Here is a 72,089-nt window from a genome sequence, read left to right on the forward strand (position 1 = left end):
TCTGAACTCTTGGTGTTTTTTACTTTTTAGTCAAAAGTAAAGCATGATTACAAAGCAAAGAGATTTCCTGATAGCTTCATTTACACAGTGGCTCCAGAGGAATTTCCAGAAGTATGATCCAGAGGCATTCTGTGCTATGGCAAAGTCATTCACATGTGCATCTAGCCTCCTTCAGAAGGTTGACTCTGAAAGATAACACTTATTGGATCTGCTGGTTTAGTTACCTAAATATCCTGAGGTGATACTATTTTCCTAAAGCACTAAGTCATATTAAAGGCATTGGTTCAATCTGAAATATTATCAGAGATGAAAAGAAAACTGGATTTGACAAGAGAGTAACAGTTTGCTCCCTCTCCTTAGGAGAAAGTTCTGAATTTGTTCTCTTCACAGCCAGGGCATTGTTGTAACCAGACACTTTCTGTTAAATATTACTCAATTTCAATTCCAGAGAGAAATAAAAAAGGGTAGGAGAGCTGTGGCTGAGAGCACGGTACCTTATATCATCAAGATCTGTGTGTGTGTGTTTTTTAAATCCAGAAAGACAATTTAACAGATTGAGGAAGTTGTGGGAGAAGAGATAGCTGTATAAATACAGTCTCAAACAAAAGACCTTTCATTTAGAAAGATAAGACTGTGTTTGGACAGAATCAAAGTTTATCAAGTCATGATTGAATGGAGAGGATAAGTTGAGGCTTGTTTAACAAATGCAAATAATGAATATTCAAGAATGGCAAGTTTAGAATAAATGTAAGGTGTGTATTATTTCAGCAGAGGGAAGTAAATACACTTCTGGAACTCATTTAGCCTCAAAGGTGGTACTGGCTAAAATACAAGTAGATTGCAAAGTGCTTACAATCCATTCAGAGATGATAGGTATAGCATGGATTATTAAGGGAATTCAGAGTGATCAAACCTTTCCCTGACCTCTGAGGCTGATGCTGAATGTGACACGCTGGCCCTCCAGGACTCACTCTTGGGGTCATCATCAGAGACAGTCAGTTGGACTGCAGAATCAAGGGACTGGCCCAGGGGCACAATTCTGACGTTCTCATGTTTCATCTCACTGAGCTAAATATTAACTTTCGGCCTGTAGTGTCTGTCACTAAGTCATCTGTCTTGGTAAATGCTGTTGGAGTCTCAGCATTGTGAGAAGGCAATGAATTTTCCCTGCTGACAGTGAGAATATCCACACCAAGCTGCCATAGAGATTTCTGCTTCCCACAATGTTTATGACAGTAAATTAGGCTACAGAGTGCACTGAAGGTTGTTTACATAACCCCGATAGCTGGTATATTTGTCAGTCCCACTCCATGGGCTGTGACTTTAGTAGAGCCAGATAATGTTTAAAATACAAGCCTATAATAATGTATGAAATTATCAGAGTGCTTTACAAGAACTTTGATTATGAGCACTTGTTTATTTGGACCTTTTCCTTGGATCTCATATATTTTCTTTCCCCCTCTTTTTTCTTTTTTTTCTGGACTGGATCTGTGTCCCCACCCACATCTCCAATGTTGTAATCTCCAATGTTGGAGACGGGGTCTAGTAGAAGGTGATTAGATCATGAGGGTGGATCCTTCGTGAATGATTTAGCACCATCCTTTCCATCCTTTTGGTGCTGTTCTTGTGATAGAGTTCTTACTAGATCTGGCTGTTTAAAAGTGTGTGGCACCTCCCACCCTCTCTTTTCCTCCTGCTCTGGCTATGTAAGACATGCCTGCTTCCCCTTCGCCTTCCACCATGACTGAAAGTTTCCTGAGGCCTCCCCAGAAGTGGAGCAGAAGCCACTATGCTTCCTGTACAGCCTGCAGAATGCTGAACCAATCAAACCTCTTTTCTTTATAAGTTACGCAGTCTCAAGTATTTCTTTATAGCAGTGCGAGAATGGACTAATACAATTCTAGTATTATCTTTCCATTTTTCTCTGGCTTCATTGTTAGTTTCAATTCTGTACCCAAACAGAGTAGCTTGGGCTTTTTCTTTTAAACTTGTTGCAGGTCCTAGCCCTGTCTCTCTACAGAGCCATTTTCCTAGGAAAGTCAGTGACACAAATTGGCCACATATGCAGATAATTTTCAACTCTCTAGATCTCACCCTAACTCTTCACCTTGTGTCCAGACTTTCGGTTCAGCTTTATGCTTCCACTTACCTTGTTCAGTCTTTAGCAGAAAATCTTGTTTTATAAGACTTGATTGCAAAATAGAGACCGTTGCATAAAGCAATCACCACTGAGTGTCATTCCAATAAAAATAGAAGCTTTCAGGAAATATTCACTTTTGGAACTTGTGTGTGTAGCCCTCATTTGCAGTAAATTTTGTCCTTTGATCCTGGAATCCGATTTTTCAAAAGAGCTAAAGTTATCTGGTTTCAAAAAAAATTTGATGGTAAAGTAGCCCTAACAGATTGTACTTCATAAAATTTTTACTTTCATCAAGCTAAAAATCTGTTTTCTTATATATTTAATTCATTTTATATAATTTCTTGGCCACTTTTTTCCCAGAACTACAAGAAGAGTTACTGATACAGAAGTAAATGATACAAAGAAAACATTATTAAAATAACTATTTGGTCTGAAGGGAAATTTTGATTTCTTGGCTCCAACAATCCTTTATATCCACTTTGATGACTTTTAGCAGGCCAAGACTAATTAGTAGATTATGAATTTTAAATGTAGTGGTCACTACCTGCAATGTTTTGTTTATTTTGTTTTGTTATTTGATGGTGCAGAATAAATAGAATAGAATAATATAGAATAGAATAGGTTTCCAGTTGTGCTTAGGATACAGAAAGTCACAAGATAACTCTGTTCCTATCCTACCAATAAGAAAAACTGAATAGTAAAAAACAACAAAAATAATTTTCTTGAATCCACAATGGAGTTGAGGTCACTGGGTAACAAGGTGAACTGAATTATTCAAAGTGCACCAAAGGTAACTATAGTAATAAAAAACCCAAATCCAGATCCCTTAGATTAAATCAACTCCCCATAATGCCTGATAGAAGAAGAACTACATCCATTTCTGTGTTCAAATATTTGAAAACTCAGTCAGTATTGTTCTAAGCATAGTGTTTGGCTTTTGATTACAAAAATTATAAAACCCCTAAAAACTAACCCATTGTGAAGAGACAAATCAGTAGAGATGATATAGATGCTGGAACACTGAACTTTAAAAATACTTATGATTGATATTTATTAATGATATTAACCACTGGAGAAGGTAGACAACATGCAAGAATAGATTTAGAATTTCAGTAACGAGATAAAAACTACATACATAAAAGATACGATAAGCAGGTTGGTTACAGCTGAAGAAGAATGAGTGAACAAGAAGTTAGAATAATAGAAGTTATCTAAGCTTAAACACAAGAGAAAAAAACAGGTGGTGGTAGAGAGGACAAAGCATCTGAGAGGTAAGAATTGTGGGGCAACATCAAAAGTCTAACATATGTGTAACTGGAGTCCCAGATAGAGAAAAAACAGGAGAGCAGAAAAAAAATATTTGAAGAGATCATGGGCAAGCCTTTTCCAAAATTGATGAAATGTAATAAACCAAAGATACAAACACTTTATAATGTATATGCACTTAATAGCAAACACTTACAGGACTGAAGCAAGAAGTCCACAATTATAGATGGAAATTTCAATACTTCTCACACAGGAATTGACAGAACAAATACACAAAAAATTGTAAGAATATAGGAGACATGAACTGCACTATCAACCAACTTCAGCAAATTGACATTTATAGAACACTTCACCCATCAGTAATAGAATACATATTCTTTTCAAGTACACATGGAACATTCATTAAGAAGCACTATCTTCTGGGCCATCAAATGAAGCTCAACAAATTTTAAAGAACTGAAATTATATATATTAGGCCATTCTTGCATTGCTGTGAAGAAATACTTGAAATTGGGTAATTTATAAAGAAAAGAGGTTTAATTGGCTCATGGCTCTGCAGGCTGTAAAGGAAGCATAATGCTGGCATCTGCTTCTGGGGAGGCCTTGGGAACCTTACAATCATGGCAGAAGATGAAGCAGGTGTCTCACATGGTGGCAGCAGGAGCAAGTGCAAAGGTGAAGGTGCTACACACTTATAAATGTCCAGATCTAATGAGAACTCACTCACTATCTCAAGGACAGCACAAGGGGATGGTGCTAAACCATTCATGACAAATGCACCCCCATAATCCAATCACCTTCCACCAAGCCCCACCTTCAACACTGAGAATTACATTTCAATATGAGATTTGGGCGGGGACACATCTGAAGTATATAATTATGTAAAGTACTTTTTTCTGCAGAAGGGATTTAAACTAGAATCAATAATAGAAAGCTATTAAAAAGAAGCCAGGCACACTGGTGCATGCCTGTAATCTCAGCTACTTAGGAGGCTGAGGTCAGAGGCTTGCTTGAGCCCAGGAGTTCAAGGTCAGATAGGAAGACCTCATTTCAAAGGTATTGCAATAATTTTTTTAACATTCTGCAATCATTAATGATCAGCCTTATTATCATCATATATGATAGATGATAAAAATAACACTTGTGTGGCAAAGAGAAAATTGCTCATACAGTTGCTGACAATCATTTCTCTTATATATTGATGCTGTGTGTACAATCTTTGATAAATTACCTGGCAAATAAAAAACTGTATTTCTCAGTGCTATCATTTACCTTATATAATTCTATTGTTAAGGAACATTTCAAAGCAATGTTTATTACATCATGATATTTAAGTATAGATTTCACAATCCAATCTGGTTAATGTCCTGATATTTGCAACACTTTTAATTTAGGTGGGATAAATGTGGCAAGATAATTTTATAAAAGAGTTCTGTAGTTGTGTAAGTTTAACCTAAATTACAATTCATTTAACCTTGATTTTAATTTCCTCCTAGAATTAGGAAGAAAAAATGGTGGTCAACATATATTAAGGCAAAAATATATTGGAAAGTATATAGAAATTACTAAAATGCTTAGAGTCTATTAATAATGGTACAATTTCAAAGGGTTACAAATATATATAATAAATATTGAGAATTCTTCAAAATTCTGCAATTGTCATGAATATATTTAAAATACATGAAATGATTTTTAATTTAATGATTTTAGTTTCTTTAAAATTTAATCTTAAAAGAATTTTACCAAATAACTAGATTGTGGAAATATTTTGTTCAGAGATTGTTGTTAACTGTTTCTATTTACTATACAATTCTGAAGTTCTTTGGTTTTTGGAAGAGAAAGTATTAAACAGGGCATAGAAACTCACAAATGAGATTCACATTTTCAGTTGTAAAGAAATCTCACTTGGAAAATATTTTCAAAGATGTTATATGGGTAACAAAATTGGCTACTTAACTGATATTTTAAGCAATCTTAACAAAGATAAGTTAAAGCTACAGGGAAAACCAATGCTATATTTCAACAAGTTAAGAGGTTCCAAAAAATGTTGTTATGGCAAGCAAGACTCAAAAATAGTCACCCTAGTTGCTATGTTTTCCCAACATTGCTATAACATATTGAAAAGAATGCTATTAATGAAGCCAGTTTGAATAAAATAAATTCAGAGATATTACATTTCACTTCTTTGTTTCAAACTTTCAATCACTACTTTCCAGAAGGGAAATTTGAAACATTGAAGAAGAAAGTTTTCTGTGCAAACCTTGAATTAATTATTTATTTAAACTTGATCCACGAAAAATAAAATAAATCACTATATCTAAGCTCTTCCTTACACCAAAGAATATTTATAAAATAGAGTTTACCATTGTTTTGGATTAAGATTATAGGAAAATTTCTATTGCTAAGTAGAAATAGTGTATATCTATAATTGCCATTCACAATGAATTGCCACTCACAAAGTTTATATCATCTTGTATAAACTAAGATTTTCAACACTGAATTGATAAAAAACGAAAGAAAATAATAGGCTCAAAACTGTACCAGGGGTCATCTGCTTCTGGCTAAGGTGAAATAACAGACTAGATTTACCATTCCACTTGAAACAACTAAAAAATAAAAATTAGATAAATAGATGAAATAATGATTTTTAAGAAATTGGATATCAGATAATGAAGGGCAGTAATCTCTGAGATATAATAAACAAATGATATGAGGCTTATAAGCAGCCACAGTGCAGGGAGAGGTGACCCAGGCAGTACCCATTGGTCTCCCTGAGTTGAAGAGACACAGCTGAGATGCCAAGGCTGCTAGAGTTCACAAAGCAGAATACCAAAGAAGGGAGAACCTGATGAAGAGATAATCCAGAGATTTGCAGAGGGTCCTTCTTGAATATGCAGCAGAGTACTGAGTCTGTTCCCCTCAGCAAAACTGGAAAAACCTCTTAACTCACAGGGCATTGACTAGAATTCTCAAAAAAGTCTTGTCTCAGTTATGGGAATTAATAGCCTGAAGCTAGATCCAGCTCTGGTCCCACCTAATGAGTCTCAAAAGCAAGGTCTGAAAGAATCATGAGGCTGACAGATAAACTAATTTTGTTTCAGAACAATAATCAAGAATGTCTATAGAAATACAATAATATCCATCACCTAACAAACCAAAATGCACTGTGTGGCATCTAATGAAAATGTACCAGGCATGCAACAACAACAACAACAAACTAGGAAAATAGAACTCATAACGAGGAGAAACATAAATCAATTGAAATGGACCCAGACTGACACAGACCTTAGAATTACCAGAAAAAGACATAAAATAAATTATTTTAACTGCATCTATACTCAATAGACATGCAAATTATAAAATGAAGATCCAAATCAGCCTTTCAGAGGTTAAAATTATAATGGCTATGGTAAAAATACACTGTATTAAGTTAACTGCAGATTAGATGTTACAGAAGACTAGATTAGTGAACATGAAGACATAACAACAGAAATGATCCAAAATTAAATAGAAAAAAAAAGGCTAAAAGTAAAATGAAGTATCAGTGAGTTGTAGAAAACCTCCAAAGAAGTGAACATCTGTGTAATTGGAGCTATGAAGTAGAAAGGAAACAGAAGTATTTGAAGCAATCATGGCTGAATACTTCCCAAATGTAATAGAAACTTTAAAACCATTTATTTAAGATTTCAATAAAACCCAAGCTTGAGAAATATTATAATAACATAGTTCAAAAGCAGTGATTAAGAAAAAAAATCTTAAAAACAGCCAGAAGACACATAGGAAGAAAGACTAGACAGATTTCTTATCAGAAACTTGTCTTCATCAGCAAGAAGACAGTGGAACAACATAAAGACAAACCAAAACAAAACCCCAAACTACCTGGTAACCTAGACTTACATATCTAGTAAAAGTATCTTTAAAAAATAACCCCCCCCCCCAAAAAAAGACTTTTTCAAATATGCAAAACCTGAAACACTTAATCACAGTGGACCTGCACTACAAGACACATTTAACAAAATTCTTCAAACCTAAGATAAATGGTACTAGATGGAAAGGGAAGTCTACACAAAAGAATGAATAGCCCATAAAATGGTAACCACATAAGATTTTTTCCTATTATCTAAATCTCTTTAAATAACTCTTGACTGCTTAAAAATAATAACAACATAATGTGATGTTTATCATAGGTATAAAAGTAAAATGTATGACAATAGCACAAAGGCCAAGAAGGAAGAAATGGAAGTAAACTATTATAAAGTCCTCTTACTATACATGAAATGGTATAATATCTCTTGAAGGTAGAGTGTAATAAGTTAATATGTATGCTTTAAACTCTCAAGCAACCACTGAAATGAAAAAAACAAAAAAGTTATAGCTAATAAGCTAACAAAGGAAATATAATTGAATAATTTACAAAATTCAAAAACTAGAAACAACCAAATGTCCATAACTAGGTTAATGGATAAACAAATTGTGTTATATCTATTAATAGAATAATTCTCAGCAATAAAGAATGAATCATTGAAACATAAGACAACATAGATGAATCAGAAAATAATTATACTGAGTAAACTAGCTAAATATTGAGAATACATTGAAATATCCATTTATTAAGAGGTTTGGGTCCTGTTACTCTTCTTTCAACGTCCTTCACACTATATATAGGGAAACACAAGCCAGGATGCAAACATCCCAGGGTTGTAAAACAATCTTCGATAATGGTCTTTTGGGGAGTGGTGAGGTTCTGCGTTTTGTGTTCTAATCTTACATTTGCCATTAACTAGTTTTGGGGCAATGGGAAAGTCATTTTCTTTATTGGCTTTGCTTCTGCATTTGTATTAATAACATAAGGGGATTGTAAGAGGTTTAAGGCCCCTATCAGCTATGAGTCACTAAACCACAACAGGTCTTGTAAATCCAGACACAGAACTGAACTACAGAATGGTTGGGACCCCAGATCAGGTGTTTTCATGTCACACACTTCACTTGATTTTTTCGTGTAGTTGATTGCACACCTATTTTGTTTCTCTTACCAGCCAAGTGTTTCTGAGAGTCAGGGCAGCTCTGCTCTTCCCTTCCTCACCCAGCTCTGTGCTTCGATGATGATCCGGTCTAAGGTAGCATTGGCTGACTTGACTAACTCATGAAAAATAGGGGCAATATAAGCACTGAGTGTCTCCTCTGCAATTGTTTTGCAGTGTTGTGCAGTTTGAGAGGACTAGAATAGGAGTCAGGAGACTTGGGCTTTAGTCTGAGTTACCTAGTCTCAGTTTCCTCATCCATAAAATAACTCCTGGTGTATTCATTGCAGTGAGTGGTTGTTAGAATCAGATAGGATGATGGATGTGAAGGTATTTTGTAAAATGTAAATCATTCTGCAGAATTAAGGGAAGACTATTATTTCTAAATGTGAATTTGCAAAGAAACACCTGCTGAAGTAGCTAAGACTTTAACTTGGGGCTGCTCTTGAGCTAACTCAAAGTGGGCGCCAGAGGCAACTTTGGCTTTGCTTTTTATGTAGCTAAAGGGAATGATTCATTAGCTGCTGTTATGAGGCCTATATATGTAGCAACACCTGGGTGTGTGGTCAACAGTGCCAAAGTTATTTGGTCACTGGAATTTGTGGGAAATACCTGGAGGACATCACTAGTACTTGGTGGGTGGTGATAGAAAACTTCCTTCTGAAGGACGAGATTAGGTCTGATGCTGATATCTTTTAAAAACCCCATTGAAAGTGAATGAGTGAAAGTTAGAACATGCCTTCCCCAGGTCCTGGAGAAGAATGTTTTACAGCCTGCAATACAGGCAGAGTTGGGTCCATTCTACTCCCGAGGCGCCCCATTCAGGTCTGGATTTGCAACATTATATTGTGATTAGCTTCTGCTTTTGCTCCACCCAATTAACCACAAATTCTTTAACATCAGGGACTGAGTTTTAGGCATTTAATTTTCAGCCTTTGAGACCTATGAGTGTTGAGTAGGTGTTCAAAAAACCTTTGGTGACCCCAAACGAAAACCAATGGATAAGATATAAGACTAGGTTCTTCATCTTGCAAAGCTTGTGTTCTGATGGCAGAGGCAGATATATGAGCAGATATTTATTGAATGATGTGCTATGTGTGAGGACAGAAGCTTCAGAGAAGACTTTTTGGCAATAGGAGATGACACTTGAGTGGCATTTTAAAGGATGAGAAGGCTGAGCCTGGGGAAGAACGGAGGGAAACATGGTTCAGGAGGTTCCTGTAATATCACACTCTTAATGTGCTTAAATATTGCAAGATATTTTGGCATCAATTTTCTTAATTTTCACAGTAATTTACATGTGAGTAGGATAATCCTTAGTACCACATTCATAGGTCAGGAAAGCAAAATCCAGATGGGTTAAAGGACTTGAATAATAGGTCACACAGCAAGTTGGGGGAGTGTGTAAATTAGAATTCTCTTAACTTTTACTTCTCTGTCATTCATCCCAGAACACATGGCTTTATGTGTTAGTTCATGGACTTCCACTCTCCATTAGAGCTGCTCTTTTGAGTTTATTCAAAGCAGTTTCCAGAGATAATTATAAACTGGACAAAAAATAGACTGCTTATCAGAGTTTGGAATGGGGAGATTTATTTGGTAGCTGATACTTTACAAACAAAAGAAATTCATTGCTTACAATGTAGAGCCCAAGCACAGTAAAGACAAAAGAGTCCAGTTCAAAGTGACATTAACAAGCCCAGGGGTAAGGGGAGCAGAGCTGATTTTTGCCAGTTGTTGCCAAATATTTGAAACTTAAAAAAAAAATTCTTTTGGATTTGACAAAACTCAAACTTTCTTTTGCAGGACTTTTCTCCTCTATTCTCTTCATTTCTAAATTTAAGAACATTTAGAGAAAAATCAAATCCATGGGATTAGCATACATTTAAATGATACAACAGCATTGTATAAGAGCTACTTAATGTCTAAGAGTCATCATGCCTTTGATCTAAATGAAAATTCATTTGTCAGCTACAACTCCAAAATATTATTATTATTTTTTGAGATGGAGTCTCACTCTGTCGCCCAGGCTGAAGTGCAGTGGTACATATGATCTTGGCTCACTGCAACCTCCTCCGCCTCCCAGGCTTACGCAATTCTTCCGCAATTCTTCCGCCTCAGCCTCCTGAGTAGCTGGGATTACAGGCGCATACTACCACGCCCGGCTAATTTTTGTATTTTTAGTAGAGATAGAGTTTCACCGTGTTGTCTAGGCTGGTCTCGAACTCCTGACCTCATGATCCACCTGTCTCGTCCTCCCAAAGTTGCTGGGATTACAGGTATAAATTCTTAATGATCATGGACTTTCTCAGATTAAGTGTGTGTGACCCCAAAGCAGGTCATTTTAATGATCTGGGCCTCAACTTTCTCATTGATAAATTGGGATTTACTAGATTTTCTCTGTGTTGTCCTCCAGCTGCAACATTACGTGGTTCTGGCATTGTGGATATTTCTGGCCCATCAGTGTAATGAGACTGCCTAGGTTTCATTCTCTGGCTCTGTTATGAAGGAGCTCTCAATTGCTCTTGTTGACCTCAGTTTCCTCAGTTATAAAAATGTAGTCATAGCACCAACCTATAGAATGGTTGTTAGATTAAATGGGTTAATATAGGTAAAATGCTGAGAACAGAATCCGCATCACGGAAAACTTTACAGAAATGAAAACTATTATTACATACTATCTTCTCTTGACTTTGTTAACAACAACAATAGTAACTATCATTCACTGAGAGCTTCCCATGTTAGGCAGTTGCTATGAGCTTCACTGACATCATCTCATTTAATGCTCACCATGACCCTATAGTGGTAGGTAATATTTTTATCTCCCCTTTTGTAAATGAGGAGACTGAAGCTTAGGAAGCTCGCTTCAAGTCATACAGCTAGTAAATGGCAAAGCCAGGAATAAAAGTGACCCTCTGGACTTCAGAGTAGGAATTTTCACCCATTGTGCAATATTACCCCATCTAGGTAAAGGGCTGGGCTATCTCCAGGGCCAGAGGTGGAGACCTGTACTTTGAATCCCTCCTCTGGGCTAGGGCTAGAAAATATGATTCAGAATATAATAAGCACCAATCTGAACTGTAGTATAGATTCACATCATTTGTAAATCCTAAATAGTTCTTATTCATTCATCTCATAAAAGTCATCTTCCCTCCTTTAATATTAGCTTATTGATTATTTATGTGTTTCTACTGATTTTTTCCCCCCGTGATTTTCTGTCTTCTAGTTAAATTTAGCCAACTACTTAAGAACATACCATTGTGGACAAGAAAGATCATTGTAGCACTTTTTGTAATAGTGAAAACAAAAACAAAAGCCAGCATATGGCCTTAAATAGATGAAAGTCTATCAGTTATGGTCTACCATACTGTTGAAAATAAAGAAGTTACTGTATCTATACTCTTCTTAAATAGACACAAGAAAAGTTGTTAATTGTGAATATCCTAAGGTAATGGGGGTCATGGGTTGCCCAGGCACATATTCTTTCAGTCTTCATCTTCAGCCTTATGCCATTCTCTTCCCCTCTCTCTGGACTTCAGTCCTACTGACCTTCCTTCAGTTCTTTAAACATGCCCTACTCCTTCCTGCCTCTGGGCCTTTGCACAGACTTGCGCCTTCTCTATTCCCAAACTTCCTCTCACTTTTTTCTTTTTTGCCTTGCTAATTTCTGTGAATTTCCCAATATTTGGCTCAAACTGCTCTTATTCAGGAAGGCTAGGCAGGGGCCTCTTGCTCCACACTCTCATAGCACCTGTCTAATTTTTGGTTTAATGTTTGTCAACCTGCTGGAAAGCAAGCTCCTCAAGGGCCAGAACCTTCTTTTCTGCCATTTTTACCATTCTCTCCCCTGTGCCAAGCACAATAATTTGTATGCTCCCCAATGAAGGAAAAGCTCATAGATCTCTTAAAGGTCAATATTATTTTTTACTCCTAGAGCTGGGTATGACTAACACGTTAGAGCTTAAGAAGATCACGGGGAGGAGTCTGAGGTCCAGGAATCTGCCTTTTTGAACAGTACTCCTATTTGGACCACACTGGCCTTGAGCAGCATGGTAAATCAGAAAAAAAATTAGGCCTTAGAGTTAAGATATGATTTTAACTCTCATTCATGTATTAATTCAAAAAGTATTTTGAGAGCCAGACACTGTACTGGGTGCTGCAGAGATAGCAAAAGAGGATTCATATTACCGTCTTCAAGAGCTTTATAGTGGGGGAGAGGCAGGTAAACAGGCAGGTGTGATGCAGTGGACATGTGCTGTGAGAACGGATGGGGAGGGTATTCTGGGGACCCAGGGAAGGGGATCCCTAATATCACCTGGGAGGTCAGAAAGGCTTCCCAAGAAACGGAGAATGAGACTGTGAGCCGATGGAGGAGTTCACCTGGAGAGCAACTCAGTGGGCCAGTGGAGTGCATGTGGGCATGGCTGCTGAGGTAAGTGGTGGGTACATTGCAGGGCAGGGAGCTCACCTGGGCTCCAAGACTCAAGGAGGAAGGAAGTGAGCCTCCTTAATGGGGGATGTTCTAGATGATTCACAAAATTCTCAAATGTTTGCATGCTTCCTGTCCCTTAGCTAGATGGAGAGTGGGTGATTATGCCCACTTTCCTGCTTTCTTAAGTCTCATCCTGAAGTTTGAGCATAAAATTTTCCCCTGTGTTATTTTAATGAAATTGCAAAGATCAGAGATTAATCCAGCATGATATGTAAAGGTCTCAGCAAACACGAAAGCAATAAAGTCAAGACAGTGGGTGACAGCACAGAATTTCGTTAAGTATTAAGTTAATTTAGAGCTTTTATATGAAACCCCCCAAAGGTCCTGATAATAAATTCTCGTTCTCTTCCATAGCCACTCCTCCTTTCCCATCCAAAACTTTTCTGGACTTCAAAGTCCCCCTGCACCCCCAGAGGAGCTCTCTGGCCCTTAGGGTTGTGAGTGTGGGAAATGGCTGATTTAGGGCTCTATCCACGTCCCCTTCACAATGAGGGCTGCCTTTTAACTTGGGTCACTGTCCTCTGCATGAAGGTGCATTTTAGAAACACTCCGAGCCAACGACTCTAGACGTTTTGGTCTCTTGTTAATATAGGATAATAAATTTCTGAATTCAGCAATGACAAATAACCCTTCATGAGTTATTAATACTTCATAAAACGAATATCCCAGCTTTTGTTTCGTTTCTGGCTTTCCCTTGCTCTCTACCCTTCTATTGTTCTTTCTCCCAATTTTTTCTTTTCTCTTCCTACATCTGTGTTTTCTCAGACTCCCTTCATAGTACTAAGTTTGGTTTTGATTGTGAAATTGTTGTTCCAAGTATATAGTTTTCTAATCTACTTTGATAACCTCTTTGAATTTCTAAGTGGGATTTTTTTTTTTAAAGGGTTGTTTTTGTTGCAACTGTGCAGCCTTGCTTTAAAGGTTTCTTTCACCATGGAGTTAAAGAGGATTTTATAATGCGTAGTTTTTTCTTAACTAAGGCCATTTTTTATCTGCTTGATTTATCTTTTTCATTCTTTATTCCTCCCCTATGCTGTCTTTCCACTTCTCTATCTCCTTTTCCGGTATGATATCTCATTTATCCAGCAGTATTCTCCCTCCCCTTCCCCTCCCTCTTCTGTTTCTCTTCAATTTCTCTTCTCTCTCTCTGGTGTTGATTTTCTCATTGAAAGCTTCAATATTACAAGAGAAAAAAAAGATTCTGATAATTCATTGGAATCTCTACCAGGTCAAATGTGGCTAGAAGCAATGAGTTTCTGTGAAGGTTTTGAAAATTCGTTTAATACAGTATTTTTAAAGCTTGCAGTAAAAAAGGACAAGCCAAAATTCTTCAGACACACATATACAAATTTCTCGTGCAAAGGAACAGTTCCATTACATAACTAGTTTTGGTTTCATACATGTTACTTTGCTCGTACAACTCAAATTCTGTGTAAATATGGGTTCAAGAACACATGCTAAATTTGAACACCAATCTTCTCTCTTGAAACATGTTCATCCTACAAGTTATAGCACTTGCTCTTTTAAGCAGGCATCACTAGCACTTTCCTGCCACTTCTTAACTCTCTGTGTTTTATAGTCTTCCAGGGAGAAAGGAGCCTGACTGCTTAAGCACCCGTCCAGGCAGGATGGACAGCGGCTCCAAATATCTAACAGATGTTGTGCTGTACCTCAGGATGAATCTATTATTGATTCAGAACTCTTGCTCGGGTAACTTTTGCCAGGTTTCCTTTCACACTTGTGATGAGGAAATGGATTGAACATCAGTAAGGGGACAAGACAATAACAATAAACAGACATGGTTTAGAGCAAGGCAGCAATAACAAAAACAATCCCTGGCCCCCTGACAGTCACTCTCCTTCCAGCGCCAGGTTGCAAATCACTTTGTTTCCTTCTCCCTGAGCTCACACACATTCAGATACAGGATCTGAAAACTTGCCCAATTTGAGTTCTTGTTCAGGAAATATTTGGATAAGAGAGACAGGACTAAAGAAATTCATAGTCATCTTGGAGGAAGTTATCAAAAGAGATGGGCGTGTTAGGCCTGGAAAGTGAAAAGGACGACTTAATTCTCCATTCCTGTCTAATCAGAATCATTTGTAGCCTCAAAAGCAGATCCTGATTGCAGTGGACGCCAAAGGCATATTTTCCATGTTCAAAGCAGAATCCATCATATTCTCCCCCTCCTTCCAAGCCTGCAGTCTCTCATCCAATTTACCTAATACATCACTGTCATGTTCATTTTTCTAAAGCTCTTTCCTCTCAACTGCCTTAGATAGTTTCAGGAAGTTGGTGTGATAAAAATATATGAATTAGTTTATCCAACCGTAATGTAATGAGTGCCAGCATTAAGGCTACAGAGAGCAATAAGAAACGGTGCTGCCCAATGTAACCGGAAGATGGTAATATAAATGAACACACAAAACAGTGACAAGTGGAGTCAAACGGAGCTATGGAGAAGAAGAGAAGGTATTAACTCAATGGAGGGAGGGGGCAAGGCTAGGGATTATCAGGGAAGGCTTCATGGAGGAGGTGATATTTGAGCTGAATTTCCAACGGTGAATAATATTTTTCCAGGCAGACAAGGAGACTACTCACACATAGGTATGGGGGTGTGAGAAATCATGACATTTAATGCAACAGTGAGGAATTCCAGGTCAAAGCACAGGGACCACAGGGGATGTGTGTTGAGGGGGTTACCTGGTAGGCAGATAGATAAAATTTTAAAGATGACAAGCCTGATATACCATACTAAAGCCTTGGACATTCTTCTATGGGAAAGAGGGACCTATTGATGGATTTTAAGCTAGGGGACCATGCAATCATATTTCTAATTAAGACTCATGTCTTGTGGGCTGGGAAGGAGACAGCAAGCCTGGTGGGAGCTGTGCTGTTTGGAGGCAGTAATGACTTTGGGTACTAGGGACAAAGTGCTGTAGTAAGAGTCCAAGGGGGAATTGGTAAGGATTGGGGAGCAATTTCAATGTAAAAGGTTGAATAATGATAAATAATAAATTAATGTAGGCCACTAACTTGCTTAAAAACAAAACAAAACAAAACAAAACCTTCAGCGGTTTCTCATGACTTACCAAATTAAGCTGAAAATATTTAGCCTGATGTTCAACACCCTTAAGAATTTGGGTCCAGCCCATCTTTCCGATTCCATTTCTCAATATTCCTCTGCTGGGAGAAGAAGTGAAGGAATGCTCATTGCTTTCTCTGTATTTTCCTGATTCCCTGTCATTTCTCAGGCTCTTCGCTCTGCAGTGACAACACTTCCAACCCTTCTGGTCCAAAGCCTCCCAGGGGCTCACCAATCCATGCTCCTTTGTCATCTCCCTGACTGAACAGAATCTCTGCCTTCTTGGAGATTTCATAGGAACATGAGTTTATCTCCCTTATTTCACGTATTTCTTTGGTGCTTTGTATTGGCTTAATAGTTTTCTCTTTCTTCCAATGCATTTATCAACTAAGATGCAATCTTAGTACTAGGATTTTCTTATTCATATTTTTATCCCCTTGCACATCTCACTCCTAGAACTTTGTACAAAACACTTATTTTTTTTTCAAATTTAAGATTTTTACTACAGCTGAATTTCCTCAGTTTCGTGAAGTAAAGTGGAGAATTAGAACATTTAGGCAGATAATTCAAATCAAAGTATCTATTTGGCCATGATACCTGACCATTGCTAAATGAAATCTCATGACAATATTAATTTAGACAAGATTCACTAATTGAGTAAAGAAAAACATATATAAAGTTTTTATACCCCCAAATATTATATTCATCAATAAATCCTGGTTATGTTTGGCACATCACAAAGAGACCAATGGATCATAAAGATATTATTGATAAGATTCTATAAGCTCATATCCTGCTATTAATTTTTTATACCAAATTCTTATTGGCTTTAATGAGAGTTCTGATTTTTTTTTTCAAAAGACAACCACATAAAAGAAGTCTTAAATAAATTTGTTTTCAGTTCTATAGTGAAGTATATGTAGGTTCAAGTGGAGAAAATTGCTTTGGGACATATTTATAGACCATATGTATTTATTCATCTAGGGATATTTGAGTAAAAACTCCCCTCAAAGACCACAAACATGAAACAGTACATGAGTATCTGCATCATTACTATTTTATTTCTCAATATGATTATTATTATATTTATATGGTATTTATCTTTGAGTGGCAATGAATACACTTAATTAGAAAACTTGAAAAATTGTTTCATTTCTACATGGTTCTTAACGATCAAATGTTATCACTATTTAACTGATGTGGAGCCAAAGCACAAAGAGGTGAAGCTAATTCCTGGAGAGAACTTGAGATAACCTGGGGAGTCTGTACATATTTTAGCACAGTCTTCAAAGCTCAGTTCTATCCCACTTCCTCCCAATACCTTTGCTTGGCCATTCTGAGTCAGAGTGATCCTCCTGAGTCACTGTTGCATCAGACATGGCTCTTGTGCCACTCTGTGCTTTGTGTCTGTTGGTCTTGTCTGCCCATTTAGACTTCAAGTTCCTTTAGGGACATGAAAACTCATATTATTAGCTCATTGATTACAATAATTTCTAAAATTACCCCTTGGAATAAAATATGTTAAGCATCTGGTTTATCCTTTCTAGAAACATCTGCTCTAACATTTGTTGAGTACTTAGTATGTGCCAGGTACCAGAGGCAGAGAAAGGAATAATCCATTGCAGTACCTCCTCCAAATCTATGGGTGAGACAGGACAATTACCACAGCTGAAGTCTGGTGAGAAGGGTTCTTTTATGGAGAAAAAGACAAGGGTATCTTGGTCCACAGAGAGGGCACTGCTAACAAGCTAGCCACCTACAATCAATAGAACAGAGGCTCAGGGAAGAAAAATAACTTGCTCAGTATAATGGCTCAGTACATGGCAGTTGCAGGATTTAAACCCCAAGTATACAACTTCACAGCCCAGGTTTCCTTTTCGACATCAATTTGTTATCCCGCTTGAACACCTAACTGTGTCTTACTTGTGGGTGTACTCCTCTGCACCTGTACTACAGTTGCCATACATAGGAAAGAGTTGTTTTACTTAGTTAATGTGCGGAGGTAATGTAATGTTTCTTACTGAATTTCATGCCAAATGTTAAGTTAATGCTAAATGGCTAACTAAAGCATTTGCATGTTTTCAAAGAGAGGTTGGGGGAAGATCAGGAGAGACTATTGCTCTATTTCCCTTTTGCCATTGAAATTAAAAAAAAAAAAGAAAGAAAGAAGGCCACTGTTTAACCCACATGGATAGAAATGGGGCAGAACTGGGGTCTGGCAATGAGTGATGGGCAGAAGGCTGTTGCAAAGTGAGTGAGTGGACATTGAAAGTGCAGGGTTGGCTGCTTATACCTTCTGTCTAATTCAGCTGTTTGTGTGGGTTTCAGACAGGAAAGGTTCAAGTGCAGGATGGATTTGCGATATAAACACCCCATTCTTTATGCCTATTCCTCCATCATTAACCTTCCTACTCAGTCCTTGAAATGAAAAGCCCGGCATCTTCCATCTGCTCCACGTTATTTATGATGATGTCTCTAATTATGTCCAATTGAGTTGCTGTCGATGATTAAAGGTAATAAGTAATAATAACTTGGCCTCATCATTACCACCATTATTATTAGCTCATTGATTGCAATAATTTCTAAAATTACCCCTTGGAATAAAATATGTTAAGCACCTGGTTTATCCTTTTTAGGAACATCTGCTCTAAATGTGTGATAGCATGGGACTGAACGTGTCTTGCTCCACAAGGAAAGCAAACAGTGTTGACATTGAGAGTCTTGTCTGTGCTGGTATGGATATATTGTGAGATGATGAGAGGAGGAAATAATGATCATGCTCAAGTTCAATGCTGGAATTATAGAGCTGTTTAAAAAAAAAAAAGGAAGAAAAACAAACACACGCACACATCCTGGCATATTCTGTGGCTACTGCAATCTTTGCTCCTTCTTTGAAAAGATTCCCACCTTCAGTGTGGCCCTGATCTTTGCCATCGTGGTGCTTCTCCTGATCTGTATAACGAAGATATTGGGTAAGTGGTAACTGGGAGGAATAGGTAGCGAGAGAGATTACAGAGCTACATGTGGTAGGGAGGGCAGTGGTCTATAGGAAATCCATTGAGAAGATCCACTCCCTAACATCATGTTCCTGCTTTGGTTCTGGAAATTACACCATGGCCTTTCATTCTTTTTGGTTAAGTGGTCTTCTCAAGATTCCTCTTTGGGAGTGAGAGTCCGCCATTGGGGGTTGCATTGCATGTTTATAATGCCTTGGTATGCTTTCCTTTATAACATACTTACCTCTTTATGGGGATGGTAGCCACTGTAGAGAGACACCGCATTTTCTTAGTGGTAAAAGATACTAGGGAAACATTAGCTCTGAAAATGGTATTTAAAACAGTGGCTACCATTTTGGTCAGTGAAAATATAGAACATTACCATCATCACAGAAAGTGCTGTTTTAGAGAGTACAGATAGACCTTTAGAAACATTTATTAAGTAAGGATTCAATGTGATAAACTTTTGCTGGGTGATAAGAGCTTATTTGCCACAGGCGCCCCCTAAAAATTTGAGCGACTGAATCACATATAATCTATTTCAGCTCTGAAGAACTCAGATACTTAAAAATTATAAGATACAAAAACAAGATACAAGGCCTGACACGGTGGCTCATGCCTGTCATTACAGCACTTTGGGAGGCCAAAATGGGCTTTGGGAGCTCCTAGACCCTTTGCCATGGTACCTCTGGTTTCTCAGGGACTTTGCATATACATCTTCTGATTGAATTCACTGAGCACAGCTGCAGTGAGCCACGTTCAAGCCACTGTACTCCAGCCTGGGCGACAGAGTGTGACCTTGTCTCAAAGCAACAGCAACCACCAGGATCTATGTCTCTATGTTATCAATATATTAAATAAATGAATATTTAAAAATGAATTACTCTTTATTTGTTGTCTCATTTACTACTCATAAAAATTCTGAAAGAGTGGATTATGCCTATTTTATAAATGAATAAATAGGTCCTGTGAGGCTAGATAACTTATCCAAGGCCACAGAGACTACCTAGCATTCCATGTAAGTGGTAGACCCTGTCTGGCCTTTAGAATCCTATTTCAATGCCTTTTTCCAAAATATCCTACATACATACACAGGTGGACATAAATGCGTATTTACTCTTTCTATAGAGAATATTAGGCTCCAAATGAACTCAATTGTATCATAATCAGACTAAATGCAAATTATATCTGGGAAATAAAACTAAAAATCTGTGGTGTAAAAACCTTTGAATTATTTTTTTAGATCTCTTACACTAGGTCAAAAAATGCAAAACATTTTTTAAATTGATATTAATGGTGACATAAATATTCAATGAGATGAACACAAAATAGATTTTCTAATTTTATAATTTTGTCACATTATGAAATCACAGTGGTGGAAGTTTAATTTCCTTTCTAACTTGAAATCTTCACTTCTTCTCTCTGCTTTGACCAGGTCATTAGTTACCTACAGTCAAGTATGGATTTGGACTTCTCTGCCTAGGTCAGGGTGGCTCCCAGACCCCTTGCCATTGTACCTCTGGTTTTTCAGAAACTTTTCATATAAACCTTCTGATTGAATTCACAGAAACTAAGGAATATCTATGTCACTGGTATATAAGTACTTGTGGAACTTCTATGTGGCTCCAGGGGTATGATTTGGCCTTGGCATCCACTCCCTTTAATACTTTCAAGGTCCCTGAAGAATTTCATATTTCAGGAAAGAGTTCTAGTCACATTGTATCATTAACTTTTTGGAGTGTTGTGGAATAACATTTAGTTCGATTCTGATAGAATAAAGGTGCAAATCCACATGCATAATTTAAAATAAAAATCCCTTCTCTGGTACCATATAAATACATGCCAGGTGTGAAAGGAGAACTGAAACAGTCTCTGAGGATGCTATCGCAAAGGAGGCCAAGCTTTCTCCATCAGCTACTTTCAGCCCCTGGGGAACTCATGTGAGTAGCTTCCACCATCACATCTGATGTTACTCCTAGAAACTTTCCAGGGATCCCTTTTACTCTCCCTACCCTCTCTTTCTCTGCCATAAATATAAATCAAGAGTGAATTTCTGGAGGTTCAACCTGGAATACCTTGCTTCCTTTATTGGGCTGTGAACCAGAAAGAATGAGGTAAGATACTTACAAAAGTTATTTGTTAGCTTCTAGACTACATTGGTGTAAGGGCATCATTTTTTTTTATTTGCAGAAGAGTTTAAGCTTCAGCTAAATAGCCAAATGCTAAGAAACTCACCCCCACAAAAAAAGCTGTTAGAAATAAAAAACAAATTGAGTAAAGTTGCAGGATATAAAATCAACATACAAAAACAGTGTGTTTCTGTCCACTAACAAAAAAAATCCAAAAAGGAAATTAAAAAACAATCTCATTTAAAACAGCATCAAAAAAGCCTTAGATATAAATTTAACCAAGGGGTGAAAGATCTGTACACTGAAAACTATAAAGCACCAATAAAACAAATTAGAGACAAATAAATGAAAATAAGTCCCATGTTCATAAATTAGAAGAAATAATATTGTTAAAATGTCCATACTACCAAAAGATGTCTAATGATTCAATGCAATCGCTATCAAAATTCCAATGGCATTTTTTTCACAGATATAAAAAACAATCCACAAATTTATATAGAACCACACAGACACACAAGCAGAATAGCCAAAGCAATCTTAAGTAAGAAGGACAAAACTTAGAGGCATCACACTCTCTGAATTCAAATTATATTACAAAGCTATAGTAGTCAAGCCAGTATGGTACTGACATAGAAATAGACACATAAACCAATGGAACAGAATAGAAGGTCCAGAAATAAACCCACACATATACGATCAACTAATTTTTGACCAGGGCATCAAGAATGCACAAGGAGAAAAAATATTCTCTTCAATAAATGGTGTTGGGAAAATTGGTTATCCACAGGAAAACAAATGAAATTGCACCCTATTTTACACCATAGGCAAAAATCAACTCAACATTGATTAAAGACTTAAACATAAAATCTGAAACCATAAAACTCCCAGAAGAAAACATGGGGAAAAAGTCTCTTGACATTGGTTCTGGCAGTAATGTTTTGATTATGACACCAAACGCACAGACAACAGAAGCAAAAAATAAACAAGTAGGATTACATCAAATTAAACAGCTTCTTCACAGCAAAGGAAACAATCCACAAAATGAAAAATCAATCTGTGGAATGGGAGAAAAATTTGCAAACCATACACCTGATAAAGGGTCAATAACTAAAGTATACAATGAATTTCTATAACTAAAGGGCAAAAATAAAATAATTCAATTAAAAATAGGGAAAGAACCTGAATAGACATTTCTCCAAAGAAGACATGACCAACAGGTGTATGAAAAGGGGCTCAACATTACTAATCATTAGGGACGTGCATAGCAAAACCACAATGAGATATCACCTCACACCTTTAGTGTGGCTGTTATATAATAGCCATTTTCCATGTTCTCACCAGCACTTGTATACATATATACAATTGTATATACAATATTGTATATTGTGTATATACAATATATATACAATTGTATATATATATAATTGTATATATATTGTATATATATTATGTGTATATATATACAATTGTATATATACAATATATATACAATACACAAATATATATATTATATATATTTTATATACACACACACACACACACACACACACGTGCTGGTGAGAATGTGGAAAAAGGGGAATCCTCGCACACTATTGATGGGAATGTAAATTCTTATAGCCATTATGAAAAACAGTATGGAAAACAGTATGGAGTTTCCTTGAAAATTAAAACTACCATATGATTCAGCAATCTCACTTCTGAATATAGATCCAAAGAATTGAAATTAGGATCTTGAAGAGATATCTATGCTTCCGTGTTCATTGCAGTATTATTCACAATAGCCAAGATACAGAAACACGTTAAGTGTCCTGTGATGGATGAATGGATAAACAATTGTGAGATCTATCTATCTATCTATATATATATCTATATATATATCTCATATATATATCTATATCTCATATATGTATCTATATATATATCTCATATATGTAAACTATATATATCTCATATATGTATCTATATATATCTCATATATAGCTATATATATATCTCATATATATCTATATATATCTCATATATATAGCTATATATATCTCATATATATAGCTATATATATATCTCATATATATCTATATATGACACACACGGCACACATGACATATGACATGACACACATATATGACATATGACACACATGACATATATACGACACACATATATATATATATCTCACACACACACACACACACAATGGAATATCATTCACCCTCAAAAAGGCAATCCTGCCATTTGCAATAACATGGATGACCTAGAGGGTGTTATCATAAGTGAGGTAAGCCAGTTACAGACAAATGCTGTATGACCTCATCTATACGTGGAATCTAAACCAGTCAAACTCATAGAAGCAGAGAGTAGAATGGTGGTTGCTAGGGGATGGGTAGGGAGAAAGGGGGAGGTGTTGGTTAAGGGGTATAAACTTTCAGTAATGCAAGATGAATAACTTCTGGAGATCTATACAGCATATATAATATTGTAGACTTAACATTTGCTGAGATAATAGATCTTACCACAAAAATAAGTAAATTTATTAAATAACAGCAACAACAATAATAAATGGGGTGGAAGGAAACTTTAGGAGGTAATGGATATGTTAATGGCCTTGACAGTGGTAATAGATTCATGGATGTATACATATCCACAAACTCATCAAAATATATATATTAAATATGTACAGTATAGGTCAATAATACCTTAATAAAGCATTTTTTTAAAATACTTACTGTTAAGAAGGAGATCTCTGAACTACCATCTAAAACAATGGATGTGTAATTTAGCCAACTTGGAACTGTGTAAATGTATCAGAAAGTATTTATTCCAACATTCATTTCCTTCTGTCCTCTGACAGGCCTCTTTGTCTTTGACCTGCTGCCATTTATTTTAGCAGCATGCAAAGGTGGTTCACTGCATACTTGGATCTATCCTCAAGAAAGATGATGGACAAAGTTCTCTTCAGCTCCTCCAAACACCCCTTTCTGAACCCTTCTTTCCTTTTTTAAGGTCTCAACCTTTTTTTTTTAATCTTACTGTTTTCTGCTTCTTGAAGTCACCCGTGTCACAGAGTCAAAGAATATAATGACTTCTCATAGAGGAGAGTTAGGGACTTAACTAGTGGCCCTACCCAGGAACATCAGCATTTACAGGAGGAAATCAGAGAGGGGAAAGTTGTGTTCAGAGGAATGAATGAAGTCAGGATTTCACGCATTGTAGATCATGCATTTGAGAAAAGCTAGGGGTGAAGCTCTTCACCAATATTGGAAGTCTCTTATGAGCTCGGTTATTATTTTCTACACCCTTGCTTGGCTGAGAGAGGAGTAAGGAAACTTCTGTGGGGCCTGAGCATCAGTCAAGAGGACCTAGATGAAAAGCCTGGAGCAGGGGAGGCCCACGGCCACAGAGCACTTGGAAGAAGAAGGGAACATGTGGCCCACTGGTGATCTGTGTTTACTCGTCTGTCTGGTGTGTTCCGAGAGGAGGATGCAGGCCAGCCAGAGGTCAGCAAGTCAAAACCCTTTGAAGACAGACCCAGCTTCTGAAATGGATCTGGCATTCCCTTGCTGGCTCAGTATCCCACAGTAGTTCACACACTTCCCAGCCATCACCTTTTGTGTGTGAATTGTCTACAAATTTCATTGACAGAAACACAAATGTGCAGAACTGTGACATCTTTATTTTTCTGGTACTAAACCATTACTCTCTGGTGCTCCATTTTCCCTAACAAGAACTTTCATCTTATTATTTCTGAGCAGGCTTACATTTAAACCCAATTAGTGTTTTTTCCCCCACTCTTCGTCATCCCAGAGTATCATCTAAATATTTTTGGGGCATGCACATTAGGGCAGCAGTTGTCATAGCTGTCCTTGCCCTTTGTTGTCCCCCATGGGGTGTACCTAATTCACATCACCACTGACCTCTGTCTCTCCTGCTGGTGTCCATGGTCCATCAAGGTCTCAGGTTTGTCCCCACCGTGCTGTTGCTGCTGATAGTGGCCTCTTGTCAGGCATCTTCTGATCCAGGACCTTCAAGAATATAAGAAATGTTTGGATGCCCTCTCGCAATCCCTTTCTTCTTAGATATTCCAACTTCCTCTTCTAGTTCATTGCACTGAGGGGCAGGGCACATCTGAGAGGCTCTAAACTCAGCCTACTGAACAGGAGGGGGAATGCAGTGGTCTCTTCCAAGAATTCCCACTCCCCATCCCAAACCTAACTACAGTTTAGATCACCTTCTCTAGGGCTGGGCCTAGCTCTACAAGATAGGAAGATGGGAGCAGAGTCCCTTCTCTGAGACCTATGCAGTGACTACTAAATATTGCCCCCTTTTCCATCTCAACTCTCTTCTTTCTCCAGCAGATTGAATTTATGTAGTTTTTTGAGAGAAATCTGCCTTCTTCCTAACACTACTATTTATGGTATAAGATTTATCTTCATATTCCGTCTGAGTTGACTCAGAAAAACCTTTTCTCTATCGTAAAAACTTGGCTCTCACAATGAAAGCCTTGGCGCTCAAGATTATGCTCTGCTTTGAGTTTCTGGAGAATATTTTAGAAATAAAAAGTCAAGATTTGATTCTTATATTTTCCGCATTTTCTCCTTCCCAAAGCAATAAAAATATCTAGTTTTTTGTTGTGGTTGTTGGGTTTTTGTTGTTTTTTTTCATTGAGACTGAGTCTCACTCTATTGCCCAGGCTGGTGTACAGTGACATGATCTCAGCTCACTGCAACATCCGCCTCCCTGGTTCAAGCGATTCTTGTGCCTCAGCCTCCCGAGTAGCTCGGATTACAGGCGCCCACCACCACACCCAGCTAATTTTTGTATTTTTAGTAGAGACAGGGTTTCACCATGTTGGCAAGGCTGGTCTTAAACTCCTGACCTCAAGTGATCCGCCCACCTTGGCCTCCCAAAGTGCGGGATTACAGATGTGAGCCACTGTTCCCAGCCAAAATATCTAGGTTTTTAGGTAATGGTTCCATGAAGAAGCATAGAATTCGTAATAATGCACTGATTACTGCTTCAGAAAACCACCTTGATACACTAGAATTGCCACAATTTTCCTTGCCCACTTTAGTGATGATCAGATTCTCATGAGAATCAGGGGAAGGAAGGTAGAGTCCATTAGGGGTAGCAAGGAGACCAAAAGGGGAAAATTCCAAAAAATGGAAAGTGAGTAGACATCAAAATTTTCTTTATGTTTACCATTAAGAATGCTTGCAAAAGGCATCATAAAAATATGGGAGGCAAACTAAAAAAAAAATATTGCTGTTAGTTTCAGCTCTACCATTTCATAGCCATATAACATTTGATAAGACAATCTTACTGGTTTCTTCATCTGTGCAGTGGATATAATAATATTTGCCTGACTTGTTTACTTTAGAGGTATGTATCTACATGGAAATCTGAGTAGATGTTATATTTAATAAGCTTTGTCCTCTATAGAGAAGAAATAACTGTGCCTAACAATAATTGTATGAAACATGATAATTAAGAAAGACCTACGTTCCTTAAATGACAAGTGGTCTTACTTTCTATTTTAAAAGATAGGCATCTTTCCAAACTTAATAGATCTTTTTCTGTGTCTTCCTTTTTTACCCCAGGAATAATTTAGGCGGTGACTACTACAATTGTATTTATCTTCAAGTCTGACCTAGAACTTAAGTCTGTAGCTAAACTTTTGTGTAACTTATTAGTCATTGAGCATTGCAGAAGATTGAGTACTTGGTAAATGAGATGTACATGCACTATGGTTTGAAAATTTATCCCCTCCAAAACTCATGTTAAAATTTAATCCACAATGAGGCAGTATTAAGAGGTAGGGCCTTTATGAGGTGATTGAGTCATGAAGGCTCTGCCCTCATGGATGGATTAATCCATTGATAGGCTAATGCATTAATGTGTGAATGGATTGATGGATAATCATGAGAATGAAACTGGTGGCTTTATAAGAAGAGGAAGAGAGACCTGAGCTAGCACACTCAGCCTCCTTGCCATTTGATGCTCTATGCCACCTTGGGACTCTGAAGAGGGTCCCCACTAGCAAGGAGGCTCTCACGAGGTATAGCCCCTCAATCATGGACATCTCAGCCTCTATGATTTTAAGAAATCCATTTTCATTTCTACCCAGTCTTAGGTATTCAGTTATAAGCAACAGAAAATAGACTAAGACAGTGTAGCAGTGGACTGTGGATAGTAAAAATCAAAGGATGGTAATGTGGCCCCTGTTCTTGAAAAATTCCAAGTCCTACTGAGAAGACATTTTTTTAATCATTATTTATTATTTCAATAAATATTTATCAAGCCTCCCCATGTTCCAGGTATTGTTCTAGGTGCTAAGATTACAGCAGAGAATAAATGTTTTTTAAATGAAGCTTTCATTTTTGTGAGACTTTAATCAAATGTACAAAACAAGAGTAAATTTTTGAAATATAAGTGATTACTAAATCATGTGATACAGAGGATTAGTGCTGTTCGAAGGCACAGGAAAAAAGATCAATGTGAGGGTGTTGGTTGAGAAATGCAACTTTCAATAAATTACATTTTAAGCTGGATCTGAAATTTAGAAGAAATCTTTCAAATGGAAGGAAGAAATACAGGAAAAGACTCTAGAGTAAGCATGATTTATTTGTAGACATAGAGGAAATTTGCTTGACTTAAACAACAGGTATATTTTGGAGAGAATTGGTGAATCCAACTGGAGAAGTACTGTGAAAAACTATGACAACTAAACTGAGAAATTTAGTTTCAATGGAATTGGCAGTAAAGGGCCATGGAAAGTTCTGGGTGGAGTGGTGGTCAAATGTTGGTGATATAAGCGTGTGTAATGTAATGAACATTGTCTTTAGATAATATGGATTTGGTGCACTCAAAATTCAGGCCACAGGGAGAATTACACATGAATTTTTATTTTCAAAGGCCCACACACTCTGAAGATTGTAAATTACCCGGAAAATTGATTATTTGTATAATCTTGACAAGTCTGCATAAAAAATAATTTCCCCTGAAATCCAGGTTACTAACTTAATAAAAAGAATATTTTTGTCTTAGTTTCTAAGCTATATAGTTACATAGAGCTGTGTACATTCACCTTCATGACATTTACATGTGGGATAATGGATGTGGATTTAATGCAATGATTAATGATTTGTTCACTTGGAGTTACCAAGTCATGTTTCTGTTGAAGGTGGGTGACTAAAAATAGGAGTTTAGATTTTTTAGGAACAATCTCATCACACACAGAGAGAAAGGGGTTGGAGAATCAGTTTAGGAACACTTTTCTTTTTCTTGATCCAGTGACCAAAGGCAGATTGATAAGTGGGCATTATTTTTCAGAGATGCTTAAGAACTTATTACTGAAAAGATGACCAGCCCTCTATTGAGAAGTCAGACCATAGCAGCCATGTGTTTTATAAGCCTTTGCTTTGTTTTAAGGTGGAGTGTTCCTCACACCATTAAATTTGGAGTTGGTTGGGGATAATGTGGTTCAGGTTTTCCCATAATTGTATGGGAATTCCCTGGGTAAAATGTATGGGTCTGGGAAAGATCAGATCTGACTATGCTCAATAACTTCTGACTTTCAATTCATCAGAATGCCCAGTGGTCTCTCCTCATATATCTCCTCATCAAGCTTTAAGTTGGTAAAGTTTTTCATAGATAAAATGGTGCTTCTCACCGTGGGCTGCCAATGAAATCCAAAAGGAATAGAATGTGTGTTTGGTCAATGGAATTGGCAAACAGAGCAGGCTTCTGGGGCATCTGGACATTGTTCATACTGAAACCTCTTATTTGTTCATTTAGAAATGAACAATCAGGAAAGCTTCTACATTTGGAGGATGTTTGCAAAATGTGTTCTCTCAGGTTGAATTTGGCTATGGTCCCATGTGAAGCAGTTGCACTTTTTACTCAATAGATTTTGGATAAACCAGGGAAGCTTGGCTCCTCATATGGTCTGATCTTTGTTGCATTGCCCATTTTTGCAGATTCTGACATCTGGAATGTAAATTAGAACTACATATTTAATATTTCTGTTTAATGTTTATTATTGGGCTCCCTTGAAGATTGTTATTTGGAACTGGCTACCAAGGGCCTGTTATTCTAATTGACAGAGCTCTCATCCAGCTTGCTAGTTATTCCTTTCTGTCCCTCAGTACACTAAGAAAGGGGTGGTGAGCTTTTTCAATTTTCACTGAAAAGAGTAAGTGAGCAGAGATATGTAAGTTGACTTTTTTGCCTGGCAGTTGATAAATGTTCACTGAATGAACTATTCTAGAGTCTTCTAGGACATTTCTGTGTAGAAACTTCTTATTTACATTCTAGAAACTTTGGAGAACCAATGTTGGTTCTGCTAAACAGTATTCTGGTCCTCAATACCTAGATTCACCAATTTAGACCCCAGACACACCAAGTTATGCACCTTGCTTTACTAAATTCTATAAAGCTTAGTCAATGAATACTAGACAGACCTATGGCTCTCAATGCTATTGGGAATGCAGTTATATGGAGCTGTGTACATTGACCTTCATGACATTTACATATGGGATAATGGATGTGGATTTAATGCAATAGTTCATGGTTTGTTAACTTGGAGTTACGAACTCATGTTTCCATTGAACGTTGGGGACTAAAATACGAGTTTCTAAGAAATAACTTCTACTCTTGAGTAGCTATATTAGTTTGTTAGGGCTGCCATGCAAAGTAGCACAGACTGGGAGGCTTAAACAACAGAAATTTATTGTCTCACAGTTCTGGAGGCTGGAAGTCCGAGACCAAGGCGTTGGCAGTATTGGTTTCTTCTGAGACCTCTCTCCTCAGCTTGCATATGGCCACTGCGTCTTCACGTGGTCTTTCCTCTGTGAATGACCTCTCTGGTATCTCTGTGTCCTAATCTTCTCTTCCTATAAGTACATCACTCAGATTGGATTGGGATCCACCCTAAGGACCTCATTTACCTAAGTTACCTTTTAAAGACTTTATCTCCAAAGACAGTCACATTCTGAGGTACCAGGGGTTGGGGCTTCAACGTATGAATTTGGGGGTGGGGGCACAATTAAGCCTATAACAGTGTTTCCAGTAGTAGAGGAGAAGCGATACATCTCATGATTATTATAGAAGCATGGAATCAGCCAAACATAACGAGCAAAGTTCCATGGGGATTGAGAAACCGGAGTGCTCCCGTCTATTTGGAAGAAGCTTTATGGATGAGACGGTTCTGAGATGGACATTGAAGAAGAGATTTAAAAGAACAAACTATTAAATTCAATTATGTGTGGAGGGAGGAGCCAAGATGGCCGAATAGGAACAGCTCCGGTCTACAGCTCCCAGCGTGAGCGACGCAGAAGATGGGTGATTTCTGCATTTCCATCTGAGGTACCGGGTTCATCTCACTAGGGAGTGCCAGACAGTGGGCACAGGTCAGTGGGTGCACGCACCGTGCACGAGCCGAAGAAGGGCGAGGCATTGCCTCACTCCGGAAGCGCAAGGGGTCAGGGAGTTCCCTTTCCTAGTCAAAGAAAGGGGTGACAGACGGCACCTGGAAAATTGGGTCACTCCCACCTGAATACTGCGCTTTTCCGACGGGCTTAAAAAACGGCGCACCAGGAGATTGTATCCCACACGTGGCTCAGAGGGTCCTACGCCCATGGAGTCTCACTGATTGCTAGCAAAGCAGTCTGAGATCAAACTGCAAGGAGGCAGCGAGGCTGGGGGAGGGGCGCCCGCCATTGCCCAGGCTTGCTTAGGTAAACAAAGCAGCTGGGAAGCTCGAACTGGGTGGAGCCCACCACAGCTCAAGGAGGCCCGCCTGCCTCTGTAGGCTCCACCTCTGGGGGCAGGGCACAGACAAAAAGACAGCAGTAACCTCTGCAGACTTAAATGTCCCTGTCTGACAGCTTTGAAGAGAGCAGTGGTTCTCCCAGCACGCAGCTGGAGATCTGAGAACGGGCAGACTGCCTCCTCAAGTGGGTCCCTGACCCCTGACCCCCGAGCAGCCTAACTGGGAGGCACCCCCCAGCAGCGGTAGACTGGTACCTCACATGGCCGGCCAGGTACTCCAACAGACCTGCAGCTGAGGGTCCTGTCTGTTAGAAGGAAAACTAACAAACAGAAAGGACATCCACACCAAAAACCCATCTGTACATCACCATCATCAAAGACCAAAAGTAGATAAAACCACAAAGATGGGGAAAAAACAGCAGAAAAACTGGAAACTCTAAAAAGCAGAGTGCCTCTCCTCCTCCAAAAGAACACAGTTCCTCACCAGCAATGGATCAAAGCTGGATGGAGAATGACTTTGATGAGCTGAGAGAAGAAGGCTTCAGACGATCAAATTACTCCGAGCTATGGAAGGATATTCAAACCAAAGGCAAAGAAGTTGAAAACTTTGAAAAAAATTTAGAAGAATGTATAACTAGAATAACCAATACAGAGAAGTGCTTAAAGGAGCTGATGGAGCTGAAAACCAAGGCTCGAGAACTACGTGAAGAATGCAGAAGCCTCAGGAGCTGATGCGATCAAATGGAAGAAAGGGTATCAGTGATGGAAGATGAAATGAATGAAATGAAGCGAGAAGGGAAGTTTAGAGAAAAAAGAATAAAAAGAAACGAGCAAAGCCTCCAAGAAATATGGGACTATGTGAAAAGACCAAATCTACGTCTGATTGGTGTACCTAAAAGTGACGGGGAGAATGGAACCAAGTTGGAAAACACTCTGCAGGATATTATCCAGGAGAACTTCCCCAATCTAGCAAGGCAGGCCAACATTCAGATTCAGGAAATACAGAGAACGCCACAAAGATACTCCTCAAGAAGAGCAATTCCAAGACACATAATTGTGAGATTCGCCAAAGTTGAAATGAAGGAAAAAATGTTAAGGGCAGCCAGAGAGAAAGGTTGGGTTACCCACAAAGGGAAGCCCATCAGACTAACAGCTGATATCTCAGCAGAAACTCTACAAGCCAGAAGAGAGTGGGGGCCAATATTCAACATTCTTAAAGAAAAGAATTTTCAACCCAGAATTTCATATCCAGCCAAACTAAGCTTCATAAGTGAAGGAGAAATAAAATACTTTACAGACAAGCAAATGCTGAGAGATTTTGTCACCACCAGGCCTGCCCTAAAAGAGCTCCTGAAGGAAGTGCTAAACATGGAAAGGCACAACCGGTACCAGCCGCTGCAAAATCATGCCAAATTGTAAAGACCATCGAGACTAGGAAGAGACTGCATCAACTAACGAGCAAAATAACCAGCTAACATCATAATGACAGGATCAAATTCACACATAACAATATTAACTTTAAATGTAAATGGGCTAAATGCTCCAATTAAAAGACACAGACTGGCAAATTGGATAAAGAGTCAAGACCCATCAGTGTGCTGTATTCAGGAAACCCATCTCATGTGCAGAGACACACATAGGCTCAAAATAAAAGGATGGAGGAAGATCTACCAAGCAAATGGAAAGCAAAAAAAGGCAGGGGTTGCAATCCTAGTCTCTGATAAAACAGACTTTAAACCAACAAAGATCAAAAGAGACAAAGAAGACCATTACATAATGGTAAAGGGATCAATTCAACAAGAACAGCTAACTATCCTAAATATATATATGCACCCAATACAGGAGCACCCAGATTCATAAAGCAAGTCCTTAGAGACCTACAAAGAGACTTAGACTCGCACACATTAATAACAGGAGACTTTAACACCCCACTGTCAACATTAGACAGATCAACGAGACAGAAAGTCAACAAGGATACCCAGGAATTGAACTCAGCTCTGCACCAAGCAGACCTAATAGACATCTACAGAACTCTCCACCCCAAATCAACAGAATATACATTTTTTTCAGCACCACACCACACCTATTCCAAAATTGACCACATAGTTGGAAGTAAAGCTCTCCTCAGTAAATGTAAAAGAACAGAAATTATAACAAACTATCTCTCAGATCACAGTGCAATCAACCTAGAACTCAGGATTAAGAATCTCACTCAAAACCACTCAACTACATGGAAACTGAACAACCTGCTCCTGAATGACTACTGGGTACATAATGAAATGAAGGCAGAAATAAAGATGTTCTTTGAAACCAATGAGAACCAAGACACAACATACCAGAATCTCTGGGATGCATTCAAAGCAGTGTGTAGAGGGAAATTTATAGCACTAAATGCCCACAAGAGAAAGCAGGAAAGATCCAAAATTGACACCCTAACATCACAATTAAAAGAACTAGAAAAGCAAGAGCAAACACATTCAAAAGCTAGCAGAAGGCAAGAAATAACTAAAATCAGAGCAGAACTGAAGGAAATAGAGACACAAAAAAACTTTCAAAAAATTAATGAATCCAGGAGCTGGTTTTTTGAAAGGATCAACAAAATTGATAGACCGCTAGCAAGATTCATAAAGAAAAAAAGAGAGAAGAATCAAATAGACACAATAAAAAATGATAAAGGAGATATCACCACCGATCCCACAGAAATACAAACTACCATCAGAGAATACTACAAACACCTCTACGCAAATAAACTAGAAAATCTAGAAGAAATGGATAAATTCCTTGACACATACACTCTCCCAAGACTAAACCAGGAAGAAGTTGAATCTCTGAATAGACCAATAATAGGATGTGAAATTGTGGCGATAATCAATAGCTTACCAGCCAAAAAGAGTCCAGGACCAGATGGATTCACAGCCAAATTCTACCAGAGGTACAAGGAGGAACTGGTACCATTCCTTCTGAAGCTATTCCAATCAATAGAAAAAGAGGGAATCCTCCCGAACTCATTTTATGAGGCCAGCATCATCCTGATACCAAAGCCAGGCAGAGACACAACCAAAAAAGAGAATTTTAGACCAATATCTTTGATGAATATTGATGCAGAAATCCTCAATAAAATACTGGCAAACCGAATCCAGCAGCACATCAAAAAGCTTATCCACCATGATCAAGTGGGCTTATCCCTGGGATGCAAGGCTGGTTCAATATATGCAAATCAATAAATGTAATCCAGCATGTAAACAGAACCAAAGACAAAAACCACATGATTATCTCAACATATGCAGAAAAGGCCTTTGACAAAATTCAACAACCCTTCATGCTAAAAACTCTCAATAAATTAGGTATTGATGGGACGTATCTCAAAATAATAAGAGCTATTTGTGACAAACCCACAGCCAATATCATACTGAATGGGCAAAAACTGGAAGCATTCCCTCTGAAAACTGGCACAAGACAGGGATGCCCTCTCTCACCACTCCTATTCAACATAGTGTTGGAAGTTCTGGTCAGGGCAATTAGGCAGGAGAAGGAAATAAAGGGTATTCATTTAGGACAAGAGGAAGTCAAATTGTCCCTGTTTGCAGATGACATGATTGTATATCTAGAAAACCCCATCGTCTCAGTCCAGAATCTCCTTAAGCTGATAAGCAACTTCAGCAAAGTCTCAGGATACAAAATCAATGTACAAAAATCACAAGCATTCTTATACACCAACAACAGACAAACAGAGAGCCAAATCATGAGTGAACTCCCATTCACAATTGCTTCAAAGAGAATAAAATACCTAGGAATCCAACTTACAAGGGACGTGAAGGACCTCTTCAAGGAGAACTACAAACCACTGCTCAAGGAAATAAAAGAGGATACAAACAAATGGAAGAATATTTCATGCTCATGGGTAGGAAGAATCAATATCGTGAAAATGGCCATACTGCCCAAGGTAATTTACAGATTCAATGCCATCCCCTTCAAGCTACCAATGACTTTCTTCACAGAACTGGAAAAAACTACTTCAAAGTTCATATGGAACCAAAAAAGAGCCCGCATCGCCAAGTCAATCCTAAGCCAAAAGAACAAAGCCGGAGGCATCACACTACCTGACTTCAAACTATACTACAAGGCTACAGTAACCAAAACAGCATGGTACTGGTACCAAAACAGAGATATAGATCAATAGAACAGAACAGAGCCCTCAGAAATAACGCCGCATGTCTACAACTATCTGATCTTTGACAAACCTGAGAAAAACAAGCAATGGGGAAAGGATTCCCTATTTAATAAATGGTGATGGGAAAACTGGCTAGCCATATGTAGAAAGCTGAAACTGGATCCCTTCCTTACACCTTATACAAAAATCAATTAAAGATGGATTAAAGACTTACATGTTAGACCTAAAACCATAAGAACCCTAGAAGAAAACCTAGGCATTACCATTCAGGACATAGGCATGGGCAAGGACTTCATGTCTAAAACACCAAAAGCAATGGCAACAAAAGCCAAAATAGACAAATGGGATCTCATTAAACTAAAGAGCTTCTGCACAGCAAAAGAAACTACCATCAGAGTGAACAGGCAACCTACAAAATGGGAGAAAATTTTTGCAACCTACTCATCTGACAAAGGGCTAATATCCAGAATCTACAATGAACTCAAACAAATTTACAAGAAAAAAACAAACAACCCCATCAGAAAGTGGGCAAAGGACACGAACAGACACTTCTCAAAAGAAGACATTTATGCAACCAAAAAACACATGAAAAAATGCTCACCATCACTGGCCATCAGAGAAATACAAATCAAAACCACAATGAGATACCATCTCACACCAGTTAGAATGGTGATCATTAAAAAGTCAGGAAACAACAGGTGCTGGAGAGGATGTGGAGAAATAGGAACACTTTTACACTGTTGGTGGGACTGTAAACTAGTTCAACTCTTGTGGAAGTCAGTGTGGCGATTACTCAGGGATCTAGAACTAGAAATTCCATTTGACCCAGCCATCCCATTACTAGGTATATACCCAAAGGACTATAAATCATGCTGCTATAAAGACACATGCACACGTATGTTTATTGCAGCATTATTCACAATAGCAAAGACTTGGAACCAACCCAAATGTCCAACAATGATAGACTGGATTAAGAAAATGTGGGACATATACACCATGGAATACTATGCAGCCATAAAAAATGATGAGTTCATGTCCTTTGTAGGGACATGGATGAAATTGGAAATCATCATTCTCAGTAAACTATCGCAAGAACAAAAAACCAAACACCGCATATTCTCACTCATAGGTGGGAATTGAACAATGAGAACACATGGACACAGGAAGGGGATCATCACACTCTGGGGACTGTTGTGGGGTGGGGGGAGGGGGGAGGGATAGCATTGGGAGATATACCTAATGCTAGATGACGAGTTAGTGGGTGCAGTGCACCAGCATGGCACATGTATACATATGTAACTAACCTGCACATTGCGCACATGTACCCTATAACCTAAAGTATAATAATAATAAATAAATAAAATTAAAAAAAGAAAAAATTGAATTATGTGAAATTTCAATTATTTAGATCAAATATAAGCAATTTCATATGGTATAACATATTTATTTTTGTACTCATAGTATAGGGCAAAGGCTGGCAATTTTCTTTTCTATAATATTAAGAACCAGATGGTAAATATTTTAGGCTTTGTGGGCTATGTGGTCTCCTTCACAACTACTCAACTCTACTGTTATAGTGTGAAAATATCTATGGATGATACATAAATAAATGTATGATGTATTCCAATAATACTTTGTTTACAAAACCAGACAGCAGAAGTAACTAGTTAGTAAAAGAGTCAGGACAACTTGGGCCCCCTGACTCACAGACTAATGTCCTTTCCTTTATGCCACACTAATTTTATTTCCTAGGAACTAGTAAGTTTCCAAGTGAATATTGGAACTTTTTTTTTTTTAATTCAAAAAGCCCATTTGGGAAAATAAAAACTTCTAAAACTGCCAAGAAAAAAGACAGAAGGCTGAATTTGCCTTTTGGGCCATAATTTGCTTACTCTTGTGCAGGGAAACTTTAAATTCCCTAACTTTTATTTGCTGAAACATGTCTTCCCTGATCCTTTCACACCCCTGTGCCGATCACGGAGTTCCTCTTCTGTGACATGTCTATCCCTTATTCGTTCCGAAGTAGAGCCTTTCAACATGCAGAGACTGCAAAGAGCAGAAAATGCCTTGGCTCCAACTCAGTGTTGTCATGTGGTAACAGACCACAAACCTAAGCCACTTCCGCCTTGTTGTTGAACTCTTGGCACATGTGTGTTGCGTTTCTATTTTATTGGCTCTTTAGTGGAACTGCAAAAAGATTTGTGGCCTCCTTTCATCTAGCGGGAGAAAACAAGCAACCACTTCTCTTTTCACAAGCTAAAATCCTCCTTGTTATTCGTATTGCAGAAGGGACTTTTTCACAGTGTCAGATCTTTCCAGATAACTGAGAATTTCCGTAAATAAAAACAAATAATTCATTGTGGGTATAAGATTTATAAAATGTACATAAATCTCCCTGTCTTTATAGAAAGAGGAAACTGATTATAACGCAACCTTATTGGGAAGACTCCGCGGTATCACTGGGGACTCCTCGCTTACTAGTTCTTTACAATCATTTATAGTGTGGCTGCTCCATGCCTTTCTGGGACCTGGGGTAGAACAGAGACCAAGCTAGGCAAGATTCCTCTTTTCATGGAGGTTTCATTCAAAGGGGAGAAGCAGGAAATAAATAAGCAGAAAAGCATGTAAATCAAATAAATTCAAGTGGTTATTATTTGTAAAGAAAATAGAGCAGGGTAATGGGATGCAGATTGAGAGTGGCTATTTAAGAAAGAGTGAAGGGATGGAGAACAGAGAAGGGGCTGGCCATATGAAGTGTTGCCTTGGAGTTTCACAGGCAGAGGCAAGGGCAATGCAGAGGCACTGAACTGAGAACAGGCTTGGTGCAGTCGCGGATGAGCAAGGCCATTGCGGCTGGGATGGATGAACTGAAGGGATGGAAGTAGAATGCAAGGTGGAAAAATCTGCTCTGAGACAGTGAGGCCCCAGGACACACTGAGAAGTTAAGACTCTGTCCCAGACCAAAATAGCCTCAGACGGCTGCACTTCTTAAAGTCCCTGTGTCCTTTCAACATGTTTTCCTTGCCTTTTCTACCAAGTTAGCTTAGGCCACTCTTAATATTCTGCTTTAATCTCTGGGATGAGAAACTAGATAGTTAATTTAAACAATGTAGTAAAGTCAAATTGAACTCTAAACGGGGGTGTGAAAAACTTTTCCATGAATAAAGTTCATGGGGTGTTTTATAGCCTTTTAAAAGCTCAGACTCCTTCATATTGAACTCTCAGCTGTGTTTTTCAGCTAGTTAAGGCTGCTGAATGGTATACTACAGTCTCTTCCTCTATAATCGTACCTCCCACACTCCTGTATCCTCAGAAAGAAATTTAGTAAATTTCTACAGGAAAACGCTTGCCACTTTCCAGTAATTGTGTCTTTCTAGGATGCCAAATCATCAAGAAGGACCTTGAAGGCAGAATGCAGGGTTAGTGCCCACTTTACTCTCTCCTTCCTTTTCCTCTTTTCTGCTTGGATTTACAGGAGAATTCATTATAGAAAACACTCCCTCTCCCTACTTCTAGTGTTGTTAGCAATAAGAAAATGAACAGTACACCATTTCTTTTCCTATATAGAAGAAGTAGCATTTGAATGGGGCAGGATTTTAATGAGTATGATAGTGAGGGTGTTGGGAGCTAAAGGCACTCAGACCCTGGTCAGTGTGTGGGTGTCTCTGAAGTAGCATTTGAATGGGGCAGGATTTCAATTAGGATGATGGTGAGAGTGTTGGGGGCTAAAGGCATTCAGAGGTTGGTCAGTGTGTGAATGTCTCTGGGCCTCAGCTCCCTTCTCTGTTGCCCTTTTCTCCTTCCTATTCCCATACCATAATGTCATCCCATCAGCTCCTTTGGCCAAAGCCTGTCAATACTGTTTTTTCAACCACAAATCCAGTTTTTAAAGCTCTATTTTCAATGATTTTACTTTTTCATAAGAATTGTAGACCAGAATACTGTTTGGCAGAACTAACAATGATTTTACCACCAGGTGCAAGAGACAACCGCCATGAGTGACTTCTGGGACAAGTAATAACCCTACTGTGTCCTCCCCAAACCCTTCATTGAAATTCCGTTACAACAGCTATAATACTTTGATTTCAATTTTAAAACTCCCATTAAAATGTAAATACCCAGAGGAAGAATAATGCCTTGAACTCTCTCTAAGCATTTATCCCTTCGGGTGAGTTAGATATTTTACTGACATTAGATTTTTATAGGAGAAAGAGGGGAGAGTGTGAGAATAGGAGAGTACTCCAAAAGAAAGGCTGGGAACACCAAAGACCAACTTGGCTGACTTTACAATCATCTAAAACTCCATCCTCAGGAAATGTCACTGGGCTAATTGTTCCCTACTTTGGTTTATTGATCCTCGTCTCTTTGGTTTGGATTGGTTTCTATCCCTCTGCCCAAGCCACGATGTCAGGCATCACTATCCCTATTGGGTATGATTTGCTACAATTGCTGGGTCCAAGTTTCTGAATCATCTCAAGACTCGGTGTAGTTGTTCTGTTGTTTGGCTACCCTTCCATACATATTACAAAATCTATCCCAAATCTGGCTGGCCATTTTCTCTTACTACTATCCCCTCCTCCATTAGTAATATATCTAAGTCACCCTAAGGGATAAATGCTCCTCCATCCAGGGGGAGGAGGGGATAGGAGTAAATCACAAAACCCTTCCCTGTCTTTCATCCATCTCCCTTTCTTGAGCCAGTTTTTTCTCTTGCACCCTACATTACCCATGTTCAATAGCTCTTCCCCTTGACCATTAATCCCGGATGTGGGTCTTGTCAAATCTTGTTTAAAAATCAAAGCACTCTTCATACAGCCACTAAATCTCCTTCATCTTTCATGACAAGGATATCTTCAAGGAACTCCATCCGATTTGTTAAACATGACCTCCTCTGCCTGGGTCCTTGAAGCCTCTCTTCAATAAAGTAGGCTTTTCCAGGTGCTCTCCTACCACATCCTTTAAGAATGCCTCCAAAAACTCCCTCCGCTGCACCCTTCTTATCCCTAAACAAACCAGATGTTACACACTCTGGTCTCCTATCTCTCTGCTTGTCTTAAGAGGGATCTTAAAAGAAATATGAAGGATGGATCTGGCTATTTTCAAATCCTTTGGAATTACTTCCAAATAGGTGAATTTCAGTCACTGCTGCTTTACCTTGTCTGCTCTTCACATGAATGCAAATTTTTTTTTTAAAGTAAAATGAATAGCCATGTGTTTTCCACTGCATTGCATGATGTACTTATGTTGTATTTTTTGAAACTTGCCTATAGGTCAATTATCTTCAAATGTAAATTCAGGATTTGAGGAGACTCAATATGTAACATGCCTTTGAACCAATGGAGAGATTGGTTCAGAACCAATTGAGAGACTGGCATAGCTCTATGGAGACTAAGCCTCCACCTTTAACATTGTAAGTGAATTTTCTATTGTTTTAATCCTTTATTAGATACACTTTTCTGCCTAATCTTTGGAACAATCAGATAATTATGAGATTCCTCCCTCAGCACATAGCCTACCCCACAGAGTAAAATGCACCCTTCTGGCAAATAAGTAGATCCCAAAGAGAGGAGTGAGAGACAGGGGCTAGACCAAGCATTCATATTGTGTTTTTCGAAGTTTACCACTCAGAAAAGTCATTCCTAAAGAGTAGAATATGTGAGGCATGGAGAGGGGCTGAAGAAGTGTTCCTCTGTGGAAGTTCCTCAGGATAAAGGTTCAGATAGGTAGGCATAGGCTCCCAGTAATCTTAAGTAGCACAAGAATTGCATATGTTGTTTGATGTAAAATGCAGATTCCTAAGGCCTAGTCTGATTCAAGATCTGGAATAGGACCAAAGGTATCCAAATATGTAAATGAACTCTCAATGATTCTAATGCAGGTAGTTGGTTAACCCACTTTGAGGGACATTACATTAGAATCTTACAAAATGTTCTCCGAAAAAAAGGGATTATATAGTCAACTGTTTTGGAAATATTAAATAAAAACAAATTAAGCACACTTTTCTTGATTCATAATATGACAAACATTGAACAGAATGGAACATAATATTCCTCAAGCTTTTTTTCAGACCACTTATTAATGATTTGAGGGATGCCACTGTACTAACACAGTTTGAAAGGTGCTGAGTTGAGTGCCTGGAACAAGAGAACTACCTATTGTCATCTGTACTGGTTAGAATGTACCTGAAATTCAGTTTACAGCACTACCATGCTTTAAGAGACTTGTTGAAAACCTGGAGCATGTTGAAAGAATTTAGTCTTTAGGGGTTTGCTAATGATATCACCTGAACAGTGGTTGAAAGAGACTGAAGAGACTCTTAGGCTAAAATGGCAGTTCAAATATGCTAAACTCACATCTTTCAAAACCCTACCAAAGCCATAGGAAAGAGATTCAAAGGACTAGGAAATAAAGCAAGAAGACAACAGCCATACATTTTGGAAGCTGGAAAGCATGTGAACCAACAGTAAATGAGTTATCAAAACCAAAACAGTGGAATCCAAAACGAGAGTAGAGAGAGCTGGGAATCAATGTGTTACCCATCACAAATTCTTCAGAATCTCTGGAATTCTCAGGACAGGACAGTTCCAGTTTCCTTTGTAACTGGGCATGATGGTGGGAAAGAAAATATAAAGGATTGGGTGAAAACTTCTGGCAAAGCAGTCACATGTTTAGGTTTTCTTCCAAGTTCTATGCCACTGGGTAACTGACCTTCCTCCACTCTAGAGGTTTATTATCTGAAGAGGGTAGAACAGAGAAACCTGGGACGGGGGTTGGCTGGCACAGGCGTTAGTACAGTTAAGATGGGCTATCCTACTGAAAACAAGGTATATGCATTAAATACTGAATGCTGAGTTCCCCTGTCCTATTTTAACCCCCAGCCCTAACAAATGTCCTAGAATTCCCTGACAAGTCTCCTAGAATTCCCTAAGCAAGAAAATGAAAGAACATATTTTTAAAAATCTGATTATCCCCAAAGAAAAGACCAAAACCAGGGGCTCACTGCAAAATAGCCAACCACATCACCTACCTGAAAGCTCAGTGTCAACAACCCCGTTTACAAATGCCTACAGCCATATTCTGGGTGCCATATGCCCTCCCAGAACCTTGCCACTCCCCATTGAGAGTCAGTATTTATTTCTCTCCCGTTGAGAATAGGTGGAGCTTTGTCACGGCCTCAATGAATGAAAGGTATTGCATGATTTTTGAGGCCAGGTCATCGAAGACAATATGGCTTCTGCTTGGCCCTTTCTCTCTCTGGATTCCTGCCCTTAGAATCTTGCCACCATGCTGTGAGGAAGCCCAAATTTTAGCCCATAGGGAGAGGCCCACTGAAGAGGAATTGAGGCTTCAGCCAAAAGCTAGCATCAACTGTAAGATCTGTGAGTGATGGACTCCAGCTCCTAGATTTGGAACCTTTCAGCTGGAGCCTCTGATGTCAGAAGTGCCGTTCTTGCTCTGCCCTGTTCGAACTCCTGAAACACAAAATCCATGAATGTAATAAAGGGTTGTGTTAGACTGCTATACCTTGAGATAATTTCTTATAAGTCATTAATAACTGAAGTAAGCATTAATTGAAACTTTAAACAGTTAAACTTAGACATTAATTATTTTGAAGATCATCTTTCCTTAAAAACTTCAAGATCTTTGAGGGGATAATTTGCCGTCTTAGTATTTAGAAGAATTGTGTTTGTGTCTATATGAGGGAGATCAGATTATAATAGAAGGTAAATGGGTACAGTATTTTGTATGATCTGTAACTGTCTTAAAAGCTTTCCTGGAATTTTAAACTATTTTCTCTTTTGATTAAAAAAATAGAGCATGAGATATGCACTCATTACAAGAATAATATGTTTCAGGATTTGGTAAAATGAAGAGAAAGTTTTGAATGGGCTAAACAGGAACTCAAGGACTTCTTATAATACATTCCAGAGCTCAGCAACTCTTTTTTTATATTGCCTGCTGTTTGGGATTATATTCATCATTGCTGCCTTTAGTTACAGGTGGGGACATTACTTTGGAAACCTTTCTTTGTATTGTCTTTGCAACCTAGATCTATTGCCCATGACATTTTAGCTATTTAATAACTCTACTGTTCCAGCAAAACCTCCCCAAGGAGCAGTTCAAGCTCCTAATGTCCACCAACCTAAGCTCTCCATAGGAGCAATGAAAAAACACAGGTGTGAGAAATCTGAGGATTCCTCTCCAAGGGCTCTCTCTCCAGTCAGGGGTGTATCTTCCTTAAAATAGAGCTTAAGCTCTATGGGGTAGTTAATCTTAGATATTCAGAAATGGAAGATTAACCCCCAAAGATTAAGTGATTATCTAAATGCGTTAATTCAAGGTGATTGTTAATTTATTAGCTTCGATTCTTATGAATGAATGACAGTTCACCCTGCTAACTTCATATAGATTATTTTCATCAAATGAGAACAAAAGTGTTTTTGTGAGGAAAATAAATATATTTCCTCCAAATGAACAACAGAAAGTTAGCACTATGTTTATGTACCTTATAAAAGGTGTGAAGGAGATTCTGAAATTCCATGACTCACTCATCTGGCGTGACATTTTTCATTTCAAAGAATATTGGTTTCTGCTTGAGCTTATAGTAAAAAGACAGGATTCCAATATTTATAGAAACAAAAAAATTTTTATTGGCCTTTTTCCTCTCAAAGAGATTTAGGGCTACCAAGTCTAGCAAACCCTATTGATTCAAGAGATACCTACCATATGTCATTTTTTTGCTAGGCTTTTTTACTGGTTCTGGAGAGGCAAATTAGACATGAAATTTGCCTTCAAAAAGCATATAATCTCATGGGGAGGTAAACCATGTATAAAAATAATTAAAATGTAAGGTAATAGAAAGTGAGATGGACTGTATGGAAGGCAGGAACACACTAAGTGAGAGTTAAGAGGGAGAGAAACTTTGCAGGTGCTGGTAGAAAATTCAAGATGGTGGGATAAAGGGGATGTGGAGTCAGAGGAAGTTGGTTTCATGGTGGAGATGAACCAGGGGAAACAGAAGATTTTTCAAGTGAATTACAAAGGTTTGGTTTGGCTGGAACATCCAAACTGGATGTACATCAGTACTGATGGGGTCCTGCTAAAGGGGAGATTCCTAGGCTCTACCAGACTTACAGACCCAGCTCAATGTAGTGGTCTATACAGGTGGACCTGAGCACTCATACATTTAACAGGCTGCTCTTGGGACCATAACTACAGCTGGGTTCAGGGATTTCCAGGCAGAAGGACAAGATTTATAATAGGGAGTGATGAGAGATGACATTGGGAAGGTTGGTTGGTGTCAAATCATAAAGGGCCTTGACTTCCAGAATGTATATGAGCTTTATTCATTAGTCAGTGGGGGTACTGGGAGAGACTCTTGAGGAATGAACTGACAGATCAGAGAAGTGCGTCCAGAATGGCAGTCAGCTGGTGTGAATAGGATGGATTAGCAGGTCAAAGACCAGAGGTAGGGAAAACAATTAGGTGCCACATGTAATTTCCCATGAAAAAGTAATTGAAGCATGAAATTTAAGAGAGGCAACAGCAGGGCTGGAGAGAAAAGCATGGGAGGGCTTCTAATCTCATTCACCTGACAATGGTTTACTTTCATTCCTGGGACATCTCTGACTTTGATCTTGCCTCTCCTTGAAGACACTCTTAGTAAACCCTTAAATACTTATAACTCAGGCTCTTGTTATTTATGGCTAAAGTACGTTGTGCTTAAATATATAGAATGGCACTTGCTATCATTATTTTAAGACAAAAGCATGTTCATTTCACTGAGTCCTCTGAACTTAAAGATACTTAAGGATGTCTTAATCTGGATATGATTGACTCTTTGCCAAAATGAGATGGGTCAAGAAATGGTGGAGGCCGTTGAATTTTTTTATCTGCCCAGCACCTTGCATATGAGTGAACACACAGTAATAACTTTAAAAATCTTGGTTATTTATTTGAGCTCCAATTCCGGTTTCTGAATGTTTTGATTCTGTCCTGATTTTCTTGGGAAGTCAGGATATACTTTTAAAAATATTATTTCTTCTCTAATAATCTTTTTCTCTTTCTCTGCTCTCTCTCCTCACACAGCCTGTTCTCATAGGCTTGGCCCTGATTACTCACAGGGATGCATAGAGTAGTCCCTTTAGAGGAATAATAGAGGCTGATGACTTCTTGGAATTACCTGGCCTTTGAACACATTGCACATGTTTGGGAAATGGCTCAAAATTTGGCACATTACTGTCTTCCACATGAATAATTGCAGCACATAAAAACAGATATTCCCAGCAACTCTGTATAAGGAAACACAGCTAAATGAAAAGAAGAGGGGGCAAATGCTGTGTCTTTTTGTGTGGAAATATCAGAAGAAGAAAAAAACTTTCTGTCTCAAAAACATAGCAGCTTATAAATTCAGATTAATCTTTAAAAAAGTATAAAATGCAAGTGAATCTTAAGGAAAAACTTAAAATTAGTTGCTGTAATCTCTATGGGACCTATTATAGGCTAAACTGTGTCCCTTCAAAATTCATATGCTGAAGCCCTAATCCTCGGTACCTCAGAATCTGACTGTATTTGGAGACAGGATCTTTAAAGAGTTGATTCAGTTAAATGAAGCCATTAGGATGGATTCTAATCTGATGTAATTGGCATCCTTATAAAAGGAAGGAATGTGGACACAAATAGAGACATCACAGATGCAAACAGAAAAGACCACGTGAAGACAAAATGAGAAGATGCTGTCCCCAAGCCAAGTAGAGAGACTTCAGAAGAAACCACCCCTGCTGACACCTTGATTGTGGACTTCCAGCCTCCAGAACAGAGCAATGAGAAAGCAAACTTCTGTTGTTTAAGCAACTCAATCTGCAGTACTGTATTTTGCTATGGAAACCCTGGGCCAACAAATATGGACCCCCAGTGCCAAAGGGAAATCAGAGGGCTTGGGAGGAGCCTGGCACCAATGAGAGACCCACCCTGTATGGCACACGCCTGAGCCAGGGGTATTGTGGCATCAATTGATCTTCTACCTCCATCACCAAGGGGTCCCTTACCTCACCAGAAGAAACCATGAGAAGCAGCTCTTTTCAGGGTTTATCTCCATTTTATCAGATGTGTTTATGGTGATATAATGGAGACCGCAAAAAAAAAAAAAAAAAAAACAGAAGGAGAACATATTTTCAGAATCTCTCTTCATTTTAGCAACTGGTTCAAAGTTGAGATCAAATGAAGATTGTTAAGAATAAGGACTGCAGGTCATAGGAGAGGGTGACCCCTCCAATGGCTTGCTTTCCGGGGTCCTGACTCTCTCAAACATGTGTCTCCGCTGCCTGCACTTGACCTGAGATGCAGTTCCTTTACTGCATTTTGCTGTAATCACTCTGCCCTACTCAGTCACTGCCTATTTCCACCTCCACCATATTTTGGATTTCAGACTGACTTTTTTATTCTCAAGGCCACCTTCCCCAAAGAGATTCACTTTCCTTTCTCCCTGCATGACACCCCAAAGCTGTGAGCCAACCCTAGCTGCTCCCACACCAGAATCAACTCATTGAACCCCAGGCTCAGCCAGAGCTCCAGGTTGACCTGAGAGAGTAAAAAGAAACAAGAATGAGCCCAGTCCAGACACCAGCCCTTTGGCTGGGCTCACCACAACCCCAGTGCAAAGAGGAGCAAAATGCCCGCTAATTAACCTGCACCAATAATACCATATTCTATCAAATCTAGGTAGCTATCAGTTGAAAGACACAATATGATTTTATATACCAGTAAAAAGAACAAATACTGTCAAGTAAACACTATCACACTATCAACTGTAAGATGCTTAATATTACAGAGTAGTTCAAAGGTTTTTTTTAAAACTGTGTATTTTAGAATCAATGATGACATGAGATGCATAAGCATGAAAAGGACGTGAGTTAAGAACAATGTCCCAGCACTTTGGGAGGCTGAGGCGGGTGGGTCATGAGGTCAGGAGATCAAGACCATCCTGGCCAACATGGTGAAACCCCGTCTCTACTAAAAATACAAAAACAAGAAATTAGCCGGGCATGGTGGCAGGCGCCTGTAGTCCCAGCTACTCGGGAGGCTGAGGCAGGAGAATGGCATGAACCCAGGAGGCAGAACTTGCAGGGAGCCAAGATCATGCCAGCCTGGGTGACAGAGCAAGACTCCATCTCAAAAAAAAAAAAAAAGAAAAATGAACAAATCCTTGTCTTTTTGCAGACATATGATTTTATGCTGTGATTTTAAAGTTTGCAATATTTTTTCTGTACTGAACAGGAAATAAATACATTTTCCTACACCATCCTCAAAATCCATACAACTGAAACCCCATATAGTTTACCAGGACAAGGTAATGAAGGCAGGAATTCAGGGTAGATACTGTCCCAGAGGTTTTCATGAGTATCTAAGCTTGTGACTATTGTATAAGAGAGTGTTTCCAGAGGTTCTTCCTTTTCTTCTGAATGTATTTCTATTGTTTCAGGTTGCCTGATAGCCCTTGCTATCTAAATTCTTATTATCAGAATTATTTCTATCTAAACTAAGACACTAAATAAATGTAAATAGCTTTTTTTAAGATGGCCTGACATCTCTCAATATCTGAACTCTCATTCCTGTCTATCTGAAATCCACAAACCATCTGATGTGGATAATGTTTCACAACCTGAGATTGAAGATTTCCAGACCTAAATGGACCTTTCCAATGAAAGAATTGCCAGGTTTCTGTTTAGGACCATGCTTGTTTAAGCCCTGTCAGTCACCTTCTTACGCAGAAGCCTAGCAATTCTTTCATTGGAAACTCCATCATCTAACTATGCGAGGTTGAGCAAGTTACTTTATTTTTCCCACGTTTGTTTCCCTGTCTGTCCTATGCAAGTTACAACTGCCTCATAGAGTTGCTGTGAGAAATAGATGTGATTGATTTTATGTAGATGAGCAGGAGTACTCAGTGCCTGAGGCCTCACTCTTGCTGCCAGCTTGTCTGCCCCTCTACCCCTCTGAACACCCCCTTCCTTGACCTCTGGCTACTGGTTGGTTTTGGCCAATGGGAGGCACAGTAAGGGGTTGGGAGCCGGAAGGAAAAAGGAGTTTGGATACTTATTATTCCTGAAATCTTCCTGCTTTCTACTTCATTTTGTCCTAGAGAATGCCCATTCTTTTTTTTTTTTTTTTTTTTTTTTTTTTTTTTGAGACGTGATCTCAGTTCACTGCAACCTCCGCCTCCCAGGTTCAAGCAATTCTGCTGCCTCAGCTTTCCCAGTAGCTGGGATTACAGGCATGTGCCACCACACCCGGCTAATTTTTTGTATTTTTAGTAGAGACGGGGTTTCTCCATGTTGTTCAGGCTTGTCTCGAACTCCCAACCCCAGATGATCCGCCGGCCTTGACCTCCCAAAGTGCTGGGATTACAGGCATGAGCCACCGCCCCCGGCCGAGAGCTCCCATTCTTTACTGGTTCCCTTAACTCTCTTCACACTCGTGAACACAGTCCCTGTTAACATCTCTTGTATTATTCATTTGAGGGCACCATCTGTTTTCTTCCAGGGCCATGACTGTACCCTCTCCCAGGCGTGCAGGTGGTGACGTTTGCCCCCTGATGGAGTTTGCTGCCTTAAGAGATTGTATCTTAGTGCAGCAGCAGAATGACTTATCCAGAAAAATCTACTATTTGAAATCTGGCTCTGTGCAGGCTTAAACATTTTGTTTATGTGGTGAAAATAAGGAGAACGTCATTCTTGAAAAGGAGTTTATTTTTTAACTTTTGGCCAAACACCCCCTTTCATTCCCTCCTCCTCTTAAAAAAAGAAAAAAAAAAGAAGATGCTCTGGCTTGTATTTATGAGGGAGTAAGGCATGCAGTTCTCCTTTCAAAGCTGTTCACATGGAAAGGAAACTGGCCTTGACATTTACACAGTCCAGGAGGATTCCAAATAGAATTTGGACAGATTGGGAATTTACCATCTTGGAGTGTAGGGAAAGCAAGCCTGGTGAGAAGATGTGGTGACATATATGAGGCAATCCATAGATGTTAGGAATGTGCTGCTCTGTATGTGCCTCACTTCTTCAAGATCCAATGGAATTGCCACAGATATGCATATGTTCTTTACGATATCACATGAGAAGACCATCCAATTAAAGCACTCCACACTAAAGGCAAGGAGTATAAATGCTGCATATATTTATGATTGCTTAATGTCAACAAAAGGGTCTTTTAAGCACAGCACATTCCTTACCCTGCACTCACAGATCATGCTAAACACATCCAAATGCACAAGCTATAAAAGAGGGAAGAGGCAGTACCGGCACCAAGCTCTTTGGTTTCTGCATCTGGCCAGCGTCCACTGGGAGAAATGTAAGTCAGAGTTTACCACATGGATTACAAATGTGCTGAATTGCAAGAATGATTATTAAATGAAAATATCCATAGCACCTGCAGCTTGTCCCGGAAAATTCCCCCAGGGTGTTGTGGGTGCTTTTCTAAAAAAATTTTTTTAAGGAAAAAAAGGAAGACAGAGTGAGATGCAAATGGCAACTCCAGCTGTTTATAGTAGCAACTCCATTAATGTTCCTGAAGGGTTTGCAGAGTCAATTCAGTCAATCTGAGCTGCTTCCATTCTCAGCATGAGTGTAAGGAGTGGGGGCTAGGGGAATATCATTAGCCTCTTTCCTTTGAGGTTTGGATGATCAAGACAATGAAAATAATAGTAATGTAAATGGAAATTGCTTTGAAAAACAAAGCACGTCAGTGCAGGGGGAAGCATGAGGCTAGCTCCATTTCTCTGACCCAGCAGTAGTATTTATTCTGTATAAGGTCAGGGCTTCTTCTAGAAACAGACACTGAGAGGCTATGTGGATTTTGTTTATTTAATACATGATTGTGTGTATATATATAGAACACTCTGAACATATGTAATAATATCTGGCTGTGTTTCAATTTGTGTGTGTGTGTGTGTGCATGCTTGCACAAGCATGCTCACACATCCATGTATGTTTGTGTGCATGTGAAAAGAAAAATAATAAAGTTAGGGGAAGTTCAGTGAAGTGGTAAATTTCTGGAATTTGAAATCAAAATACCTAGAGTCAAGTTATCACCCTATCAGTGTAAGTACTTGGGCAAGTGATTTAACCTTTCTGCACCTGAGTTCCCTAATGCAGCAGTCCCCAACCTTTTTGGCTGCGGGGACTGGTTTCATAGAAGAACATTTTTCCATGGACTGGGGGCAGTTGCAGGGGGAGGGGGATGGTTTGGGGGATGAAGCTGTTCCACCTCAGATTATCAGGCATTAGATTCCCATAAGGAGCACACAGTCTGGATCCCTCGCATGCGCAGTTCACAATAGGCTTCCGGCTCCTATGAGAATCTAATGCCTCTGCTGATCTGACAGAAGGCGGAGCTCAGGCGGTCATGCTCACTTGCCCACTGCTCACCTCCTGCTGTGCGGCCGAGTTCCTAACAGGCCGTGGACCTGTACTGGTCTGTGGCTTTGCTAAAAAACATGATTCAATGATACTGTTAAAGCAAAGTAAGATTATTTAGCACCATCGTGATAATCACAGAGACCACTGCAATGGGGTCTTGGGTTCAATTCCAAATGCAGCAAGGGCAAGTGGAAGTTTATAGCCAAGGAGCAGGGTGGAGGTCAGAGGATAGAACATTACCAAGAGGAAACATCAGGGCTAAGGGGGACTGTGGCTAAACTGACTTAAGAGAATTCTTGCTGAAGGGAGGCCAGGGTGATCAGACATCACCTGGGGATGGTGGATGGAGGATGAGGAAACTGAACACATATCCAGGGTGATGAGATATTGAAGGTGAGGGTTCTTGCTAAACTGATTTAGCAGGGTTCTTTGCTAAAAGTGGATTTTATAAGGAAATGAGCAGTAAAGTGTGGCCAAAAGGAATTTTTGTTACCTTGTAGCTTTTTAAAAAACTATTAATGAGCTCTCATAACACAAATATGATAGGCAGATAGATATATTTTTTGAGACAGGGTCTCACTCTGTTGCCCAGGCTGAAGTACAGTGGCATGATCATAGCTCACTGCAGCCTTGACCTCTTGGGCTCAAGTGATCTGCCCACCTTGGCCTCCAAAGTAGCTGGAACTACAGGCATGTATGTACAGGAACTACATACAAACAGCTAATGTTTGTATTTTTTTGTAGAGACAGGGTTTCACCATGTAGCCCAGGTTGCTCTTGAACTCCTGGGTGCAAGTGACCTGCCCACCTTGGCCTCCCAAAGTGCTGGGATTACACGTATGCGCCACATTGCCCACCCTATGACAGATACTTTAAAAGGCTTTAAGAAGAATATATTTGGACCCTTGTTCCCACCCCTGATCCCCATCCCACCGCCAGCAAACAAGCATAGACTTCTAAAGGAGAGTTCTACCGTGTCTTCTAGGCTCTGGGGTTTGTGGTGTCAGTGTGGATAACTGGTAAAAAGAGGACTGAAATGAAACTAAGACACGCTGAATTGACTTATGTTATAGAAGGGCAAAGAGGTGGGGGAAAGCAGAGACCCAGAAATGTGAAAAGATGGCAGAAAGCTAGAGGAAGGTGAGAGCCACTGAGAGTTGAATTTTAGGAGCACTTTTGGTAGTTGGAAGCAGTGAGAAAACAGGTTTTCTCTGTTTTCACCATGCTGTGATGGGCAAAACGTTGGAAAGATAATGATTTAAAGCAAATTTTGAAGAACTTTTTCCTATATGTTGCATTTTGTTATACCTCTTTGCCATTTTCTTAGACTTCAATAAATAATCAAAATTGTTTGCAATCTTTTCTGAATTGATTGTATGTTGAACTGGAACACTAGGGAGCTCAGCTTTGCATGTGTTACAGAAAGATAATTTTTAAAGTGACCATTGTAAGAATGTTAACCTACATTTTGATGTTGAGTAGTTAATGAGTTATATTTTCAGTTATGCTCAGGATTATGTGGTGAAATGAGAAAAAATAAAAAGAAATGCACAAGACATAGAACTCTATCTGTATCTCCAGGGCAAAATGCTGAATGACAGAAGGCTGAAGAAAAGCTAAAAGCTCTGTCCTATTGAGAAGTTCATCACAGGGAAGACTCCACTGAAGTAATCAGATGCCTTTCCTGCTGCCCTGAGTCTTTAACTCTCCAAAGGGAGTCCTGAACCCAAGGCTGTTTCAGCTGCATGTGATTGTTAGGATCATTCACTCATACCCCTTTATTTAGGATAGAGAACAATCAGGCAAAGAAGGGGGAGGACTAACCCAAGGCCAGATAATTAGCTAAGGGCATCAGAACCCACAGTTCAGGGTTGTTAGTACCACATCAAGCTCCCTTGCAAATTATCCTCATAAATCCTAAGCCCACAGGCTCGGGGCTCATCTAAAAGAGATAGACCAGAGAGGTGGAGATGGAGAAAAAAGTCTCCTACCACACACTGGAACCACTTTTACAGAAGTGCCTGTTGTCTCCCCTGCACCCCTGCACTCCAAACACCAACAATACCAGGCAGCAAGCTGTTGCAGAAAGGAAGCAGGCTGCTGCCCCTGCAGTGTTCAGGCCTCCTCCTGACAGGGCTCCGTTTACCTGAATCCAACTCAGGGAAATGGTCGTCGCTGACTATGCTGCACAGAGCCTGCAAAGTTATGTTAATAATCTCTCTGGGCCTTAAACTGAATAACCAAGATTTCACACATGTACCATTCACTTCCCACTTAATATGCACACTCAATTTACACAGGAAGTATGCCTAAGGCTCTTTCAGTGACTGTATGTGACTACACATAGGGTTTTTCTTTTATAACAGATTGGCAAATGCCTGAGGTGGTATGAGTGTGGTGTTGCTGGAAAACCTTAGTTGAAATTCCTAGACTATATGAAATCCTTTTTAAATCTCCTTATTCTGAAAATATATTTTTAAAAAAAAATTTAGACCACTCATGGGATTTAAAGTAAAAAGTACAAATATACTGTATTTCGTGACTATAATCAAACTGGAGACATTATGCAAACATAGCGCTCTTAGATTTTCATTCTTCTACTTTAGGTTGCAATTGTCTATCTCTGCGTTATGTGCAAACCAAAATGAGAACTGTGGGAATAAAACACATGGTTGTGTTCACGTTCTGAATGTTCAAGTATTAGCAGAATTGAGAGATCCATAGAGTCACAAGAAATCATGAAAAATTATTTTGTGTTGCTGCCCCTCTTTCTGCACCCCTCGCTATGATATATGCCTCTTTACTTATTGCAGGTCCCTGGGAGGTTCCTCCAGCTTTTAAATGGGGCAGGAGACTACTTTTACCTTTGATGTCTCAGTATAGCATCCAATAATAGTCACAGAATAATACATAAGTATTTTCCTTATGTCTAACCTAATTTCTAAATATAGACTTATACTTCTGGCTATGATGTAGTAGTTTGTGGCACACTTGAAACTCTTGAAACTCTTGCCAGGAACAACCAAAAGAGAAGGCTGATTTTTAAAAGTGTCTAAAGGCATGATAGCACTACTAACATGAGGACTTAAAGGGCCACATACTGGAAGAAAGAAAGCTCAGTGAGGTGAATATCCTGCTTTTCTAGTCAGGACATTTGGCAATTTTTAGTATGGGATAAGTGTCAACCTCAAAAAAAAAACATCAGAGAAAACTATCTCTTAGGGCTGGGCGTGGTGGCTCAGGCCTGTAATCCCAGCACTTTGGGAGGCCAAGGTGGGTGGATCGCTTGAGGTCAGGGGACTAGCCTGGCCAACACGGTGAAACCCTGTCTCTGCTAAAAATACAAAAAATTAGCGGGGTGTGGTGGCATGCACCTGTAATCCCAACTACTCGGTAGGCTGAGGCAGAAGAATCTCTTGAACCCAGGAGGCAGAGGTTGCAGTGAGCTGAGATCACACCACCGACAGAGAAAGACTCAGTTTCAAAAACAAACAAACAAAAAAACAAAACAAAAACTTACCTCTTAATTTAATGATTTTATTCAAGAGTAAGCAAAGAGGATTATAACCTGGGATGCGCAGCTATAGCAAGTCTCAGGTGCACCTGAAGAGGGGAAGGTAAGAGGGAGCTTTTATTTGGCAAAAAGGGAGAGGTTTACATAAGCTACTTGGAAAGACTTTTATTGGTTCTGTAGGCTCAAAGCTGGAATTGGCATCAGTTCATTGGTGGAGATGCCGTTACTAGGCAAGTGTTCTTCTGAGAACATTTTATCTGAATTGCTGCAGTCCTAAAGAATGTCTAGTGTTAAATCTGGTCATAGAAATATGTGCATGCATGCAAAATGTAGGTCATAAAAAGCATGAGATGCTTAAAGGACATGAAAGAATTTCTCATGAGATTATTTTAAAAAGTCCTTGGGACAATCTTGTTTCAGACATACAAGCATTAGCTCTCTGTCTTCATGCTTTCCCAGCTTCAGTTTGTTTGGGCCTGCCAAGAGTGATTTCATCCTAGTATCTGCAACCTTCACATTAGCCCATCAGAGGAGCACTTCTAATGGGCAGAGAAGTGGTACAGCTTTAGGCAATGTTAAGGTATAGGGAACAAAAGGCTGGAATTCTGGATTTCCAAGACAGCTAAAATGTGAGGGCTAAAATCCTGGAGAGAAGAAAGGTGCAGAAAAGGGAGCCTGATATTTGGCACTGTTTTTATTCTCTGGGCATTTGATTATTAAGCTATACAGGGCAAGAGACTGCAAAGCTAAACAGTAACAACTGAAAAGCAGAGCAGAGTCTTTGGCAGTTACATGGTGCCAAGAAATGTTTTAAAAATTGGGTTTAAAACTTGAAAAAGAGGAGGAGTCATTGCAGACACTTCAGGCTGTAAGCTGGGACCACTGGAAGATTATATTCTACAAGCAGAGGTAGACCAAGTTTTCCAATGATGCAAATCAGTCTCAAATCAGTTCCATCTATGATTAGATTGAGACAATCTGTCTCCTCCTGCCTTCAGAAGGGAGGCTGAATCCCCTCTGAAAGAATACTGCATTATTCAAAGCATTCAAAATTTTCATACACAATATCTGACATTCAACAAAAAAATGATTAGGCATGCTAAGAAACAAGATCAATAAATTAATAAACAAGAGAAAGAGATATGTGACCCAGATATTCAAATTATTAGATATGAGTTTAAAAATAATTTTAATTAATATGTTTAATAAAATAGATGGCAATATGAAGAATGTCATTATAGAATTGGAATCTTTTTAAAATAATCAAATGGAAAATTTTAGGAATAAAGTTTTAATATCTGATTTTAAGACATAGGTGAACAGCAGATTAGACAGAGCTAAAGAGGAGCTCAGTAAGGTAGAAGATAGGTTAGTAGGAAATATTCACAGTGAGGCCTGAAGACAAAAAAAGCATAAGAATTACAGAAAATAATGTCAGAGACACGTAAAATACGGTGAAAAATCTAACACAGAGATTCTGAACCTCTGCACTATTGGTATTTGAGCCAAATAATTATTTGTTGTATGGATATTTTGTCCTAGGGACAAAATTTTCCAAATTGAGAGTCATTAGTCTAAACCTAGCATAATTAAAGAGAGAATGGGGCAGAGGCAATACTTGAAGAAAAATGGCTGAGAATTGATTCAAGAAGCACTGCAAATCCAAAACCTAGGCATATCAAAGTAAAACTGTCAAAACAAAAAATAAAGAGAAAATAATAAATATAGCCAAAGGGAAAAAAAAATGTTACTTTTGAAAGAGCAACTTTAACAGTTCACTTCTCAACAGAAATGAAGGGAACTATGTGACAATGGAATGATATCTCTAAAGTGCTGAAACAAAATAAAAGCTGTCAGAATTCTATAGCCAGTAAAAAAAAATACTCAAAAACAAATAACAAATAAAGGTATTCCTGACAAAAGCTGAGATAACTCATTCCTGACTCATTTCCCTGCAGGAAATACTTAAGGGAACATTTCAGTCAGAAACACAGAAAATGCAAGAAGAAATGAAGAACAATAGAATGGTTAAATATATGGGTAAATCTAAATTAATACTGACACTAGAAAACAATAACAATAATATTTAGTGAGATTTACAATGTATGTAGAAATAAAATATATGGTAACAATAACAGGAAGGATACAGGGGGTTGTGCAATAGAAAAACTAATATAACAGTCCTTAGACTGCTATCGTTACAAAGGCCTGCTTGCAAGGTTGGCTCTGCATCTGGAAACTTGGATTTTAGGAGGGTTCCCACCATTTCCTGAGCCAATAGGAGTGGCTCACTGTGTGTAAAGAGTTTGTGTGAACCATATGGTTTATGCTGAACACCTGGTTTCCTTCTGGAAGTCTGAAATTTTGGTACATGCTAGACAGAAGTTGTCTATATGACCAATATTTAATAAATACCCTGGGTGGTAAGTCTCTAATGAGCTTTCCTGGTAGACAAGCATTTGACAAGTGTTGTTACAACTTGTTGCTACAGGAATTAAGCACTTCTTATATAATTCCACTGGGAAAGGACTCTTGGAAGTTTGTGTCTAGTTCCCTCCGAACTCTGCTATATGTACATTTTCCCTTTGCTGATTTTGTTTTGTATCATTTTGCTGAAATCAATCATAACTATTAGCATAACTATATTCTGAGTTCTGTGAATCCTCCTAGTGAGTAATAAAAACTTGGGATAGTCTTGGAGGACCCCAGATACAGGGCCTTTTAACTCTCAGCATTCAAAAGTTCAAGATTTCCAAGGCTCTTTCAACATCAGTGAAGTGGTAGAAGCACAAATTTGTATTAGTTTCTAATAAATAAAAAAATGCACACTGTAGTCTTCAAGATAACCACTGAAACAAAACTAAATGAATGTTTACTTAATGAGCTAATAGAAGTGGTAATAGGTAATAGGGAATACTTGACTAAGCCAAAGAAAGGCCAAAAAAGGAGAAAAGGGGATCAAAATTAATATGAAAGATGAAAAAACAGATATTAATATAAACCTAAATATTTTAGTAGTTCCATTAAATGTAAATGGCCTATATATCCTAATTAAAAGACTAAAGTAGGCCAGAGGCTCACACCTGTAATCCCAGCACTTTGGGAGGCTGAGGCAAGAGGATCGGTTGAGCCAAGGAGTTCAAGACCAGCCTGGGCAGCATAGCAAGACCCCATCTCTACAAAAAAATAAAAAATTAGGTGGGCATAATGGTGTGCATGTGTAGTTCCAACTACTTGAGAGGTTGAGGTGGAAGGATCACTTGAGCCCTGGAGGTCAGGGCTGCAGTGAGCTATGATTATGCTGCTGCATTCCAGCCTAGGTGAGAGAGTGAGACTTTTCCTTGAGAAAACAAACGAACAAAAAAAGATTAAGCTAGATTTTGGAAAATGTCTACAGTGAGCTATGATTATGCTGCTGTACTCCAGCCTAGGTGACAGAGTGAGACTTTTCCTTGAGAAAACAAACAAACAAAAAAAGATTAAGCTAGATTTTGTAAAATGTCCAACCATATACTGCTCAGAGGAGATGCACTTTAAATATAAGGAGACAAAACTATTGGAAGTAAAAGTATGGAAAAGCTATATTTGGCAAACCAGTAGTATACTGGAGCCAGCTATTAAGGGCTTGCAAGGTTGTGAAACATTCAGAAATTTTGACTGTTAAAACTTTTTTTAACATTTACACCACTGATGCAAACCTTAATCAAAAGAAAAATGATGTGGCTACACTATTACCAATCTTCTCTAAGGCAAGAAGCATTATACAGATAAATCCATTTCTTACTGATAAAATGATTAATCCACTATTATAGTGTAACAATCTGAAATTTGCTTACACTTAATAACATACCTTCGAAAACAGCAAAATTTGATGGAATTTAAAGAACATGTGCTGAACGTGCAGGTTTGTTACATAGGTATACATGTGCCATGGTGGTTTGCTGCACCTATCAACCCATCATCTAGGTTTTAAGCCCTGCATGCATTAGGTATTTGTCCTAATGCTCTCCGTCCCCTTTCCCCCCACCTCCTGACAGGCCTCAGTGTGTGATGTTCCCCTCCCTGTGTCCATGTGTTCTCATTGTTCAGCTCCCACTTATGAGTGAGAACAAGGACATATATGTAAATTCACAATCATGATGGAAGACATCTATATATCTTTCTCAATAAATTATAAATATATTAGAAGAATTTCCTGCCTATATGACACAAAGTGGGAGTGTTAGAACTTTTTATTTGTAATCTTCAGACTTTTAAGTCTGAAACAAAGATATCCCAAATAGAGGCCATCATTCCACCTGCTTTTAACTGTTTAGCAAAGGCAATCCTGGGTATTTGATATGGGTAATGGCTACTCATGCATGTATTCATAGTCAGTCAAACATTTATTCAAATCCAACCTGTGCCATTCTCTGTTTCAGCTGTTAATTATACCACCATAATGTCTTTGCTGTGAAAAATTTAGTCTAATTTGAGATGTAGACATAAACAAGTAATTGCAGAGCAAAGCACCAAATACTCCATTATCAGTTAAGATCTTTCCCATTGCAAATAATAAAAACCTTGACTCAGATTGTTTTTAAATGTTATTCATCTGCAACTTTTGAATTTCTATAATCATAGAAAGTTAGACATAGATAGACAGGACATTTATAATCAACTAACCAGAGTGCTTTAATTTTAACATTAAATATAACACAGCATAGGGACTTATTTACATTCATAGAGCAAAGTAATTGTAATGCCTGAGAGGAGAACACCTTATTCTTTATTGAATGGAGCTCTTGTTACACCATATTGCACACCTTGGTTCCCTTTTGAGCCTATTCTATTTGGAAGCAAAACTTGTAGTTTCTTCTGTAAAGCAAATAATCAGGGTAAAAAGATTATATAGATGATTATGCAAGATTTTATATGTACTTTTAAATTTTTCTTCATTCTAAAATCTTTATCCATTTATAATCAGGTACAATTGAGAATTATCAGGACAAATAATATAAAAATTCATTTATTTATTCAACCCTCAGATATTTATTGGTATTTATGTGCAAGATACTTTGCTAAGCCCTTGGAATTTAAGAGTGACTTTATTGAGTGCATTATCTGGAACGGGAAAGAATAAACACATCTCTACCATAATAGTGATAAATGCTGCCATAGAGGTATGTACTAAGTAAGTGTATATAGGAGGAGATACAATTTATTGAATAATCTTTTATGGTCAGAAGGCTTATAAAATATGGCAAATATATCACAAGCTTTATAGAAATAAATGTATATGAGCCTGGGTGCATGTATGTGTATGAGAATGTGGGTTATTAAAAATGGCTGAAGGTAACTTTGGCAGTGACATAAAAACTAGACTCAATGCTGTTCAAGTAAAAGTAATTACCAGATCACTGGGAAATAGAAGAAAGACAAAGGTAGTCTCTAGTCTATTAGTAGGGAAGACCAGAATAAAAATACCAGTACAGCTTAGGTAGAAGCCTATTTATATTAATTGATGGTAGAGACCTACTGACACCATCTTTGGACAAGCAGGAGAACTGATTGTGGGACCCTGAATGCCATTCTTGCCCTTAATACCTTCATGAAGCAAATGGGGGTAGTTCTCTCAGCATATTATATCATTTGATCCTGTTATTCTGACCAATAATGGTTGCAACTAAAGGTTAGTCCTCTGGCCAAAAACAACTTAATATACTGTTCTGTGTAGTAGGCACTAGCCACATGTGGCTATTGAGCACTGAAAATGTGGCTATTGAGCACTGGAAATGTGGCTAATCTGAATTAAGTTATGGTCCAAGTATAAAATACACACAGGATTTCAAAGACTTAGTATATAAAAAAGAAGTAAAACATATTACTAATTTTTTTTTACTCAACACGTTAAAATATAAATTTAGATATGCTGGTTAGATGAAATGTTATTACAGTTAGTTCCACCTTTTTCAGTTTACTTTCTTAAAGTAGTTACTAGAAAATTAAAAATTACATATGTTGCTTGTAATTGTCACTGGCATTGTATTTCTGTTGGACAGTGCTGCTGCTCTACAGGCTGGACCAAGAGGTCGTTAGGAATTGTGGTGCAACAACTGCCCGATAGAGGTGCCCTATGTTGAATGGTGACTGGTAACCAATCAGATTCTTTCTCTTGTGGGGGTGGGGTTGGCACACAGACACAGACACACACACACACACACACACCAGAAGAGCAGAGAAGAGAGGCATCAGAGAAAGAAGTTGCTTCAGAAGAATTGTGGGCCTTCACGGTAGAGAACAATGGATGGCACTTCTGAGGAGACAGGTTGAGAATATCATCAGACAGCTCTCCAACTATGAATGCTGTTCTGTTTTCAAGAGACCTAGCTGTGTGGTCTCCCCTATTTTATTTCTTCTCTATATAGTGTCATGATGTCTCTATCACTTAAGGTACTTTAGCGTTTCTATGTTCCTTGTATCTCAAAAGAGCTGAAACCATAATCTGGGTAATAGAAAGGGTTAGAGAAGTTGGCAGTTTTCTGGGAGAGAGGAAGAAAGATTTTGTCTCTGTGAGAAGATACAGTGTTTAAGAGTAACAGAACCTCACTTCATCTCATTGAACATGCAACCTGTGCCTGCAAGGATACATTTAGAAGGCAAGCGAAATGCTTAGTTGATGCAAAGTAAATAGTAGCCATTGTCATTATTACTATTGTGATTATTTTTATTGCAGCTACCTTTTCATGGGGACTAAATGAGATAACATGGGTACAGAAGCATGCATAACACTCAGTAGATAATTTTTTTCCCTCTTTCCTTTGAGAAAAGTGAACCAGACACATTGGGTGTCTGGAAAGAAGGTTACATTGAGAATTACCAACTTTTATTTTTATTTTTTAGATAAAAAAGATTATTTCACATCATCAACAAACAAGTTAGTTTTTGTTTATTTGTTTAAGAAACGATTTTCTCCACTCTTCTATGCAAATTCTCTTACAGCTAAGCCAAGCACCTGCACTCAAATCCTGACATCCTTGCACAATCCTTTCTCTATGCCAGGGTTTCTCAAGTGTGGTCCTCAGAACAGCAGTGTCTGCATCAACGGAGAACCTGTTAAAATACACATTGTTGGACCCCATCTCAAATCCACTGAATCAGTCTCTGGGGGCCCAGGGACCTGTTGTAAGCAGCCCTCTGGGGGGCTGACGATGGAGAACCACTGCTCCCTGTCTTTACTCATGCAGTCTCCCCAGCCCGAGCTGTTCCACTGTCTCCTTTCTACACAGTCAGTCTCCTAACCTGGCCTCTCACTCTGCTTCCTCTTCCGGAAAGTCATCCTAAACATCCAGAGGAAGTTTGTGCTTTCTGGCTGAAAGGTTGACACACCTGAGCTAATTCATACACAAGTTTAATTTGTTCTGTAAATGGCTTCTTGTGTGTGAGACAATGAGCTTGAATACATCTTGGGGGTAGGAGTTCTGCAGTCTCTCTTCTACCTTTCTAATAAGTACACAGTAGCCATGCTTTCTTCATTGAATTGAAATTACACAGAACTTCTTTGTCTTTGCATGGAACATAGTGATAATCTCCTTTCAGATTAGGAGTAACATCCCAAGCCTTACCTTTCTGTCTTCTCCCTGCCTGAGGTAAGACATCTAAGACTTAGGGGAATGGACTTTGAAGCCACTCTCCCTTCATTTAAAAACTTTCTCCTTCACTGGCAAAAATGCCAGGGTAGCCAGGTGTTTTCTCCTCTTAAAGCATTGAGGTGTTATTATAGTTTCAGAAGTGTTGCTGAATTTTTCAGATAACCTCTGAGAAAAGGAGATAAGGCTCGAAAGTCCTCAACAATTTGCCTGTTCCCTCTAAGACCATAAGAAACTCTTAGGCACATTAAAATGTTTTCCTTTAATTTTTAATTTTTGTTTTACGATAAAACTAATTAAAGCAACACCTGTTTGGAATGATATAGTTGGTGCTGGGTCAACATTTCCATTGGTTTATAATCCAGCTGTGAAAACTCAATTTGAACTAAAACTTGGGTGTATAATATCCAAACCCAGAGGAATTCAAAAGAAACACTAATATACCAGTGTGTGTATTAGGGGGCAAAACAAATAGACGCAAAGTGGTTTCAGGTGCTCTTTAGCACTTGTGTAGTGTGCAAACTTTTTTTATGATCACAGTTTGTAGGCTTTCAGCTCCTCATGTAGGTGGGATACCTTTGGGTATTTAAAAAGAATGAAAACAGGCCAGTTAGTCTGTGTAAAATATCAGCTACTGTGTACGCATGGTAATGAGGTTTCTCTCATCAAGGGGTCTTAAGATGTGTAATGACTACTACCATGTTTCTCTGGATTTAAGAGTCCCTAGGGGCATCCTGATGTGACAGATGACAATATGTCTTGAAGACCAGTGGGCTGCTTCTGTCTTACCTCTTCTATTGGGGGGCCATGAAGCAGAGATTTATTGGCATGTCATGTAAAGAAACTGGAACTTGGGTTCAGGCTGGAAATAACACTACAGACTAGAACCTGCCCTGTGGTGGTTCTCAAACACTTCTTAATACCTATAGGGAGACCAGTAAATAAAGCAGATAAAAGTGGAGTTTCTCAGATAGAATCAGGGGGAAAGCCTAGAGCACCCAGCTGCTCAGCTCAAAAACATCCAGAAGCCCGGGAGATGCTTGGTGGAACTCTAAGGCTGTGAGAAGCATAGTTTGAAAACTGCTGTCCTACCAATGATGTAAGCAGCTAAGCTAATTCTAAGCTTTACTTTTGTATGCTGTTTTGGAGTAGAAGTTTGAACAGTCAATGAGGGAGATAAAATTCACGTTAAGCAGGCTTTGCTTGAAAACACCTTCAAGAAACCCGATAGTGCCACAGAACTGGGTGTTAAGAAAGGAGCACCTGTCAAGCATGAAGACTGGTAACTGGAGTCCAGCTGACCTCGTGATGTGCTATATGTGAGAGCTTTTGCAAATCACTGAGCCCAGGATCTTTCCCTGGAAAGGGGATAGGAATTCCTGCCAAATTCATAGGTTTCCTTTTTTTTCTTCTTCCTCTTGTTTTAGAGGGGTGGGAAATCAAATAAAATAATGGATTTTCAATTATTTTGTAAATTGTGGCACAAGTGGAATTAAAGCTATTAAGAGAGTTTAAGGCAGAGTAGAATGTGATTTACTATATTGGAATGTAAAGCAAAGAGGAGAAAGAGAGAAATATTTCCTGGAACCACTAGAGAAGGCGTATGTATCACATATGGGCAGTCTCAGCAAGACTACATCTACTTTTACGTCTCCAATTCTCTTTTCCTCTTCATCTTCCTGACATCCCAGTCTTTCCTGCTATCTTGTCTTTCTTAGTTTTCCTGTCAATTTGTAGAAATATCTGCTAATCTGAAGTCAACATAGACCATTTAAGCTGGGAAAGATGTTAGAGATTATGCTGCCTTCCTTCTGTCTCTATAGTTGAAATTCTAAGTTTAAAGTTCAGGCCCCTGCATTCCCAGTTCATGCTTTTTTGACTAATGGTAGAGGTGCCCAGTTGCTCCCATTGCAGTGGGTAAACACATCACTGCCACCATGACACTGGCCATGTCCTTCTATGTGTCTTTTTCTTTCTCTTTGGGATTAGAGGGAGCCAGAAGATCTCACGCTGTGACACCCCACTAGGGAGCATCTGGGTCCTATGCCCCCTCTGTTGTCTCAGACACATGATGCTTTACTACCCTCCAGTAATCGCTCACCTGATATCAAAGCCTTTGCCTGAAGGTGTCAATGATTGAAAACAACCTTGGGTCTAGACATTCTGAGGGCTTTTGTTTAATTATGAATAAAAAAATTCTGTTGAAGTAATGAATTTCTAATGGTTGGATTTTAGATATCAGCAGATGTAACACTTGAGGTGGAAGTCCGATCCCAGGTCCCTGTCATCCTACTGTGCTGGCTATGTGCTCAACCTGAAAGCAAGTTTGCCCAGATGTTCTCATTTCTCTTTTCTTCTTTCACCTTATAAGTGTTTTAGCTCTTTGCAGGAGTGATCCTGTAATAGTAAGAGGAAAGGGGAGAAGAGTAAATATGTGCAAGGCAGCCCTTCATCCAAACTTTCTAAGACAATCTCATTTTGACTCTATTTGGTAACTCTTAGAAGAGATCAGAAACCCCTGAAGTGATGTAGAAATAATAATAGTATTGAAACTACATTTACTATACTGTCTATGCAGTCAGGAATAGCAAAATATTCTTTAATCATACGCATTGATCTTTGAGGTTCAGAAAAATAATGTTCACATACATAGGCAGGAGATTGCAGACCCTCTGACGGTTATGGCTTATCTTCTGCTTAATAGATTACAAAGCTAGGAAGAATTCAAGAGAGGAGGTGAGGGAAATGAATGGCTTTTGTTTGCAGTTTGACAATCTGGTGATGGTTGGGGTGCACTCTGCAGGCCCAAAGAGCCATCTGTCATGTGAGCTCAACACAAACTAACCCCACTTGATAGAATAAGCCAAGGCAACTGCGGGCTGCCAAGTCTCTTGCCCTCTGGGAAGAAGCATGCAGTGTCTCTCAAGAGGTTAGGAGCCCCTTCTTTCCTCTGGGATTCCTCACATTTATCTCATGCAATTCACCAAGTTGGAATGTAACCTGTGCAGCCCTAATTCCTTTTCCAGGTGACTCTCCTGGGATATGGCTTCCCCCACAACATTTCCAAAGCCAATCACAATGTTCTGTGACTATAACAGAGAAACCTCAGAAATGGAATCAAGAGGCAGCCACTTAATAAGGCAGCACTGGTGGACTGAATTGAATGAGCTAAGATGAGCCAGCTCAAACCCTTCATTTTACCAATGCCATACTTGAGGTATGGAAGTTGGAATTCCCAAAGTAGGTTAGTTGCAGAACAGATTCTGGAACCAGTTCTCCTGCTTGTCTTTTCCTGACCTCCCAGTCACCTTGCAAGCATAGTCATGGGGAAAAGAGAGGATTCTTGTTCAAACACATAATTCTGGGGATTTTCTATGAAAAATGTCAGGAATGGGACATTTTATGAGCTGTTTCTTCAGGATTAGCTCTAAGCTTTGAAGCCAAAACAGAGGCTTCTGGGCCCAAGGATTGAAGAGCAATTGAGGAAGGAATGTTTAGGTTCATGTGCTGCATTGTGCCTTCACTCTGTATCCTGTTTAACACACTACAGTCTGGCCATAGGTACAGAGAATGTATTAGTCCGTTCTCACACTGCTGATAAAGACATACCTGAGACTAGGTAATTTTTAAAGAAAAAGAGGTTTAATGGACTCACAGCTCCATGTGGCTGGATGCCTCACAATCATGGCAGATGGCGAAAGGCACATCTTACATGGTGGCAGACAAAAAGAGAATGAGAGCCAAGTGAAAAGGGAAACCTCTTATAAAATCATCATATCTTGTGAGACTTACTCACTACCATGAGAACAGTATGTGGGATACTGCCCTATGACTCAATTGTCTCCCACCAGGTCCCTCCCACAACACATGGGAATTATGGGAGCTACAATTCAAGATGAGATTTGGGTGGGGACACAGCCAAACCATATCAGAGAACATGTTCAGGGAGTCATATTTCCATTGCTGTTCTTTTGTATATACAAGGAGTCAGGAACAAGGTTGGGGTTCTACCTGGAAGACAAGATAAGGAATTTAGGAGTCAGTTGATCTGGCAAAGCTTTTATCAGTGATCACCTATGACTGAGTTTAAGAGATATGTAGTTGGTAAAATGATAGGACATGACAACAAAAACAGTTGAAAAAAGGAAGGAGTATAGTATGAGCACTAGGCTGTTTATTGAGCTGTTTTGCCTAGATCCCTGAATAACACATGTGAAATAACAGATGAACGAAATCAAATCTCATATGATCAAGTATTCTACTGTGTGCTGGAGATTCCAAATGTTAGAGATAAAGGATACAATGAAGACTACAGGCTGAATTGGGAAGATGCTTGTCATCTTAAAAACAAAACAAAAGGTGAAGCTTAATTCCCACCCTCACCCCCACTCTCGTACCTGGGTGTGGGCTATACTTAGTGAGTCACTTTCAAAGAGCAGAGAGTAGGGTAAGGAAAAAGGAGTGACTTTACAGTGGAGAAATTAGCCAAGGGATTGAAGTTAACATCGTCAATGTTGTCATGTGGATATCATGTTTACTGATATGATGTGATGAGAAAGACTTTTCTATAGCATTATTTCCCAAAAACCCATAACACCAGTCTCAACATGAGTAAAACTCAGAGTAGAAGATATTCCGGAGGCTGCCTGGTCAGTGCTCCTCCAGCCTATTGAGGTTATAAAAATCAAATACGGACCAGAGGATATTTGGGAAATATGACAACTAAATGCAATGTGGTATTCTGGTTTGGATCTTAGAACTGAAAAATCACCTTTGATAAAAAGCTGGCGAAAGTGAAATAAAGCATGGAATCCTGTTAATAGTGTACCATGTTGGTTTCTTAGTTTTGATAATGTACTGTGGTAATGAGAGATGTTAACAATGTGAATAATGGCACTATCTAGGCAACTTCTCTGTAAATCTAAAATTATTCCAAAATAAAAGGCTATTAAAAAATACAATAGCCCATAAGCCAACCAACAATCTCCCTTGGCCATGTGTCTCTGCTTTCATAGTTGAGCCTCCTGAGAGACACATTCACTCTCCTCATTTGCTTTCTCTACCAGTTCATTCCCCAGCCCACTTCATTCCTGTTTCTGCCCTACCAGACTCCTGTCTGTGATGCTGTTGACACAGTGGCCATTTTGTTCTTTAAACTCTGTCTGCCTTTAGTTAGTGATTGCCCAGGGTCTCAACTGCAGACCTTTCCTCTCATCCCACACATGCCCTCTGGATGATCTCATCTTACTGTGTCTTCAAGTTCTGCACATTGTACACACCAATGACTCTGAACTCTATGTTTCCAGTTCAGACTTTTCCCTGAAAATTCTCTTGCCTACTTGCTATGATTTGAATGCTTGTCTCCTCCCAAACTCATGTTCAAATTTAATTGCCATTGTAACAATATTTAGGGATGGGACCCTTATGAGGTGATTAGGCCATGAGGGTTCATCTCCGGTTAATGGATCAATGCTGTTATCACAGGAGTGGGTTTCCGATAAAACAGCTCTTTAGCATCTCCATCACCTCCTCTTTGCCTTTCTGTCATGTGATGTCACAGCAAGTCCCTCAGCAGCACCTTGATATTGAACTTCCTGGCTTTCAGAATTGAGAGCCAATAAATGTCTGTTTATTATACATTACCCAGTCTGTGGTATTCTGTTATAGCAGCACAAAGCATACTAAGACACTACTTAAAACCTCTCTTGAGTGCTCTACGGGCACTTACTCAAAATAGCCTCAAACCAAATGTCTTTTCTTCATCCCCCTTCCCTGAAAAACTTCCTATATTCCCTATGTTGGCATTGCTGTTCATCCAGTTGTCCAAGTTTCAAGTAAACTGGAAAGTTTATTCGAGCCATTCATTTTCCTCACTCCCCATGACCACACTAAAAACCTCTTAAATCTGTCCTCTCTTCTGGGTCTCCTATACTGCCTTGGTTCAGGCAACCATTTGTCTTCACCTGCCCAGCTGCCATAGTCCCTAACTGGAGTCTTTACTTTTGTTTTTGGAGCCTTTACCCTTTACTTCTGTATCTCTTCAATCCAATCTCCACATTTCTGACAATGATATCTCTAAAACTAAATTCTAAACCGATGACTCTTTTTCTTATAACCTTAAATGACTGATAGGAATATCACTTTGAAGAATATATCCAAACTTCTTTAGAAAGTATTCAAGGGATTTCATCATCTGACTCCCCCACACCTCTTCTTTTTCATCTTTTTCCACTCCACCACCTGTGCTCTAGATTTCAGCCACAGCAAACTCCTTATGATCTTCCAATTCTCAGACACGGCCTGCTCCCTTTCTCTCTATGCTGACTTTTGCACAAACAGAAAGCCAGTCCTTCCTTCACTGTGGCCTAGTACTGCCCAGTACAATTGTCAAGACTTAGCTTTATTCTGCCTCAACCTGAGGGACCTGAGGCACAGAGAGATTTGGTAATGTGCTCAAGGTTAACTGACCAGCAGTGGCTTTCTTCATTGAGGAACTTGAGCTGGTAAGAGTTTTTCATTTTTGGTTTATTTGTTTGTTTGTTTGGTGATGACATCCCAGAGAAGCAAAAGGGGTTGGGGCATATGGTCTGTTGGTTACAGAATTTTTATGAAGTGAGGAAGGGAAAACTGGAGCAGCATAAGTGAGTGTCTCACACTTGCTGAGTCTGAGACAGGTGAGAATAAGGGAAAAAAGGCAAAATGTCTCCCAAAATGATGGACTGGTCCCAAAATTTAAAACATTAATTTATAACAATAATCTCCAAAGAAAAACATCCACTTTGGCAAGTGATTCCCAAATTGGAATGGCTGATGGATGGCAAGGGAGCAAGTGCTGAGATGAGGTATGGTGCTGTCCACAGAGAAGAGGGGCGGACGGTGGTGAGTTATGGCTCTAATTCCACCTGGACTGTGAGTAAATAACACAGTGCCAGAGTGAGGGTCCAGATGGTTTGTGTCGTGAGTGTGACCAGAGCTCCACAGAGAAGCTGGAGCCTGGGAATTCAAGCCAGACCTGCCTTTATATGTCGTAGCAATTTACAAACCTGCCAGAATGTGTCTATTGGGTGTGCCGGTGGCCCTTTGACAAATGCAGGCTTCCATGGAAACGACTGATAGCAAACTTTGGAGGCCATGTCACATCCTGGATAGAGTCCACTGCTTCCTGGGAGACAATTATTGATAATTTTAGGGAAATGCCAGTGAGCCTCACTAACACACGTCAGCCCATCGCATCTATTGCAAAGTGAATGTTCTGGGCTGGGGGAGGCAGAATTAAAATATGAAAGTAAAGTGGCTATCCTTTTTAACCTCCACCTTCATATCTTATTTTATATGTTCCCACTTCCCCACCCACTGCCCCACCACTGCTGGGGCTACTTTGATGAGACGATAATGAGGGCTTGTTCTCATAGAAGTGTGTGAGAAATGTGGAGGCCTTCCAGAGGCCTGTGTCATCCATGGGTTAGAGCTATAGCTACCCAGCTGAAAACATAAGCGAGCTTTCCCAGTGGCTCCTGTCTGTAAAGCCAGCATCTCCAAACTGGAGCTTATTCCTGCTTCAGTGCCACTAGGAGTGGAGGAAGCTTGCAGGGCAGCGTGTAACAGCCTGAAGTCAAAAATGGAAGAGGAGGCAGCAGTGCCTCAGGCCTGAAGGGATGGAACACAAGTAACAGGCGGCAGGCAGCTGCCTGGGAACTGCAGGGCACAATGAGTTCTTTAAAGACAAGGCACATATTGGCATTATTGTCTTTGGATGTGCATATGTCTGAGGACAAAGCACAAATACTTTCTTTCAGTTGGGGGACATAACGTTTTATGATTTATTCCCTTATTCACAAACTACTTTTGAGAACTTATTACCTAGAGGATCAAAAAAGGAATATGGCATATTTCCTGCTCTTGTGGATAATGAAATCAACACACATTTACTGAGCATGTTCTACTCGCAGGTGCTGGGTGTGGAGACACAGAGATGGAAGTTGCTGTCCCCAATACAGTGCTCATCATCTAGTCAGAAAGACAAACTTTTTTAAAAAATGTATCTTGATAGAAGAAATTTTAAGAACCCAGTGGATCTTTCATGGAAGGATATTTAGTGACTGAGGCAGAGGGTGGGATGAGGGAGCAGCAAGAAAGAAGCTGGTATCGCCATCTAAGGCAACCTCATGGGGGACTTTATGCTGAAGATTTGAGGAGCTGTGGACAACTCTCTGTAAGGAATGACACATTGAGATAGTGTTTTATATTATTTGTCAGTTACATGGAGGATGATTGAAGGAAGCAAGACCAGGAAAGCAGGGGAAAACAAAAACATGAAGAAAATATGCCCCGATGTTCCTTTTCTTATGTTCTAGACTTCACGTCTCTAGCAACTACATAGTGATATGGTTTGGCTCTGTGTCCCCACCCAAATCTCATGTTGTTTTGTGATCTTCAGTGTTGGAAGAGGGGCCTGGTAGGAGGTGATTGGATCATGGAGGCGGATTTCCCCCTTGCTGTCCTCATGACAGTGAGTGAATTCTCATAAGATCTGGTTGTTTAAAAGTGTGTGATACTGCTCCCTTTGCTCTCTCTCTCTCCTGCTCCAACATGTAAAGACGTGCTTGCTTCCCCTTCACCTTCTGCCATTTGTAAGTTTCTGCCATTTGTAAGACTGTAAGTTTCCTGAGGCCTCCCAGCCATGTTTCCTGTATAGCCTGTGGAACTGTGAGTCAATTAAACCTCTTTTCTCCATAAATTACCCAGTCTCAGGTAGTTCTTTATAGCATGTGAGAACGGACTAATACACACCGATACCAGAGCAAACAAAGGTTAATTTCAAATAACTGCTGTGAGTGGCTTTAAAGTAAAATGGCTTGTCCATCCATAAATATCTTAGGTTGCCTTCCCCAGGATTGGAGGCCCATCTGCTTGCTTTGGGGCTCAACATAGGATAAACCTTCCTGTGTTGTCCTACAGGTAATTTGTGGCCTGCCCCCTAGGTCTTGGGGTGGGGAATTGGCCTGGGTAACCAAGGGTTTCTCCATGCCAGGGAGGCAGGGGGTTTGGGGGCTGGCTGCTCCTGGGCTGGCACAGGCTCTTATTTTTCTCCTGCTAAATTGTTGGAGAAGTGGTTGAAATCAGAAGCAAAATGCCACATTGTACGCCCACTGAAGTCTGGGCTCAAGGGAAAGGAAAATGATTGCCAGTGTGTTCGCTGTTCCCAATCCACTCCTGGACCTTAAGCTGTCTTGAACAGAGTTGCCAAACAGCTTGGTAGAGACTGGCCTTTGGGTGGGTGTGGGCAGGGGATGGGAGGCGGGAGAGGAGCAGTTGGCTCTCCACCTTGATTTCTTCTTCAGAAGAAGCTCCCTTTCTGCAGGGCTCTGGGATCCTCTACGGCAGGGTAAGTCTTTGACTTTGCATGAGAACTTGCTGGCATATATGCCATTTGACTATCTATATGCAAATAAAGGTCTGTTTAAACTGATTTAGAGTTTACTCTCTTGGTAGGGTCAAATCCAGTTGCAAAGCCTTAGAAAGGACTTATTGTAAAGGAACGATAGCATCTTTTTGGGGACTGCTGGGTACTGTCCTAAATTTTTAAGTGGAAAAGGGAGATTATCAGGAGATGGTAATTTAGGCATCTGGCAGTGACAAAGTACCATGGAAAGAGCAGTGTCTGGGGCTCAGTAGACTGGGGTTCCAGTCCCAATTCTAATTCAGTTGTTATCTTGTACAAATCCCTTCACTTCCTTAGCGTTGTTCACCCTAAGGGAAATAAGGGTGTTAATCCTTCAAGTCAGTACAAATGTGAGATTTTCCAATGGATCTGACTGAGGCCTGAAGAACTGAAAAGACTTATGCGAGGTCTCAGAGTGAGGTGTCAGGGCTATGAGCAAATGCTCATTCTCTCTGTTCCATAGGAAAGGCACTTGGGTTCCACCTGGGTCTATGTGTGTGCTTTGCTGTGGGGCAGTGGGAGTGGCCACTGCAAGGTCTCAGGTCACCACTGTGTGCCCTTTTTTGTGGGTGCTAATATGAAGATGAGCTGTCGCTGATAAAAACAGAGTAGTGCTGGAGAGTAAAGTACAGCAGCAACCTTCTGGCTTTTCCACAATGTGATGATACCATAAGATCATGGTCTGCAAAAGGCACAGGGCCCAGAAGGTGAGGGTCCTCTTTTGCCCTTGAAAGGCTAGTAAAGAATTTATTCCTACCATGTGTTTGTGTGCTTCTGCCATTTGCTTTTTAAACATGCACAGGTTTGTCTGGGATTTTGGCAGGATAGCAAGACCTTTCAAGATGACCACAGTGATCTAGGCTGATTTACAATGTGTTGCCTTGAAAAGTACAAGCTCAAAGTCAGGCTTGGTGCATTCTAGGCTGATGCCATGTTTCTCCAGACAGCAGCAGGCTTACATGGCCCTGTAGAGGGTTCCTTAGGCACCCATTCAGTGGTGTGGGTGACAGCTGCAGTCCTCAGCCTT

The 72,089-nt window shown here is 39.3% G+C and overlaps 2 long non-coding RNA genes across 2 annotated transcripts; one reads left to right on the plus strand and one right to left on the minus strand.

Annotated features, from left to right (window-relative positions):
• Positions 1-16,955: 16,955 nt before the first annotated feature.
• LOC129030819 (uncharacterized) lies at positions 16,956-42,180 on the minus strand. Its single transcript, XR_008500756.1, has 5 exons — positions 42,090-42,180; positions 29,861-30,014; positions 26,323-26,368; positions 25,038-25,145; positions 16,956-17,444 (listed from the first exon to the last, which is right to left on the minus strand). It is a non-coding gene; the product is annotated as an uncharacterized LOC129030819 (long non-coding RNA).
• A 378-nt stretch (positions 42,181-42,558) lies between these two features.
• On the plus strand, positions 42,559-53,175 carry LOC134737815 (uncharacterized). Its single transcript, XR_010123136.1, has 3 exons — positions 42,559-42,786; positions 42,919-43,062; positions 52,060-53,175. It is a non-coding gene; the product is annotated as an uncharacterized LOC134737815 (long non-coding RNA).
• Positions 53,176-72,089: the final 18,914 nt, after the last annotated feature.

The sequence above is a fragment of the Pongo pygmaeus genome, chromosome 12 (genome assembly GCF_028885625.2).
Source record: "Pongo pygmaeus isolate AG05252 chromosome 12, NHGRI_mPonPyg2-v2.0_pri, whole genome shotgun sequence".
Lineage (NCBI taxonomy): Eukaryota > Metazoa > Chordata > Mammalia > Primates > Hominidae > Pongo > Pongo pygmaeus.